This window comes from Wolffia australiana, chromosome 1 (genome assembly GCF_029677425.1).
Source record: "Wolffia australiana isolate 7733 chromosome 1, ASM2967742v1".
Classification (NCBI taxonomy): domain Eukaryota; kingdom Viridiplantae; phylum Streptophyta; class Magnoliopsida; order Alismatales; family Araceae; genus Wolffia; species Wolffia australiana.
This window is the reverse complement of record NC_135835.1, coordinates 25,143,301-25,215,389: the sequence shown is the minus strand read 5'-3', so window position 1 is coordinate 25,215,389 and position 72,089 is coordinate 25,143,301. Positions and strand designations below refer to the sequence as shown.

At 39.9% G+C, this 72,089-nt stretch overlaps 1 protein-coding gene and 1 pseudogene across 1 annotated transcript; both read right to left on the bottom strand.

Annotated features, from left to right (window-relative positions):
• Window positions 1-46,025: 46,025 nt before the first annotated feature.
• LOC144712327 (xylan glycosyltransferase MUCI21-like) lies at window positions 46,026-49,138 on the bottom strand. Its single transcript, XM_078586575.1, has 2 exons — window positions 48,805-49,138; window positions 46,026-47,475 (listed from the first exon to the last, which is right to left on the bottom strand). Exons 1-2 carry the CDS (start codon window positions 49,064-49,066, stop codon window positions 46,211-46,213), a joined length of 1,527 nt encoding a protein of 508 aa, XP_078442701.1. The 5' UTR covers window positions 49,067-49,138; the 3' UTR covers window positions 46,026-46,210.
• Window positions 49,139-58,368: 9,230 nt separating this feature from the next.
• Window positions 58,369-58,877, bottom strand: LOC144714192 (18S ribosomal RNA; annotated as a pseudogene).
• Window positions 58,878-72,089: the final 13,212 nt, after the last annotated feature.

Here is a 72,089-nt window from a genome sequence, read left to right as displayed (position 1 = left end):
CTACGGAGAATTCTGAGACAAAATTCAACTACAGAATTTACCAAAGGATAGTTGTATTTTTATTGATAAATTTTATTTATGTTTTACATTTTTGGAGCTTATTTTAATGAATAAAATAGGTCAAACATATAAACTACTCAGTGATAACATTTTAAATCTTGAAATATCGATACACAATTATAATTTAGATACTTCTTATTATTTTTAGTCATTTATATGACATATTGAAAATCCAATTTAGATGCTGGTTAATGTTTGAAATTAAATATATATAAATTTATTAATCAAATAAACTAAAATTTCAACTGTAAAAATATAGAATAAGTATGAAAATGCGTCCAAATGACATTAAAGTTTAGGTTTTCCAAAGTGTCGCAATGGACGCTGCTATTTTTTGTTCCTTCAATGAGACATCTCAAGCCATAGAGAAGTCCGCCTTTTACACCATACACTCCTTGGGACATCCGATATCCTTGTCTTGTTCATAACTGTAAGTACTAGAATTTTTAGTAGACCTCCTCATTATTCAAGTCATCGAGAAAGGAGATCGATCATGAATCAAAGGGTAATAAGGGGTGCTTAAGGATACACCTTTCTGGGGGATTTCTCACTTCCATATTTAGGTATTTTGATACTTGAGATTTTTTTTTTCATAAAAATACTGTGTTAAATAAATCCTCAGACTTCCAATAATTCATATGCAGGTGACCCTCCAGCCCATATCATAGAGTTATTAGTGACTACATAAGATATATAGTTAGTTATTTGGTAATCAAATTAACTATACATATCTAAGATATAAAATGATTAGTCATGATTTAATTAAACCCAACCAATAAGTCCAATCAACAACACTGAAGTGCCAAGCTGTATTGTGTGCTACATAATGTATGAGGGAGTTAATCAACCATTTCATGGAACCTATTTGTAACCTATTATCATGTAGGTATATCCTGTTATATTCTTGAAACTCTTTGGTGATTCAGGGAATGGTCAAGTAAAAACTCCTAATCAATGAAGCTAATTTCAACTCACTTATTGATAAATCATCGCAGTTTCATTCATTATATGAATATGGTAATATAAACTATTTCTATTTTTATGTTTTGATTTCTTTATCAAATATCCTGTAAATGGGGATGCTAAGATGCACAATTAAATATAAGTAATAGCATAGTATGATGTCATCATAATTAATTAACCATTTAACATATCATTAGATATGATGATTCAAATATTAGACTTAAAATATTCTAACGAGTCATCTCATGCTAGATAGACATTCAGCTTTAGATGTTTCCATATGGTCCTTGATAAGTTCAAATTAAGAAGTTTAATGTCATTGTTTTCATTCAGACTTAACCAACTATATTTACGAAAATTTCCATTAAAATGATATATAATTAATATAGAGCAAGTAAGGGGTCAACCCACACAACGGCGGAAATTTAATTTCAGAAGTTTTCTTACACTTCAAATGAAGCAAATGAGTTTAAAAGTGAGAAATACAATTTCTGGGATTTTTCTAGATTTGTAGTTAATTTACATTATTTTTTATGATTTAAATTGAAGCATAGATACAAAGAAAACACTAAAAAATAATTAAAACTACTTTTCCTAATTATAATTAACATCAAAAATATAAAATAAGTATTTTTATAGTTTTCTAGGATTAAATTCACATTTAAAACAAGTAGAAATAATAAAAAATGAAACTTAAAGTTTTTAGATTTTTTTGAAATTTAAAATTTTTATAAATGAATTATATTAAATATCATCAAATTTATATTTTTTAAAGATTTTTAAAACACCAAAAATCTAAAAAACATATTTTTTTAAGGCCGGTTCGACCTGGTGCGACCAGTTCGAACTGGTTGACTCCCTCATAGAATTAGCCAAAAATAGGCTAAGTCCTCAAAGAGGGAGTGCCCCTCTATCCGCTGGGCACGCTGTTGCAAGCACGCGTTACCAGCGGGCAAGGGGTCTTGCTGGCGCACATGCGCTGATGTGTAGTGCACACCAGCGCACAACATTGACGGCGATGGGAAAGGTCTTCATGATGTCAATTTTTTGTTGTTTTAGATGAATACAAAGGGGAGAGAGGATGGAAGTCCTAGAGAGAGATAGGAGCAAGTCTAGAGAGAGAAAATGGTCGAAGTGAGGAGATAGAGAGAAAATGAAGAAGGGTTGTAGAAGGAGTTTGAGAGAGGATTTGAAGGTGCAAATGGTGGAGTTTTCTCATCAAAATTTAAGGGAAAAAATTAGGGATATGTATGAAAATTTAGAGAGAGGAAGAGTCCTCTGAACTCTGTTAATGTTAAAGTTAATTATGAACTGGGCGAATGAATTGGGTAAGGATTAAAGAATAAGGTTCGTGCTCATCTCAACAAGGAGTTCAACTCCTAGCACTGCCAATCCTTCTATCCACTCTATCATCTTTAATACATGAGTTTGTACTGAAGACGATTCAGTCATGCAGGCCTTGAATAGGCTCTTCGATATCTCATATCTCCGAGTCCTACTTTGATCGGCAAATAACTCCATCAAATGGAGTAGCATTGGCCTTGGCTCCATATCTTCATGTTGCCTCTACAACTCATTGCACATAGAAGCTAGCATGTAGCATTGGACCGTAGTGGAGTCATCTTTCCACTTCTGATATTCTATAATCTCCCCTTTAGTTGCATCCGATGCAAGCTCGCCTGGGCCATCACTTTCAAGGACGTAGGCTATGTGCTCAGACTTATGGAGGATCTTTAAGTTCCTGAGCCAATCAGTAAAGTTCGATCCAGTCAAATGGTTGGCATCCATTATGCCACATATCGGGTTGCTCGATGACATCTTTGCCTTGCACGGGATATGTCTAATGAATTACTGGTTCAAGCAGATTCTAATTTCATCGAATATAAATAGCTCCCACTAAAATTCATTATTCCATACAACCATCAAGTGTACGGAAGTGGAGAAACCAACTATCTCCTAGTGGGGATCAGAATTTCAACATATGTAATATGACCTGGAGTATACCCCCACCAATCATAATACACATTATTGAACACCCATCTCATGGGACTTGCAACCCTTTGCAATATCCAATCATATTTTGGTCCCCAATGCTCATGCGGCCTGGAGTATACCCCCACAACCACTGAGTTCGGTCTGAGCAATACCATCGTTACTTGTCACAAATAGATTTGTGTGTAATCTTAGAGTATTATTATTATTATTTTTTTAAAACATGGTGGTCGGGTGCGGAGGAGAGTGGTGGGCTCAATGGGCTGAGCGAGCCCCTGCGCATTGTCCTTCCACCATTGAGAGTGGGAGGTTATCGCTGCTCTGCGAGGCCAGCTTGGCGCGTTGCCCTCCCCTCTAGGAACCCTTCGGCAAGCCTGGCCTTTGCCCGGGCCGCGGGGCTCAACTCCACGACTTGGAACAGGCACGCCGGGAGAGTTGCCGGCGCAGCCCGCCCAGCGACTATACTCACACCCCTCCAACCACGTTAAAGCCCCCGCTCGGGTTACAAGCCCGCGCTACCGAGCTCGGCGTGTAATCTTGGAGTATACCCCCACCAAACTACACGGTTCCTCTATCTCGACCTCGTGTCACACACTAGCTCTTAGTTCCTCCTCCCAAAGAAATAGGCCTGGAGTTGACTCCACCAACCTAACTTAGAAGGGACTTGGATCCTAAGACTATAACGACAGAGGACCACGCTTAAGTTTGTCACTTTCGCATTGCGGTTCAGATTTTAAAGAGAGGGATTTTGATATGGTCTCATTGATGACATACACACATGTAATATCTCATTGGTCCACTAACTTAAGGGAACCCACATTTAGTCCACCTAAGTTTTGATTTTCCACATCACATTCATCATGCCACATATTTATATCACAAATGAAATCACATAGCAAATGCAATATAAAACAATTATTTGAACACTTTCAAAATTCTAGCAAAGAAACATGACTTTCATGCTGAAAAATTCAAGAAATAAAAATTTAAACAGTTTAAATAGTTTCTGTAATTTTATTGAAGGCTATAATAATTTCTAAATTATTCCAATAAAAAAATCAAAAAATATATTTTTCATAATTTTACTAACCTCAAATAATGTTTATTTTAATTTATTTGAGTTAATAAAATTAAGAACAATTTTCTTGAAGTTTTCCAGAATTTTCCGCAATTTATTTTGCCTTTACATAAGTTATTCATAAATTATTTAAACTAATAAATTAGTTAAGAAAATATTTAAAATTCTAATATAATATATAAAGAGAACTAGATGGCGTAGTGGTAGCGCCACCCGTTCTTAGTGGGCCGAAGTGCAGAAGCTGCGGCGCTGGGCGCCCACGGCCGCCCAAGAGCCACCCAACGCGGATCATTGTATGAAAACAAGAAATGATTTATACATATTAAATTAGTCAAATATTTTCCTAAATGGCAGTCTTTTGCTCTAGTTAATGATTCGATTAGTACTGATGCGTACGATGGATCATTGGAGAACGCCTTCTCCAATATCCTCTCTACCCTGGCCAGGGATTTTTCTTTACAATCTTCCTTGAGTCAATATCCTCTTATACTGAGGGCGGATGATCCTGCCTTGACCACTCAATCATCTCTGTAAGCTTCTTGCTACATCCGATCTATAACTTATTTGAATCCCATGATTATAGGCTCATAAGTCATAGTCAAAATGTAGTCGTCCACTCACGAGATGTCCTTGGTGTCTCATGTCAGTGGATCACTCATACAATCGTGACTTGAATCAACCTGATTGATGTTTAGGTATAATACCATTCAGGGATTCGTACGGATCAATTCAGCGAAGTCTTTATCCAAATAACACCCACTATTTGCCCTTTGTGTCGCCACACTAATAGCCACATGATCAGCTAGACTTATCGTATAATTAGGATTAGCTAGTGCTATTCTATCCAGATAATTTGATGTCTGTCTCGACTATCCATTAAATAAGAATATTAGAATACATGTTTAAAGACTAGTGATCACTGTATTATGATTTCATCATAATTCACTAAGTCACTACACATATTCATGGACTTCTTTATAAACATTACACAGAATAATACTGAACGCAAATATTTTATTCAATGAACTTAAATAAACATGGTACTGTGATTGGCTTGACGGCCACATAATATCCATCACCATATCCCTTTGATTTCTCTTTTGAAGGCCCACAACCCCATTTGTTCACGCCCCTTTTGAGAATCACTACGCTTCCAAAATGTCTTTAACTCCTTAAGAATTGCATCTTCTCATTCCTTTAAATTTCTGCACACTTGGAACTATTAAATACTCATTAGTAATCAAACCCCTTGACTTCAGAGAAGTCAAGTAGGTTAGTTAAAAATAACCATAATGGACGAAATTGGAATGTATAGCTATTGTTTAAATATTTAGTAAATTCAAATAAAAACATGATAAATTCTGAATTAATAATACCATTATCATATAAAATGTATCTAAATACCCATGCATATATCATGTTATCTGTCCTCAACATGTCACATATACTATTATCATTCTTGATGAGCAATATCATTAATCCTGATAAAATTTTATCACCAATTTCATCAGAATGGGAGGGGAGGGCTCTTGCTAAAACAAGAGGAGGAAGGAGGCACCCAAGGAAAAAACCTTTTGTGAGAACCCATAATTACATGTGCCAATTGAGTTAATGGCTCCATAAGCACAAGAACTATTCATTTTCTAACCTAGTCAGTTATTTACATTTAAATTAATTATTATGTAAACTGATTTAGTCTAGATTGATTTACGCTAATGAATTGTTTGACTAACCAACACGTAAGGTGACAAAATAATATATGTTGCTCCGGAAAATATGAAGGAGTTCTTAAAACCTCTCATAGAACTTTTTGTGTTATCAGTTGTCATTTATGTATGACCCCTTGTCTTTTTTAAAACTTCTAGAATGACTTAGTCATGGTCAAATGTGAAATCCTAAACTGTCATCACATATGAGTTCGTACTAATGTACTAAGAGATTATTGGGAAACTTATTTTGTATATTTATAATGCCGTGGCTAAGGACTTTAGGGTATACTTTTACTTAATTTTTTCCTCTCTCTATCATATTATCTTCAAGGAAATTAGGATTAATGATATTTCCGATATTTTTGTATTTTAGTTTAGAATGTTCAAAATCATGAAAGTAGGGTTCTTAGGCTTCTATTAAAGCACATCCAAACCTTCAAAATATGTTTCTTATGTCTAACGACGACATACATCACTAGGACATCAATAAAACTGGTTAAAAATAAGAAATGATTCATACATATTAAATTAGTCAAATATTTTCCTAAATGGCAGTCTCTTGCTCTTGTTAATGTTTCCACATAAATGTTTGTAGGTTCAACCATCCTAATTATATGAAAAACATTAGATATTTCTGTTTTATCTGGATATTTTGAGGTCAGTGATTGATGTCCAATAAATAAAAATGTTAACAACACATGTTTATATGTAAGTAACTACCATTATATAATGTCATCACAATTCAGTCATCACTGTATATATCATTTGACTTATTTTTAAACATTCAAGACGAGTAATAAAAAATCATTTGTACTAAAAATCAATAAATATGTGTAATATGCAAGTGAATTCTAACAAACTAATCTCATGGGATTTGAAAAAAAATCAGACTCTACAAATTTACTAGTATTTTATTATCATTATTAATAGGTACTCTCCTCTCACTGTGAAAGTATTCGATACACTCATATCCATTTACTAAGTTCACAGCTCTGCCACTATTCACCCCAATAAGCTGCATGCAAAATCCATTTCAAGGGTAACATATAAGGTGCTTAAATGTATTTAATAAATAATATTTATAATTTTAACTTAGCACTTAATTGAAAGTATATAGTAAAATGTAAAATCACAAAAAGGATAGTGTATAGATATAAATTAGGTTCATTAAAAGATAAGGGAGAGTAGGTATCTGATGACAAAAAGAATAATAATAATAGAATGAAGGTGGTGATATAACAAAATCATCGCCATCTTCCTTTCAAAGTGGAATAAAGTAGAATGCAAGGATAGAGTCACCATTTTTATGAAGTTTCTGTGTGATGTAAAGACATTTAGTGGCACTCCTGATTAACATAATCATTTTTATGCACCTGATATAACATAATCATTTCCTAAGCTAGGAAATGGAAGAATGAACTCAACCACAATGTAGGAACTCATTTAGGGAATAAAATGTTATAATGTGTTTAGTCTCATCATAAATTAAATTTACACACAACGTATGACATTTATAATTTTTTAATGGGGATAACCACTTCTGAACATCAATCCCAAATATGATTATGAGAAAAAAGGAAAGCCACCTTACAAAGATAAGTTTCTCTATTTTTACTTCACTCAAAATAAAGAAAGTTTCCGTAATTTCAAAGAGTCTATGTGACTGTGGTCCAAAAGACGTTTCAGCCTTAGAGCTACTTTTATGCTCCCTCAAGGTCTCTTCTAGCTCATTAACTCCTATAATTGATTTTTTTTTCACTTTTTACCGGTGTATAAGCTTAATACTTAATGGTCTCTGGTTAATTTTTATTCAAAGATAAGGGGGCCCGAATAAGCACTCCAAGGTTATATTTTACAGTGGTCTGATCTATTTTAGGTGTGTTTGATTGGTTAGTCCAAATTCAGGGTCTTATGTCATTTTTTTACATTTATACTCAATGAATAATATTCAGAATACTTTTTCCACAACCATTTATAACTAATATAGGATACATGCTTTTTACAACGGGTAGGTGAAATTCATTTGCAAATTTTTTAATAAAAGGGATATGAATTAAATGAAGTTTATAAGTGAAAAAATATTTCTATAAATGTGAACATGTCAAAGAATTTTATATAAATATCGATAATTTTCATTCAAATGGAGAGTTCAAAATGCGTAATTTATGTAATGGATCATGTTTCTTAAGACTGTAAATGTGATATGTACAATTTTGGGTTATTATAACTGTTTCTGACATTAAATTCATAAAAAAATTAGATCAAAGTATAAAAAATATGTATGGAAATTTTAAAAAGTTTGAAAGCAAGAAATACTAGAAAATAATAGAAGTTTTTTTAAAATTTGTTTCCATTTTTATTTAATTTTGTGGTGGGCACACAACTCTAATGGGAGGTGTTAACTTGCATCAATTAATTCCAATTTCCATTGAAACTCATTTCTAGCAAACCAAATGAATTTAGATAAAACAATCACGATGATATCAATAAATTCTCAGTAAATATGAATATGGTAAAAAATATAGCGATGCACTAACGTTTTTGGAAAATGATAACATGTAAATCTGTATATTATAGTTTATACAAACTAATAAAATTAGCATGATGTCAGCCACATAAATGCATCTTATAGTGAAACCCTTGGATAATTGTAGTCTCTTAGTTGTGTCCCTTATGCTACCTTTGGGTTTGTCCATCCATCCTAAAACCATATTTGAAAACTCCTATGTACTCATATGTCATCTTACTATTTGTTTATAACCATTATCCATCACAGCATAATTATAGACTAAAAACCTTCCCCATCATTTCTGCTTGGATGTCATTTGTAGGAATTGACCAACATATTTGAACTTATTGTTAAATCCTAAAAATAACTATATTGAATTCCTTGTTAATGGTTTTAAATCAATATTTATTTCAAGAGAGTAACCATCAAGAGAGTAACCTCTCAATAAATTTTGAGTTATTAGGAATATCTTGAAATGATGCACAAAAAGAAATGTAGTCAATATGCTAAAAAATACGAAGAAAACATATATCTTCAAAATATTTTACAGGTTATTGCATCAGTATAAAAATATAGTAACTATAATATATTTATTATCATCTTTTTAAAAATTTAAAAATTTTAAAATACTCTCTAAAACACTGGTAATTTGAATTTTCTTATAATATATTTTATCTAATTTAGTTTAATTGGATTTGCATTATTATAAATATATTTATCTATTTATTCTTATAACTTTATCTTATTTGATCACCCAATTTGTTCTATGCTCATGATGAGCACAAAAATTTATTCTCATAAATTTGAGGTTTCACCCGACTCTTATGTGGATTGATTTTTTTCTGCTGGATACAATCTATAATCCTTATCATACTTGAAATTTATAAATTATAGTGAGTTAAGAATTTTTCATTTGTTATAAAAAAGGTGTGTCAGAATGACCACACACACATTTATCTGCAACTAATGACTGAAAATATAAAATGTGTATTACATTTATCTTTTGAAGGAAACCTAAAATGTGGATTAATAGGAATTCTGGACACTCAAAATTGTATTTGCATCATGAGAAAAAATTACTCAATTCGCTAAGAAACTATAAATCTGACATTGCATGGCATATTTTTTTATGAAGCAAATTAGTTATCCACATGTATTCATCGAATGTTTATTGAAAAAATGCTCAAACGTGTAAAGAATGTCACAGGAAATTAAATCCTATCATGCAAGATGTAGATACAAAAAATGAATATGGAAATGATTATAAGCTGGATTTATTTACTCAAATTCTATTAGCCCTTGGGTCATGTAGTCCATAAGAAAACAATAATCACTGTAACAAAAGCTGATAACGGGGAAGAAATTCAATCTAGACTTTGAGCTAGTTGGAGAATATGTATTCATTATAGAAAACACAATCCAATCACTAGAAAGGATCGCTATCTGTTCCCCTTGCTTGATTGGATTATGGAGAAATTACTAGGACACAATATTTCTATTTCTACGATGGATATTAAAGAAGAATAAAAAATATTCACCTAGAATATAAATAAAATACTTCTTTCACTTTTCTAATAGTAACTTTTTGCATTTAGGAGAATGCTGTTAGGACTATGTACTGCTCCAGCTACCTTGCATAGAGGTATGAATGTCCTATTTTTAGACCTAGTCAGAGATTGTTTATAAATTTCATGGATAATTTCTCTTTATTCAGTCAAAATTTTGATGCATGATTCATTATTTTAGAAAATGTTTTACAGATATGCGTGGAGAGACGAATGGTGCTGGGGAATAGTACTGTTGGTAGAAATCCCACATCAAGTATGGCCCATGCGGGAATAGTACTGGGGAACCTACTCAGCAGCCCTATGTAAGACGTTGAGACCACTTGAGTGGAGGTCATCCAGAACCTTCAACTTTGAAATAACACTAGGGAACTGAGACAGTTCCTCGGCCATGCAAGATTCTAGAGATGTTTCATAAATGTTTTTACTAAATTATCTAAAATGTTGACTAATTATTGGCTAGAGATGTGAATTTTTAAATTAAAAATACACGAAAGCACATCTTTATGCACATAAAGATGGCTCGGGTGAAAGTACCAATCCTACAAACTCTAAACTGAAATCTCCCCTTTGAACACATGTGCTATGGTTCCAATCTCATAGTTGGAACACTTCTTGGGAATGGATTGAAAAGAAGATAGTGGCCATCTACTGTGCAAAAAAATATGGCACTGAATGTAAGAGAATTTTCTTCTGTTTCTTAAAAAGACTATTTTAGAATAATAATGTCATCAGTTGAAAAGTATAAACATGAGCTCCATCAGATGGATGTAAGTACATATGATACAAATTATGATAAACATTTGATACAGATTTTTCTGGTTGTGTTTATATATATATATATACATATACATATATGAAAATATGTATATATATGTATATATACATATATACATATATGTATATATGTATATATACATATATATACATATATACATATATGTATATGTATATATATGTGTGTGTATATATATATATTTGTTCTGGACATACGCGGCGAGGACGGCATTTCAGGTGATGGTGTTCTTGGCCGGCGCGTTGTCGAGCACACACACACACACACACACACACACACACACACACACACACACACACACACACATATATATATATATATAATGCAACCAGAAATTTTTTTCAAATTATATAAATTCTATGGAATCAAGCTAGCCTCATATGGTTTTCAGAAGAAAAAACTCGATCAATGTGTGAATTAGAAGTTTTGTGGGGCTAAATATGTATCCCTTATTTTTAATGCACATGAGATTTTGCTTAGTTTTAATGGTATGGGACTGTTGTGTAAAACCACATCTTTCTTTTAAGGAATTTCGATATGGTGGATCTTGGTGAAGCCTTATTTGTTCTATTAAATACACCGTGATCATACTCATAATATCATTTCACTGTTAGAAAAGGCCGAAATTAAGAAAATTAAAGAAATGTTTTGCATGCAAAGTTAGGAACCAGAAAATACTCTATGCCCTAAAACAGATCAGTTTTGTTTCAGGCAATGCGCTGAAAGTGATTTTGAAGCTAAAGAAATGCAGACAATTTCTTATGTATCACCATTTGAAGTATCATGGATATTAAATTTGTATGCATCCAGTTATCACATAAATAGCTGAAATGCGTAGCAAATAGTTTGGAAATAAAGATATGGATCAATAGATAACATAAAAAATATCATGTGCTACTTCCAAATAACTAAGGATTATATGTTCACAGACAAGTAGCCAAATAACTTGGAGATCATTTGGTATTCCGATTCTGTCTTTTACGGATGTCATGATATAGAAATATACACCATAGTCTATATTGGTCTGCTTGTTGGAAAATCAAGACAAAAGAGAATTGCTGAATAGTCACCCACAACATCTTCAACCATGATAGCAGCGTACATCTCAATATCTAAATGATAACATGCAAATTAAAACAACTGGGATATTACAAAAACTCTGTATTAAATTATCAATATTTGCATGTTATCATGGTTCAAATTGAAAATTTTCCTTTGGTATGATTTTATGACTTTTCCAGAATTTTCTAATCTTGAACCAATTGAACTATTAATTTAAAAACTGAAAATTTTAAATTTTTATATTAATCTTGATTGCATATTAATGGGATTTATTAATATTTTTGTATTTTTGCATATTTCCAAAATTTATAGTGAGTAATTAGTTTGGAACTTGTTTTAAGAAATCTGTAATATATTTTACGGGCAAAAACCATCACTGACCATGTGTCACCCCCTACTTTGCCAATATTAGGCCATTGATTGGCTCTCCCAAACATGAGACAAGGAATAAGGATGGGCGATGCCATAATCATTCAATAATTTCCTAGCCTTTAAAATTTTGCTGGCGTGCGGCCGCGGCCGCGTCGATGTGTGACGGCAGGCGCGCGGCACTGAGGTGCGGCTGGGGGCGCGGGCGCCCGGGGCGCTGGCGCGTAGGCGGGGGTGCATGGATGTGCGACGGCTGAACACTGCCGCAAGGGAGGGTGGCCAAGGGCCGGCGCGCGGGCGGAGGCCGAAGGCCGACGAGCGGGCGGAGGCTGAAGGCCGCCGCGCAGGCGGGCGGCTGGCGGTCGGCGCACGAGCAAGCGGTGAAGGCCAGCGCGCGGGCAGGTGCAGCAGTAAGGTGTCGGATGGCTGCACCAGAGTCGCGGGAGGCGGACGGTGACGCTGTCGGCCACAGTGGCAGTTCAAGAACTATGAGTTCTTGATTGTAACTGCCCAAGAACTCCAAAGGAGAGCGGCTGGAGATTTGAGTCCTGGAGGTTCTTGTGGTACGATGGTAGACTCCTGGTCGGGATTGGTTGATGACGACGAATGACAACAACACGACCTCAGAGTGATCTCGACGAGGAAGAGACGAAGCAAAATGCCAACTGGAAGATCTTGATACTTCAAGAAGACGTCCTGGAGTGATCTCGACGGAGACGTGGAGGTGACGACTCACGGAGTAGTCTCGACGTGAGGACATGTGGCGGTAACCAACAGAGTGATCTCGACATGAGGACGGGAACAGCCACTTTCGCTCTACTCTCTAAATCCTATCTATCGCTATCTCTCTAAACACTATGTAGGAAAGAAACACAACTTTTCAATTCAACAAAGCCTTCTTCCACTTGGGCATGATATCCCCTTATATAGTGAGGATAGGTGCCAAGTTACGTCGTGTAGAGAACAAATCGTCGCGAGATGTGGTTTGACCTCTATTCCACGGTTACAAGAGAAAAGGAAAACACAACATGGACAAGGCCCAAACACCGGCCCAGTCCATAAGATCCATGAACGAAAATACAGCCAAACAAGACGAAAATAAAGCGCGAAATGAAAAGATACTCACGCGGAGTACTTGAACCCCGGATGGCGAGCGTCGGCGCGAGCAGTCCGGTGTGATTGGACTCGTCCCATCCTGGCATCAACTGGATGGTCCCCCATCACCCATCTATCCTATTTCTCCCTCTAAGTTCACGAAAAAGATACTCATCTTCATGTTTAATACGAATTTCTACTTTTCTTCTATAGATTTTTGAACATATAACAGTTAAAATTGAATCAAATAATGTGCTTTACTTTAGTTTTCAGCTGAACCTTTATCATTAGTTGAACTTAGAATTTTATTAACTAAAAATAAATACATATAATCGAAATACAATTCTTAAAACCCTTAATAGAAATACTTTCATGTGAAATCTGAGTAGACATCTGAAAATTTTAAACTAAAAGACTTTATTTATTTCCCTATTTACTTTACATATTAAATCAAAATACTTATTAAGAAATTTACAGAGAATTGCCTCCTTGTGGATCTATAGCTTTTTATTTCCTCAGCTTCTTAATTTTGAATTTTTTTTGTAAATATTATTGTACAATCAATTTTAGACTCATTCACGAGGCATACAATGAAGGATTATGGCTAAATAATTTTGTCTCTGATATTCAGATTCTGAGTAGGATTGAAAACCCCACAAGATCTATTGTGAAAATAAGTCAACGGTGTTATTGTCCAATAACAGTTGGAGTTTAACCTAGACAAACATACATGACATCAAGTACCTTGTCGTCAAGGAGAGAACTCGATGTAAGCAGATGTCAATGGAACATATTGGGACAAACTCTATAACTGGGGATCTGCTTCCAAAGGCATAGTGCCTAAAGTACTTTTAGAATACATCTTATATAAGTGTGGATTTTTGTGGTAGTTTGCATCTGATACTCTTGATTGTAGAAGTATAAATATTTATAAGTAATTTAAGGTCTATTCTGTTCATCTGTTTTGAATACTAAGCTCAATAAAGTTGGACCAGTTGGAAATTTTCACTTCATATCATATCTAATGAAATGTCTAAGCTACAAATCATACTTGATTATTAGATGAATTTTATTAAGGTGCAATAGCTCAATCCAGGTTGCATGTGAATAACCAAATTCATAGTTTTTTAGTCTGATCAGATCAGAGCTTCTCTCTCTTCCAAATTTGGTGATTTCGTCATAACTTTTGCTACAAAGCTCAGATCGTAGTGATTTTTGTCTCATTGGATTCGGAAGGCCTCAATCAAGAGGAATCAACTCAGAAAGTCAAAAACAGAGTTCTATAGCTATGATTGGAGGCTTTTGAATCCAAGAGGTAAGTTTTTCATCCGAATTTTATTTTCCATAATTTAGATGATTCTGATGCTCTGATTATATCAAATTTATACTTAAACTGTTCATCTCGAAGAGAAGCATCTTTCTTTACTTATTAACTTTCCATGAATCTGCTTATTTAACCTCAAATTAAGCATCAAAATCTTCATCACCGTATAAGCTAACTCGCAGCCCGCAATCCAATGCAGGCTGCAGAGTCACATGGGTGCCAGGGCCGCCCGTCTGACGTGGCTGTCACGTTGGAGGGGCTGGCGACCCTGGTAGCCCATGTGTAGGGAAAAAACGGGTCCACCAACCCAATGGTGGACCCGTCTCAGCCCACATCAGCCGTCGGAAGTGTCCACGCCGTCGGATCCGCTAGTGTGGACACATCCCATGGCTACTTTAATACCATAAAAGACAAAAAAAACAAAAGAAAAAAAACAAACAAAGGAATCTCGGCAGCATTAAATCCTGCCGCGAAAGAGGTTCCCGAGTCCATCTGGACCGTGGCGACGCCCACGTGTCGTGATCGCAAAAATCCACATGATGGACTCACGGTGGACCTCTCGTCGGTTTAAAAAATTGATCCGTTGGCATTAAATGCCAACGGCTCAATTAAGGCCACTTTATGTATCAAGAATGGCCCCCTAGACACGTCAGATCTTACAGCCGTGAATGAATCCCCTCTCCCGATCGATTCATTCACGACCACCGGATCTGCCAGCTCATCCCATGAATCGTCAAAAAAAAACGGCACCGACAATGCATTGAATACGTTGCTGGTAATCTCACCTCCCTTACCGCCCACCGTTATTGACTGTTCAACGCCCTCTGAACCGTTAGATGCTCCATTGGCCCACCGAATCGATGTCACAGATCCCTCCACGCAGATCTCTCACCGTCGGTCCACCGCGAAGGCTGACGTGGCAAAGATGGGCCACGCTGACTTGGCTGAGTCACTCTGAGTCGATCTAATCGACTTGGTTGACTCAGCCCGAGTCAACCGGGTCGGTTGCGGTCGACTCGACTTGGTCGACTCAACCGACTCTGATCGAGTGGACATAGTCGACTTGGTCTCGAGTGGCCGAGTTGATCAGATCGACTCGGTCGCTTCTAATGGAGTCGACCCGGTCGACAACGATCGAGTCGATCCGGTCAACTCTGACCGGGTCGACCAGGTTGACTCGGTCAAAACTGACTGAGTTGACCCGGTCGACCAGGTCAACCCTTGCCAGGTTGACTATTTGGTCCACCCAGACCAGGGAGACTTGCTCGACTTGGTCAATCCCACTAGGTTGACAATTTGGTCAACTCAGGCCGAGGAGACCTGGTTGACTCGGTCAAATCTGACCGAGTCGACCCGGCCGCCTCGGTCAACCTTAGCCTGGATGACTCTTTAGTCAATCCTGACCAAGGAGACATGGTTGACTCAGTCAACCAGGTCCAAACCCCCCAGGTTGACTCGGTCAACCCAGATCATGTTGACCAACATAATTTGGTCAACCTTGACTGGGTTGACCTGACTGACTTGGTCAACAATGACCGTGATGACCAGGTTGACTTGGCCAACCTTGACATTGTTCGCAAGGTTGACTCGACCAACTCTCATCGTATTGATCATGTTGACTCGATCAACTCTCCCCGGGTGGACCATGCTGACTTGGTCAACTTTGCTTGTGTCGACCAGATTGACTTGGTCAACCTCGATCATGTAGACATGGTCGACTTGGTCAACCCTGCATTTGTTGACCAGGTCGACTCAATCAACCCTTGGCAGGTTGACTCAATCATACCTACCCATGTTGACCAGGCCGACATGGATGGCCCAGACCAGGTTGACCAATCTGACTTGGTCAACACTATCCTTTATGATCCTCTCGGCCAGGTCAATTTGGTTAACCCGGCTCGAGTACCCCCAAACGCTATAGGACATCTATCCTTGGGACCTTCGGACGGCCCTAACCGACCCTACTCGGACCACGTCGCACCACGCCGACTAGGCATGGAGGATCCATGAGCGCCAACGGAGTGTGGCAATGGACTTGCTAGACCACCTTCTATGAGATCACCATCGATGACCTGGGCGGCAAAAGTGGTAGGGACTACGCACATGGCTACCACTCAACCCCTCCCCAAGGTCACAGTTCCCCCACTTTATGATGACACGACCCCAAAGCGGGGTTACATTGACATAGAGGGGGTGAGAGTTGTCGCCTTCTCGAAAGAGGAGGTCTCGCGAATGGCTACACCATTTGCCTACACCTTGATAGGGCGATTCGTGACGAAACGCCCCCTCATTGAAGACATCATGAGGGTCTATGTAGCACCTAGGTACTTCACCGGTCCGGTGGTTATTGGAGCACGCAACCATCTGAGTGTCTTCATTCGCTTCCAACAGGAAGCAGACTTTAGGAAATCTTGGAGTCGCACCACGTGGACAATTAGTGGTTCCACGATGCACACCTATCGATGGACAACCAAGCAGACTTGCACCTCACGAGAGCATTGCCCCCACTCTGTACCAGTCTGGATCGGTTTCCTAGGGCTCAGGCCGCATCTCTTCACTCCCACTGCTCTAGAGTCTCTAGCTAATGCTGTTGGCACATTTATACGTCTCGACAAAGACGTACATCTGTTCAACCATCCCGGATAGGCGAGGTATGTGTCGAGATCGACTTATTAGAGCCCATTCACCGCATGATCCTCATTCACAATGGGGATGAGCTGATTTGACAGACTATAGTGTACAAGAATCTTCCACAGTTCTGTACACATTGTATCCTCCTAGGACACACTTCATACGTGTCACCAAAGGGCGTCGCAGACTACCTTGATCCCCTCAGAAGAGTATCTCCCACCGTTGCCTTATAACGAATACATCATAGCGGCAAAGTCTACATCTCAAGGGAAAAGTCTACATATCGGGGCATTTCAGTCGAACTAAGATATATATATGTTGCATTTAATATTTATATGGTTTTTATATATTTATACAGGTTTCTAATAGTACAAAGTTGAAGATAAGGGGTATTTTTGTCGAACGACTGTGAGGTGTTCGACGGAATGCCCGATAGAAGTCGGGTAAGAGGGGGGAAATAATATGTTTTTAGATTTTATAAGGTTGAGATATTAGAAAGATAAATCAAACAAATAATCATCGAACACGCTATGTGTTCGATGAAATGTCACAAAATTTGCGATACCAAACTTCAACGAAAACACGACATTGATATGGATTAAATGAGCAAGTAAGCATCCGGAGAAATGGAAAACATGAAAAACAACTGAAGAAACACAAAAATAACCTGAATCGCCCTGATTTGAAGAACTAGAGTGGCGGTGTCGATCACCATCGATGAGCTTTGGTTTAGGGGTTCCCTGGATCTTCTCCTCTGTCTGGGTGCGAATCCAAGCTACTTCAGAGATTCTTTGGCTCTTCCCTTGCTGTCCACAGCCGCTGGCACTGTCACGACGCCCCAGATTGCTTCCAAACAAGGAAGGGATCTCCGTTGCCACTCTCCGGCTTAAGGTCAAAAGATGCTTGAAATGGGGGCCTTTGGGCCCCCTTTAATGGCCTGGTAGGGACCTCCCAAGCTGTCCGATGGAAGGGGACGACCCTAGGGGTCCTCCGAGGCTGTTAGATGGCTTGGTGATCCCCCTCGTCAGCCAACAATCACCTACGACCGATGACGTTGCCGGCAGGGGGCATGGATGAATGGAACTGTCCCTAGCTGTCCAATCCTCCTTATAGATGTCCAATGACTACGATTTAATTACAGCCGTGGACCCTCTTCTAGTGTACCCCCATCCTGCCCCATCAGCGCCCCGTCAGCCACCAATGACAACTCCTTGTTAGCCTTCATCTTCTTTTGATTCGCCCGCCAAGGGGCCGCGATCTGCGTCAGCATCGAGGGACCAATCATAGCCTGAAAAAGAAAATAAAAAAGTTAATAAAGACGATTAGATCTCATCCATCCGATCTTCTTAAGGCATTTCGGACGTACTAGATTATATCCGCCTCTTTAAACTGGCCCTAAATGATAAGGGCTTCGGGCCAAGTCAGCTCGAAACCCGATCATTATGTCTTTCTCGAGTTAAAAGGATCGCGACCCATTGGGATGTGGTCGATTTTGTTATTTGGCAGCCTGACCTGATGATCCTAAAATATATATGGGATTCAAATCCCATATGGAAGATTTCTAAAAGATAAAACACTATAAATTTTGCCCAGAAATCATATAGTGAAATTGAAATGGCACATCTCCTTTCTACCGCGGGCTTAATTCTCCTTTGTGGGTTTGTGAGGACCACCCTTTGTACATATGTGGACGGCTTGGGCTTGCTTGTCGGGGCATGCTGCCCCTTGGCGGCCGCGGGCAGGCTTTAATGCCATGCTCGTTCTCCTGTTGAGGCTGGCTTGGGTGCTGGTGTGCCTGGTCGGCTCCTTGGCCAGCCCAATAAACCCTTTTTTAATTTATATTTTTGAAGTCTTCACTATATTTATATATATGCATTGTTTTTGTTTTCTCCTTCTCTCTCTTTTTTTTATTTCTTTCACTTAAACATTGACTTCACCCCTCAATAGCATAGATAACATACTAAACAGAACATTAGAAATGCAAAATTATTGAGTATGTAGAACATGCATGAAAATGACTTAAAAATACATTATTTTATCACTTCTATTTAGTGCATGAAATCTTGTGAAATTGAAGATAATACACATGATATGTACCCAAAATGACCGTAAAATGTGTAGGTTTACATGCCACATTTTGGGTCTATCAGCAGGCGTACCTACGTGGCATGTTATGTAAGCGCACGGGGAGTGCAGGTGGCATTGACGGGGCACATGTGTGCAGGTATGGGAGGCAAAAGGGGAGAGCATGTGCACATTTCAAAAGTTTACATAAGCTTGTCTTTTTATAATCACAACTTTCTTAGAATTTTTCCATATGGAACTAACTCCATTTGCAGAATGTGTGACGTGGCAGCATCAGAGCCATTGGATCAGGATCTCAGAGGTAAGTTCACATCCTCATTTTTGTCTCTTTCTGCAGAACAAAGAGGCACACAGATCTGATGGTGCTCAATCAATCCAATCATAAGGGAAGCGAAGCTAATGGCCAGAAAAGAACCCTCACTTGAAGAGGAGGATCCGACGGCCAAAATCAATCCTGATCTTGATGATCAGACAATCGGACAACTGAGGATCAATTTGATCATCAAAAATCAACAAAATGGCCATAAAAATTTGGAAAAATGCCTGAAAAATAGGAAATTGAGGCGGAGTTAGTGGCTGAATTTTTTTTGGCAGTTTCCTCTCTTCCCACTCTTTTAATGGATTTGTGGCCCCTATAAATAGAAGTGCAGAAGTCTGAAAATGACTTGTATTCTTTCTGTCTTTCTCCATTGGGGAGATATCGTGAAGCAAAGGTTTTGGAGTACCAATTTAGGTGTTTTCTTCTTTCTGAAGTGAATTCCTTCCCTCTCTTGATCTATCTTCATGTCTGCTGCAATACGTCAAGGCACCATTCATAATATACAGGCTCATAAAGGGATATTAGTGCTTGAGAGCATCACCAAAGAAGGAGGTTAGCCCTAAACATTTAATAAGGATTTCATTCCTATTCATTTCATTTCATCTATCCATTCTGCGTTTTCCTATCTTCCTAATCTCTGTTATAAGTTATTAAACCCTATGATTAGGGGTTTATAGCTTAAAAAACCCATTCCTAGTTAGGGATTCATAGGAAAACCCCTAATTAGGATATTTTTCATCACATCCATTCATTCTTCTTATCCTATCCTCATTCCACAACTTTAATACCATCCTAATCTCGGTATAAATTCATAATAATTAAGAATTAAGAATTATTAGAATTAAGAATTAAGAATTATAATAATTAAGAATTTATACATATAAACTATTTTAATTAAACGATAATATAACATTAATTATCTTTTCTTTCACACTCTTTACAACTAATTCACTTTCTCAACTATTAATTTGCTTTAAAATCAATCTCAATCACTAAGCCTTCTCTGTGGTTTGACCCCATACTCACCAAATTACATCAGTAATGAGTGAACCAGGGTTAATTATAAAATGTATTGCATCATAAGTCTCAAAATTACACATGGACTAGGTTAATCACCTAAATTTTGACTTATCAATTGGCACCGTTGTTAGGGAAGGCAGTGGCATTGAGATTGAATTTTAAAAAAGTTTATCCAGAGCATTGAAATATTAACATCTTTATATTCGATTAACAACAGCTAATCATTTTCAGGAGTTGTGTTTGATGCAAAAGGAAGGAGATTGCTTAATCGAAAACTCTACAACATCAAATTAGGTGACAGTTCAACCATAAATTCACATACTAACATTGCTGTTACAGAGGGAAAGAATAACATAGAAGAGGAAATGTATCAACATCAAGCTCAAAATCATACTCAAGCCAATGACAACCAAGGTATGTGTCACATGTGTCTTAGAGAGTCTTCGTATCCCCTTGGAAGCCAGAATTTTCCATTAGCAGAGAATGTTTATTTTTTAATCTATTCCCAAATGTTACAACTCCTACCTACATTCTTGGGAAGAATCAAGGATGAGCCATATGAGTTTTTGGAGGAGTAATCCGATATTTGTGACACATATAACTACCCGGGAGTATCACATGAGAATTTGAAAATGAGATTATTTTGTTTTGCCCTGAAAGATAAAGCCAAGGATTGGTTTAAATCCTCTAGACAGGAGTTCACATCATGGAATGAAATTGAGAAAATTTCCTTCAAAAATTTTATTCTTTTGGCAAAACTAATTCCCTTAGGAAATTGATTAGGGACTTCACCCAAAGAAATGGTTCTTTTAGTGATGCATGGGATATATTTAATCCATTGACCAGGAGATGCCCTCATCATGGGATTCCATTTTGGGAGTAAGCCCAAACATTTTATGGAGGCATAAATGATTATGAGGGTAATATGGTAGACATGGCCAGTGAAGGTGTTTTTGTGGAGCACTTCGCTGATGAATCAATGGCATTCATGGAAAAACCAGTAGAGAATTGGGCATATAAACAAATATTTTCTAGTAATGGCAGAAATACAGAGCAAAAGAGAGGAGGACTCATAGACGTTAGAGCTGTGGAAATGGATCTCCAACTTGTCTCGCTGAAAAGGGAGATCGTTAAGTTAAGTAAGAACATGGAGGAATTAACTTGTCATATGAAAAATTTGGTGAAGAGACCTCAGATGAAAACTTCTCATTATGAGGTTAATACTTGTTTTTAGTGTTTTTTGTTCTGTATGTTCCTCTAATGATCATTTTGATGAAGCATGTCCAATCATGGAGCAAGTTAATGCTTCTGGGAAACCCAACAACAATCAAGGAAATTAGAACAGAGGAAACCATCAAACGTTTTAAGGGCAAGGAGGGAGAAATGTTTTTCAATCGATAACTTTTATTCATAATCAATATCCAGCTTATTCTAAACCTTTTGTTAACTCTAATTCTTCTAACCCTTCTAATGAAACATTGAATGAAACAGTTAGGAGACTAAGAGAAGACAAGAAGAATCAGCATAAGATCATTGAGCAACAAGAGGCTATTATGCAACAAATGAAGATGGAGTTGGAGCAACTCAAGAAAAGTGTAGGACAGCTACATCAACAACTTAATATGAAGATGAAAGGTAAAGTTGATGAATATGATCATCATGATCAACACCAAGATCTATTCCCAACCCAACCTCTTGTTAATCCTAGGAACATTTGTTCGATTTCTAATGATATTTTGAAGGCAAACCCTTTGTTTAATGATATGGAGGAAGAAAATTATGACAATAATGTTAATGCAATGTATTAACTTAGGAGTGGTAAGATAATAGTTGACCCAGTTGAATCTAGAGGAGATGAGAAACCGATAGAAGTTTTAGAAGAAATTAAGGATAGCAATATGGAAAAGGAAAATGCGGAGGATATCAGTGAGCTCTTAAAGAAATCAGAACCAAATCCTAAGGATTAGATTCCTCCAATTCCTTTCCCTAGTGCTTTAAAGTCTTCAGAAGAGAAACCTAAGGATTCACATCTTTTAGAATCCCTTAAAGATGCAAAGATCACTATTCCTTTAGTGGATGCTATTCAAAATATTCCATCTTATGCAAAGTTTATTAAAGAACTTTGTAAACCCATTAGGAAACCTAAGAGAGTACATCTTTTCAAAATTGTTAGTTCAATTCTATTGAATGACATACCTAGGAAAAGAAGAGGTCTAAGAGCATCGTTGATGAAGTGTGAAACTGTAGGAATGATTTTTAGTAGATCTTTGTTAGATTCAGGAGCTAGTGTAATGCCTAAGGCTCTATATGATAAATTTAAATTTGGAGATTTAGAGCCATTAATGTTAGAACTTCAATTAGTCGATGGGTCGATTAAGGAACCACATGGGAAATTAGGAGTTGTGATAATAAAAATAGAAACTTATTAAGTCCCTGTTGATTTTTTAGTAGCTGATATAAAAATATCAGGAAATACTAGTCATGCCCCTATAATGTTTGGAAGACCATTTTTATCCACCCCTAGAGCTGTCACCGATTGGGTCAAGGGATTGATAACCGTAAATGTTGGACGAAATGAAATTAGTTTTCCTATTTCCAATACTATAAGAGCTCCTAATGATAATGGTGAGGATATACGTTTATAAGAGCCACAGAGGTGCATCGAGCAGGTGGCTGCGGCTGTCGTGGCACGGAGGTGTGCGGCCGGTGGCAAGAATGGAGCGTGGGGCGTGGCGGTTGCAAACGATGGTACAGGAAGTGCGGGTGGGGTGCAGTCAAGATAGTTATGGCGCTACGGAACTGGCAATGCGGTGGTGCGGTGCACGTAGGCGATGGCAACTGCAGTGACAGTTAGGCACACGTCCACGGTGGGCAACGTTGTGCTCAAGATCAGGATGACAGTGGCACTACGGCACAGACTGTGTCGATGTGGATAACATGGCAACTTTGGTGGTAGGGAATGGTGGTTTTGGTTTCCATATTGGTTTTTGGCCAATATCTATACCTATACCTAAACTTCATTATGGTCTTGGATTGGTCAGAGTTCAGTTTTGATTCAATAAAACCCGTAAGTTTAGTCTCATGCCTTTGAAAAAAATCATATTGAAAGTTTAAAATCAATGTCAACATTTAGGTAGAAATACTAATTAAAATTGTTAAATAAAGAACTATACTATGTAAAGATTCCATTTTTACCATAGATTCATTACATCATCAAAGGCAAAACTGTGTTTTTGCACATTTTTAAATATCTATATTTGAATTTATGTACTTACATATCAACATAGTCATAGATTTACATATTTATATATTTAAATATTTAGGTATTTACACAATTACATGTCTAGGTGTTAACATTTTTTGTAGTTATGTATTTGCATATTTACATATTAATGTCATTTGTGAATTTTTATATTTATATTATTTGTGTATTTGTATATTTATGTTATTTTCATATTTACGTTGTCTTGGTATTTATATTATTTGTGTATTTATTATTTTCATATTTATTTATTTGTTATAGATATATTATTCGTATCTTTATCTGATTTGCGTATTTGTATTTCTTTCATATATGTTATTGATGAATATTATGTGGCCGTCAAGCCAAATCACACCACCTTGTGTATTGAAGTTCAATGAATAAAATATTATATTCATTATTATTCCAGTATGATGTTTATAATTAATTCTATGAATACGTACAACGACATAGTGAATTATGATGAGATCATAATACAGTGATCATTGGTCTTTAAACATGTATTCTAAATATTCCTATTCGATGGATAGTCGAGATGGATATCAAATTATCCGGATAGAATAGTACTAGCTTATCCTACTTATACAATAAGTATATCTGATCTTGTGGCTATTAGTGTGGCGATACTAAGGACAGATACTGGGTGCTCTTTAGATAAAGAGTATATTGAAATGATCCTTATGAATCCCTAAATAGTATTATACCTAAACATCAATTGGATTGATTTATTTCACAGTTGTATAAGTGATCCACTGACCTGAGACACCAAGGACATCTCATGAATAGATGACTACATTTTGACAATGACTTATGAGCCTTCTACTCATGGGATTCAAACAACTCATAGCTCAGAAGTAGTAAGAAGCTCACTAAGATGTTTGAGTGGTCAAGACGGGATCATCTGTTCTCGGTATAATAGGAGATTGACTCAATGAAGACAATGCAAAAAATCCCTGGCAGGTTAGTGAGGAGATTGTTGGAGGAGTTCTCGGATGATCCCAGTTACGAATCAGTACTAATCGAATGCCATAATAGGATTTGACGATCATGTTGGGTTTGATGCTTTGGTTTGTCCATGGAAATCACGTTTCTGTGGATGCAGAAGCGTGGTCTATCGATTCTCAATCGATATTTAAAACAAAAATTGAAAGTACCTTTTGAGGAACTCGTTCCACCCTTGGTTTTGCCACTCCGAGATCGTTCTGAAGCTGTTCATGTGTCTGGCCTCTAGAAGTATCCATGCAATCACTCGGCGCTTGGATCTCCACGTCTTCTTCTTCAAATCTTCTTGAAAATCTAGAAGATCTCCTCACCATAAAGACACCTTCCTTGGATGAGTGGAGAAGAGAGTGGAGAAGGGGAGATGCTCTCAAATTAGGCTTGCATGGGTGCTTCGAATGAGACCCCTTTCCCCTTTTATATTTCACTTAAGGTTTTTCTCAAAAACCCTCCAAAGTAAAATATATCTACCAATGCCCTTATACCTTGTGCGTGTGACCCTATAGGCCCATGTATCGTTCTAGTTAATAACTTTAATGGCCCAATAACATTTATTGACCAACCTTATTAATTATCTATATCAAGATATAGATTAATTAAACAAGGATCAATTTAACCCAATCGATAGGTTAAGTTTCCAGCCCGTGGGGTGCCAAGCTACACCTCGTGCTCTAAAAGATACCGAGTAGTCTGGAACTCTCTCATGGAACCTTTACCGTCATCAGTTACCGTATATGTATAATCCATCATCCGCGTGAGACTCTCGAATGACTTAGGGTATGGTTTATCATCAAACCCTAATACGTCATTCGATTAGTACTGATGCGTAATGGGGATCATTGGAGAACACCTTCTCCAATATCCTCACTACCTTGGCCAGGGATTTTTTGCATTGTCTTCATTGAGTCAATCTCCTATTATACCGAGAACAGATGATCCCGTCTTGACCACTCAAACATCTCAGTGAGCTTCTTACTACTTCTGAGCTATGAGTTGTTTGAATCCCATGAGTAGAAGGCTCATAAGTCATTGTCAAAATGTAGTCATCTATTCATGAGATGTCCTTGGTGTCTCAGGTCAGTGGATCACTTATACAACTGTGAAATAAATCAATCCAATTGATGTTTAGGTATAATACTATTTAGGGATTCATAAGGATCATTTCAATATACTCTTTATCTAAAGAGCACCCAGTATCTGTCCTTAGTATCGCCACACTAATAGCCACAAGATCAGATATACTTATTGTATAAGTAGGATAAGCTAGTACTATTCTATCCGGATAATTTGATATCCATCTCGACTATCCATCGAATAGGAATATTTAGAATACATGTTTAAAGACCAATGATCACTGTATTATGATCTCATCATTATTCACTAGGTCATTACACGTATTAATTGACTTCATTAAAAACATCACACAAAATAATAATGAACCTAAATATTTTATTCAATGGACTTAAATAAACCTGGTAGTGTGATTGGCTTGACGACCACATAATATCCATCAGATCAACCATGCCCTAAGTCATTCGAGAGCCTCACATAGATAATGGATTATACATATACGATAACCGATGCCATGAGAGAGTTTAAACACTACGTGGTATCTTCTAGAGCACGAGGTGTAGCTTCCACCCCACGGTCTAGACGCGTAACCTATCGATTGGGTTAAAATAAATCTTAGTTAGATAATCTTTATGGTGATATATTTAATTAATAAGATTAGACAATAATTTTTATTAGGCCACTAAAGTTATTAACTAGAATGATACATATCCCTAGAGGTCACAAGCATAGGATTATGGGGGCATTGGTGAATATATTTACTTTATAGTGTCTTTGAGAAAACAACTTAAGTAAAATATAAATAGGGAAGGGGCACTCACTTCCAGCACCCATGCCAACCATAATTCAGAGCCCTGCTTTCTCCATTATGATCTCTTCTCCATTGAACAAAGGATAATATCTTCATGATGGAAGATCTTCAAGATTTCCAAGGACAGTTGAAGAAGAAGAGGTGGAGATCCAAGTGCCACTTGATCGAATGGATACTTCTAGAGGCCAGACATGTGAACAACTTTAGAACGATCTCAAAGAGAGCAGGTCAAGGGTGGAATAAGTTCCCCATAAGGTACATGTGATGTATGATTTTATAGATTGATTGAGAATCGATTCACGCTTCCACATAATGGAAACCATGTTTTCCATGTTTGAACCAAGGCACAAAACCCAATTGTTATTTGTGTATCTATATTATATTCATATTTATGTATTTTCGTATATGTTATTTGTACATCTATCTTATTTTCATTTTTATACTTTTTGTACATCTTATATGCATATCTATATTATTTTTGTATTGATCTTCAATATTATGAATTATTTACAATATTCTAGAGCAAAGAAGAGTAGTTAAGTCTGCATAAGGTAGAATTGTGCATGTGTACGACTTTCAAAAAGAACTTTAATATTTTTTCCCTTATTATATACGGTCTGATTTTTGGGTTCAATTTTCCCTTAAAACCGAACCCGGTACTGAACTTCCAGTAACTCTGATATTCCGAAACAGACGGTACCGGTTCAGTCCAATTTATCAAATTTTGGTAAAAAATGAAGAACCCTAATCAGCAATAATGACGCGGTAGTGGCGTACATGACAGATCGACGCAGGGCACACAACAGCCACATGGCAACAACACAGTTTGCGGCGAGACGGAGGCAAAGCGACAACCTTATGTTGATGCGATGAACTGGAGGCGTGGCCATGGTGTACATGGCGGCACATAGCAGTCACGTGCGGCGTGCAAACAGGCGTCACATGGCGGCGTAAGGTGGTCCCACGTAGGGAAAGCAAAGTGGCGCTTGGTACCGACGGGACTTGATGTATACGGTGCTTAGGTGAGGAGCTGTGCACCAGCAGAGCGGGTACGGAGGTGGTCTAGATAGCGAGCACGTAGCTCCCAGTGACTAGGGTGGGAGGACAATGACATAATTGACGGTAGAGTTCTAAGAGTTGATGGCTGGGTTGCGGTAGGTGGCATAGTCAGTAGTGGGGTGCTGGAGCAACGACGACCACAGATGGCAACTGTAGTGGCAGCGACAACAACTGCTACAAATGGTGGCAGCGGCAATAATCCGATAGGGTTTCCAAGAATTTCAAATCTAAATAAGTCAAAAGATAAAAAATGGTAATAAATTAATAGAAAATCAGTCTTTTTCTTTCTTTTTTCTACCAAGTTAGGGTTACAACCCCTCCCCCCCCCTTACATTGCGGTACTAGTGGGCCTCTAGAAGGCCCACCTTGGGGTTGACCTACCCAAGTCCAAACACAAGGTTTGGGCCAGAACACGTAGGCCCACAAAATGAGAAGACGTGCTAAAAATATAAATGAGGAAGGCCGGTTCTTTCACCTTCCTACTGGCTCCTTGTGCTGGTTGAGACCGGATCTTTGGTGCTAGACAGTCCCCATCACCTTGACTAATTTGTAACGAGCAAGGGTCCTCTCCAAAGGGGAAAAAACATTAGGGTTTAAATACTCTTTAAAGGATTATATAAGTAGGATGAGAAAATATACATAAATAATAAGAGATTGCTGTGTGATGAATACAAGGTGGTGAGAGGGTAATAATAATTCTTTAATATGGATGATATGAATTATAATTTGAGGAATAGGTAGGAGGACATGCATAGATCAAATGGAAATGAGAGAGTAAGATTGACGAAGATGTGAAGTAATGATGGATGAATAAGATGATAGGATGATGAGGTGGCTGAAAAGATGTTGACAAATGATGGTCAAATGGAATGGGGAAAGAAGAAATGCTAATATGATGTAACTGATGAGATGCGAGGGAAGAAAACATAGGTGCTTTTGAGATGGAGAAGATTGTGATGGACTCGATGATTTTGGATTTTTATATGAAATGAAGGTAACAAGATTGTGATCAAGATTGAAGATGGCTGTGGTAAGGTGAGATGATGGAAGAGGGTCATGAGAATGAGATGATGAAAATAGGACTATAGATCTAACTAAATGGATGTGATAGAGAGAAACCAATGTAAAGCAAGAGACTTATCTTAGATCCTTATGTTCTTCTAGGATAAAGACACTTTCTTGTTGCAGATCAGCCTCCCCGCTTATCTGTTGGCCTTCTCCAAGCACTCAAGACACCAAGAATACTCTTGATGGACCTTCCAAACTTCACTTTCTTTTAATCTATCTATCTAGGAGGAAGTGAGCTTAAAAATATTTTTTTACAAAAATTTAGTCTCTATTTATATATACAACTATATGGATGGAAAGAGGTGGGTGTAGGAATTCTTGGAGAGGGACGAGAACCAAGAAGGAGAAGGAAGAAGAAGAGAGACACCAAGATAGGTGATTAGAAGATAGATGTATTTCCACAAAAATATTGTTAACATTGGTTGGTATTTTATAGCATCATATAGTAGTATAACTATAGAAATTTATCATTTTAATCATATCTGTTATAATTTTTATAACGGATATATGTGCAACAATCCTAGCCGTTAGCCTACATTTTAATCTTGTCTATTATAACTAGTTATAAGGGGCACGTGTATTTGAATCCAGACCATTGATGTGTTTCCTATCTAAGATTTAATCCTAGCCCTCTATCTTTTATCCTATTTATATTTGAACTTATATTTAATCCTGACCGCTGAATCGCATAATGAGTATAGGGGTACGTGTCAATTTATTACTAGCTAATCTTGTTAGGTCCCTATTGATCTGGCTACTGACGAGGCCATCCACGTTGTGAGTTGGCTGACTCATTAGAGGAGTTTGTTAACTCTCAACACCTCCCCTCAAGCGCAGCGACAAGAAGGAGATGTTAAGCTTGCTTAGTAAATTGAATCTGGCTGCTGGTAGGGCTTTAGTGAGAATATCATTAGAGGAGTTTACTGACTCCTCAACAATGGGAAACATGAAGCTACACTCCAAATTTAAGTCTGAAATCCTTATAAATCATCATGTATCGGGATTTGAATTTGGATCATTCTAAGCAATTTGATTTTCTCTCCTCCATTTTCGGAAGATCGGACAAAGTGAAAGAGCCATTAAATAATTCTAAAAAATAGATATTAATTCATAAAATATGTTAGAAATTTATGTATATTGAAAATTTAAAAATGATATATCTTTTAATATAATGCCAAAAAATCAGGAAAAATCATATTCTGACTCAACAAATTATGTACTTTGAAAATAAGACGTCATAAAAACCATTAAAAATACTTGAAAAATGATAAAAATTGATATATCATTCTAAAAAACTTAATCATTTAAGGGTTGATAACACACATATATAATTATTTTAATGCAAATAAACATGTAAATATGTTCATATTGACCTACTAAAATGATTTATTTATTGATCTTGTGTCAAGGGGCAAAGTTATAAATAACTAGCCATAGCCATAGTCATCCTTAGATTATCAAATAGTTTTCAGCTGAAGCTACTGCCAAGGCTGAATTGACGCCCTTAGAAAATATGGAAATATATGTTGTCAAAAAGCCAATCACACATTCTGTATCTCATTTCATGTTCATTAATACAATATATTAAATATAATGCACATGTTATGCTTATAATGAATTCAATGAATACATGATTTGACTTAATGGATTATGATGAGATCATAATACATATATCACTAGTCTTTAAGTATGTGTTCTATACTCTCCTCCTTGAATGACACTCAAGAAGGAAATCAAAGTATCTAGGTAGAATAATGCTATTAGTGTGGAGATACTACGGATAGATGATGGTTGCTCTTTTGTGGAAAGAATTCACTGCATTGACCTGTACAAATTCTTGAATGTTGTTATACCAAACTTTCAATATGGCTGACTCCCATCGTGATTGTGTAAGTAGTCCTTTTATTTGAGACACCAAAGGCATCTGGTAAATGGACAGTTGTACTTTGACTATGGCCTACAAGTGCATAATCGTGGAATTCTAAATTATCTTAGTTTGGGTCAGCAAGAAGTTCATGAAGACAACTAACAGGTTGAGATGGGATCATACTCCCTCATTATAAGACGAGACAGCTCAAGGAAGATGACGTGATGATGTCCTTGGCCAAGGTAACTGAATATGGGAGTAGAGTTTTCTAATGATTGCTGAATGCATTTACTATTAACTCACATGAGACTCAAGGGTTTGATAGTTGACCATTGATGAACCATAAATCAGGATTAAATATGTTGTTTAAAGCATCTAGTATATACTACAGTAATTATATTTTTCCTCACGACCAAATGGCAAGTAAGTGTCAAATCCATAGGGAGCAAATATTGAATAGTTAATCTTAGCTTTAATTTCTCTTTTAGGCATTAACTAACATTTAAGGAAATTGAGTGAAAAGTAATTTAAAATAATTGTAGGAAAATCCCAATGCATTAATCGTATTTAAACTAATAAATAAAATTTGGTAGAATAGCTTTGTGAATTTAATGTAATGGAAGAGTAGAAATATATAGATTAATTCTAATTTAAATACACTAGCCTATGTTTGTTTTGGGAGCCTAAGTGATTGATGATGGTGAGGGGGATGAGTGGTGTGGAATGGATGAAAGCGATTCTGGCTCTGATTGAGGAGATGGTGAGAATTACACATAGACATGTAGTAGAGTGGGGGCAAGTGATGACAATTTTACCATTGCAAGTGTGACTGAGATGGATTCATATATGCGTCAATAAGTGGCATGAATCTAGGTAACAAGTGTGATAGTGGAAACCTTTGCGATCAGCGATGATAACATAAGAAAAAGGATGATGACATATGTCACATGCCCAACAGGCCAACTGGTGCTTTTAATTGATGTATCTTGATATGAACATAACTTGTTCAATCCTTTTCTATTGGAGTACAGGGACAGACCCAAAGGATAGAACTGACCTCAAGTTTTTACCCCAAAACTCTTTCTAGATTGTTAGATATCTTTGTTTTAAGTTAGAGAACTCTGAGCCATCTGATTTACTCTCTCCTCCTAATTGTGTGGCAGATTGCCAGCATGTCATCCACTTAAAGGTGTGGAAAAACCAACCAATTCATTAAAAAATATTTTAATATGTTAAAATTTATTTATATTTTCTATCTTATAAGATCTTTTGTAATGAATTTGACACCAGAAAAATCTATACAATTACCAGAAGAACTATAAAAATCAGTTTTCCTTAATAAAGAAGAACCCTCCCCAAACCGTGCTCTCAGTTTTCATTTCTACAAAATTATATATGTATACATCCAAATTTTAGATTAGATCCCAAAAATAAAGTGTAAGAAACCTAACAGCTCAGTTGATTCAACCACTTATTTATGACCATTTCAGTATCAAAGTGATGTTTTGGCGTTGATGTTAGACTTTTTTGGGTAATATTTAATTGGAGAGCTTTAGAACAACTGAATCATAAATGAATCACCAAGTCATTATGGATTTGGAGGTTTAGCTTGGAACCCCACAAGATGGACACTCTCCTATCAACTGGGTTAAACCCCTCTGTCATTACTTTATGTATAGGATGGTATAGTTAATTCATTTGGAAAGGTCGATAAAGGTTATTGGGGTGTATCTTTGGAACCCCAAAGGATGGACACTCTTTATTGATTGGGTTAAATCCATCAGTCATTACTTAATATATAAGATGGTACAGTTAATTCATTTGGAAAGGCCAGTAAAGGTTATTGGGGTATAGGTCAGAACCTCACAAGATGGACACTCTCCTATCGATTGGGTTATACCCATCTGTCATTACTTATGATGGTATAGTTAATGATGATATAGTTAATTCATTTGGAATACCAATAAAGGTTATTGGGCCACTCAAGTCATTCACCCTAGACTGATACAACTGGCCTAGAGTGATAAAGGACCATCTAGAAAACTGAGCCTGAGCTTGTCAGCAGCCGCGACGTGGAGCCCGAGCCGATGCAAAGGACCGGAGCTTCATGTATTGATCATGATGACAAGCTTTGATATTTTGTTTATTTTATGCACTTTATTTTTGTTATGGATTTTATTGAGGGCCCTTGTGTTTTGGCATCTCAACGTCTCTTTTTTGTATCTTTTTGGGCCCATTAGGGAAAGTCCCCCACTTTGAATGTTCCCCTAATTGGGGGCAGGCAACCCCCCTACCCTATATATCGTAAGGTACGGCCAAAGAAACGGTTGGACTTTGCTTGATGAAAATTTGAGTTTCTCACTCAGAGTCCCATCATCTCCACTCGGGAGATTATCATAGTTTATGTTTTGAGTAGTTTGTGGATGATGCCTGCCGATCAACTGCCATCGCCGCCAATTCAATGTAGCAAAGAGAATACCGCCGCCGAAAGAACAGCTGCCACCACCGTTGATGACCTAATCATCTGCCATCAATAGGAACCTTCTCGACACATGAACACTGTCGTGCTGAGTCATGTCAACGTCACCTTAGCCGCGCGAGACCATCGAGCTTCCGTATGTTGAATCCGGCCATCCCCAAGCCATCTTTGGGCATTCCCAGTCGCCTCTGACCATCCCCGCCCATATCTGGTCACCTCCGGCCGTCCCCAAGCCATCAACGGGTGTCTGCGGCCATCTCCAACCATCCCTGCCCACCTCCGGCTGTCCTTGTCCGCCTTCGGCCGTCCCAGGCCGCTTCCGTCGATGACCGCTGCCATCAGGGCTGTCGCCCTAGCTGGCACCAGCCGTAGTCACGACCGCGGCCGCTGCCCTAGTGGCCACCAGCTATGGTCACGATTGAGACTGCTGCCCTAGGGGCCGCAAGCCACTGCCACGACCGTGACTGCCACCCTTGGGGCCACCAGCCATGGCCACGACTGCGAGCGTCACCCTTATGGCCACCAGCCACGGCCACGACTGTGGGCACCCTAGTGACCGCTAGCTGTGGCCTAGTCAGCGGCCACCATCTGCGGCCACCAGCCACCTCGCCTACAGCCCTCTTGCCGGTGCGCCGCCACCATGCCAACTATGGCACCATCGCCACACCTGTTGTCATCAACCTTCGCCCCACGCACCATCATCATCGGGCGCTCGTCTATCGCGTGGAAATTGTCGTTGTCCCCTGTAGTCATTGACCAGTCGATCGCACCATGATTGACAGATCTCGTGTTCCTTTCCGCCATCGACTGTTATGCCTGCCTTGAGCACCCAGGCTTGAGGCCGCCGGTTACACATTCCTTCCCTTTATTTTCAGTATTATTATCTTCATCAGTGCCATCCTCGACTTCTCCACTACCGAGAGTTTTTGAGTCGTAGGAATAGCCACATAATTCATGTTGGGGACTTTTAATTTTCAGTGTCAGATTTGTATCAGTCTCAATGACGGTCGTGGACACTCACGGACAGTGATTGTTCCCCTCCCATTGGCCTTCGAGCTGATTTCTTGGGTCATTGGGAGCATGCTGGTGCCCTAGACCCCTTGTGTCGTTACTGTGGTTTGACCCCCTAGATCTGCGGCGTCTTTCGTATATTTTTATTGATTTTACTTTGCTTGCATCATGTCTGCAATGTTGTCTATCTGATCATACACTCCTCCATGTGGTGTAACACGCGTCGTTCAATCCCGACGTCCTTCATGTTACATAATAGAGGGTCACACACAAATGGTCTTTTAGATGACACTTGAGCAGCTCAACACGTTTTACTCAAGAATCCAATAAATAAAAGATGTGATTTGTGTCCAGGTGATTTGATAAATGTTTCTGTTCACATTGTTTTGATTTCGTCAAAAATCAATATCAAGGCAATATTTTTGATGATGTTATCCCACTCCTCAAAATAAAGGCAATTTCAGTGTATTCTGATATTTATTTTGGTTGATGCTTGCACTTTATCACTAATTTTAGTCCATCAAATTCAATCAAATTGCAGTCTGAGACCAGACTTTGATTTTAACCTTTTTTAAAGTGTCTTTGAGGCATTTCATCGAACATATGTGCCTCATCCAAATTTCCTTTGATTTCTTTTAATTTTTGTTTGATTTTATTTTATAAAAATAACATTAATTACTTCTTAAACATATAAAATACCATAAATTTATTTTATTCTATTAATATAATCCACCCCTTACACTCTATGAAGGCATAAAAATTAACTCTTAGTTCACCTTCATTACACTCTCAATTATCCTATCTTCCTCTCTATCTCTCTCTCTCTAACTTCTTATATCCTGTTAAAAGTTAAAATGCAATTTCACCATATCTTTATCCCCGTTCCATATATATAATATACCCTTAATCCCCGTTCAATATATGTATAATTAATCAATATCTTATTAATTTAACTATCTAATTCTCATTCCATTTCTGCTCTATTATTGCTTTTATATTTTATTAAAAATTAAAATATATAGATTAAATATTCCCTAAATCTTAATCTTCCTTTAATTAATATATCTAGCTCTCATTTCATTATCTATTACCTATCCATAAATTAAATTATTAAAAATATAAGAGGAATGATATAGAGAAAAGGGAATGCGAATAAACATAATGATATCCCTCTCTTTCTCTCTCCCTCTCTCTACTTTATTACTTTTCATCTTAATTTAAATCTAAAAAGACCTTTCCTCCTATGTATCTGAATATATTTATTATATTACCACAAATAGACCCCATCATCCTACATATTGGCTGCATCTAATCTCTTTAAAATAATAACCATATTAATAACATAAACATCACTTATTTTATATACAAATAACTTTTACTTTTATCTACTTGAATTAGCATCATTTCTTATTATATCATCTTAAATAGCATTATCAAATTATTATACTATTCTCCCTATTTCTAACTCAATCATTAGATTTATCTCTAAGTCCCAACAAAGATAACCTGACTTAGCACTAAATAAAATTGAGTGAGTTTAGAACTACAGTGACATCAAAATAAACACCTAATTGTCATCCATCATCTATCACCCATTTCTCTATCTACTTCAGTATATATCTTTGTCTCTTTGTCTATTTATCTGTTTTTTCATCTATCTTTTTTTAATTTTTTTCATTGATTTGAACATGATTTCAATTATTTTGTTTATCCACCTTGGATCAGACCAGAGATGAGATTTACAATATGTACTAGTCGTTTTGCAAATAAAGATAAAAATGCATTATACGGTATGAGTGAAGGTGTCATTTTAGTTACAAAGTGATAAACTCAAAATTAGGGGTAAAATTACGTCGTCGTGAAATTGAGTTTAATCATTGATATTTTTACAAATTTACTCAAAAAATAATTAAACTAGTTAATGATGAGTGAGGATCATGTTGACAGAGAATGTATCTTAGTGAAATAGCTCTTTCCAAGTATTATTTCATGGTTCTACTCCAATTACACATTAAATAAAAAATAAATCACATACTTTTTAAGTTTAGTTGGATTTTGGTTTTGAGGACCCATTGACAACACAGAATATTGGAATTTGGAGAGAGAGAGAGAGAGAGAGAGAGAGAGAGAGAGAGAGAGAGAGAGAGAGAGAGAGAGAGAGAGAGAGAGAGAGAGAGAGAGAGAGAGAGAGAGAGAGAGAGAGAGAGAGAGAGAGAGAGAGAGAGAGAGAGAGAGAGAGAGAGAGAGGGAGAGAGAGAGAGAGAGAGAGAGGGAGAGAGAGAGAGAGGGAGAGAGAGAGAGAGGGAGGGAGAGAGAGAGAGAGAGAGAGAGAGAGAGAGAGAGAGGGAGAGAGAGAGAGGAGAAAGAGAAAGAGGGAGAGAGAGAGGTAGAGAGAGAGAGGGAGAGAGAGGGAGAGAGAGGGAGAGAGAGAGAGGAGAAAGAGAAAGAGGGAGAGAGAGAAAGAGATCGGCGGCTCCTCTTAAGGAGAAAGTTAGAGGGGTTAATGGATAGAGCCAAGTTGTTGCCCCTACTCTTCTACTTATTCCTTTAAAGTTCACAATTGAAAATGTTCTAATACCTCAAAGAAACAGATTTAAAAATTTCATAAAATACTACTGCCCAATCAAAATCATCCCATTGAACTCATGTAAATTTCTGCTCAAATGTAACTTGAAAACATTAATCATTAACAAAACTGCTAGATTTGGCCTATAAGGCACAAGGTTAAAACCTACTTGTATTTGTCCTTGTTCTATGACCAGGACCCAGATCTTGGGGGAAGTTGAGAGTTGTCCAAAAGATAAATGCAGAGCTCTCAAAAGAGTTCAATGATCTAAGGATCCTTGCAGAGGTGGAGGTATATCTCCCATTTTTTCTAATTCATTGCAATGGTCATGTCCTTATTCCTCCCTTTCTTCTAGCATATCTTTCTTCTTGAAAGATACATCCCAGTAGTAACATATTTAACATGGTGTTTCATTCTTTCTTGGAGATGAGAAAAAGGAAAACAGAAAATCAGAGCTCATCCTTGACTCCAAGCAAACATTCCTCATCCCAGTAGTAAGGAAACTTCAGCTTTGCTGTAGTATGGGGCATAGACCAATCATCATATATAAACCTGAAATAAAGCATTTGAGTTCCATTAAATTACACTTGTAATCTACGAGAAAATAAATGCAAGGACCCAATAAATGACCATCTATTAGAAGTGGCATAATGCGATAACACTGGTCTCAAATTTTTTGTATAGATTGAAAAGCAACATATGCATTAGTAATAAATCTTATGTGTACAGCAAAATACACAAAAATATAGTTACTCACACTTTTATAGGGGGACGTGATATCACTACAAGAACTTGCAAGTCTTCTTCTGCATGACTATTCCATAACTGCATCATTCCCAAGTCACACAAATCAGTCACCAGATATTTATGACGATTAAATCATGTTCCTTTTCAATTAATACCTGATGTGGATCGTTCATTGGTATAGAAAATGTGCTGTTCATGAAAATCGGGAACTTCTCTGGTTCCCCAGGGTGTTTAAGTGAAGCTGATGCCAGGAGAAGCGTGCCACTTCCTTTAAGAACAATAAATAATTCTTCACATGAGTGTCTGTGTATCGGAGTTCTTGATCCAGGAGCAAAAGTTTGAAGCCAAACTTCAACCTGGAATGTAAATCAACACCTTTGAATTTATTTGTTGTAAAAAATATGACGTTTGAAAAGGATATTCTGAAGTTCATTAATTTAAGTTTCAGTAATAAAAAATCGCATAGCTATGATTCTTTGTAAGACAATGGGGATTTTGTGTGCATTTGCTTTCTTTGGTTCCTATCGCTACATAATAGTAGGTACCCCTTAATGGAGTTGAGTTTAATATTTACCCTGTACCCACTGTGCAGCTGATAAACTCAAATAAGGGTAGTTATTTCCATGCATTAATCATCTTATATCTTCTAAAAGTAAGTACATCATTGCCAAAACTGCTTGTTTTTGCATAGTAATGAGATCATGCCTTTTCACTACCCTAAAGATGAAAAAACTTACATTTCTACTTAATTAGTGTTTCCATCAATGATTTGACATGAATTTCACAAGTTAAATAGTTCTGGATTTACTCTTAATTGGATTTGAGGGATATTTTTAACCCCCACTTGACTCATTGAGTCAAGTGGGATATGAATCTAACGATTTCCCTAGTGTGTTGACTTTTCAGGTCAAGGTTGACTTTTCATGGTCATAAAATTACGAAATTAAATGGGAAAGTCAAGAAAGTAGTCTGAAAGCTTGGGACAAAAATTCAAGTCAAAAGGAGCAAAGATCAAAAAGATACACGCTGACCAGTGGAACTGACTCAATTGATAGGCTTGGTGCAAAGGAGCTTGAAGGAGACCTTCTAGAATGTCCTTGGAGGCTTCCAGGTTGATCAAGACATATGGGGGTGACTCCAGATGGCAGATCCTGGTTGGATGAAAGCCCAAGGTCGAGATCCAGGCCAGGATCCATGAGGTGGAACCCATCCATCCATCCATTCCAGCCCAAATCCAAGGGCTAGAGATGATATGTAACAAACTCTAACCAACTCTAACCAACTTGTTCTGTTCCCTCCAAATTCGACCTGGAGGGAAAGAATCTGGTTGGTTGGGGTCTGTTCACCTGGATTAAAGCTTCAAGAAATCAATCCTGGACGTTCATCCATGGTCCAAACACCAAGAATGACTGAAACAAACACATGTACCCCTATAAAAGGGCCCCCCTCACCCTCTTTGAGGGCATCCAAGAATTGAGTATTGTTTTCTTTACTTTGTGTCTTTCTTGAGCTTGTTCTTGGGTCCATCTTCATTCAGAAGGTGCAAGGAGTCTTCTAGAAGCGTCCTGGATCTTGAAGCCAGTTGGTAGGGAGTTGGAGCAACAATCTTGGGCCATTTGTGGTGTGACAAAAAGGTTACGCTGTTCTTTCCACCCTATCTCCTTTTAGAATTCTCTTAATCTTCTTGGCTATACTTAAACAGATAGCCAACGTCTCAAGCTTTCCAACGCCTACTCACACGTGTCAAACCGATATCCGGAACTCCAGATATCGTCGTTTTGGTCCATAGCACGTGAGAGGACCTCACAAGGCGGCGGAGCGAAGCCCAGCGCACAAGCAGTGGCGGAAGCGCCCAGGCTTGTGCGCTATCTCTCTCCTCCTCTTCTTTTTTCCATTCAATTAATTCAGAATTTTTTATCTCTCTCTAGAGACGATAAAAAATTCTGAAAAAATTCTCAAAAATCATTTTCAATCTAAACTTTCTACGGGAATTTTTTTTACACTTGGTAAAATTCATATCATCCTTCTTAATTGAACATTTACCTTTATAATCACTAAAAGCTTTATAAAAAAGGTTATATGAATCTTGAACTTGCAATACTAGTTGAAAATCTTTCTAACTAACTACCTAGCTCCCTGAGGGATCGACCCTTACTAAAATACTACTAGTAAGGAAATTAAATTGTTGATTGGTACTTAACTATCCTTACAAACGACTCTCAATCAAATTGTACCCCTTAGTTAGGCCAAATCAGCAGCTCTCTTCTCTTCTTCTTACTACTCTCTCTATTTTCTTCCATCTATCTCTCCTTACCTACATTGTAAAGAAGAAAAAACAAGTGAAGTGACAAAGTTGTCTTGCCAATGCTAGGTTTCAAACGTTGTGATCAATGATCTCTGTAAATCATGATGATTAAACTGGCCACATTTTCGACATATACTGTTGATTCAAAGCCAAGTCTGATTATCTCCATTATCCAGGAATTTCAGTGCTCATTTGTATATTTATCCAAAATACAAATATGATGGACAGAGACCGACTCAAAGTACACGCCTCACCCTGCACCACTTGGTGTGCCTACCCCTACCCCTCTCCCACCTAGGGATTCTATGCCGTGCTAGCCTGTCTCGGCCAAGCCCACTGCCTCAGGGTCCCAATGGGTGAAGAAAGGGGCTGAGAAGCTCACACATATTCACACTACCATCATTCGGCCAGGCAAGGGTAAGGAGGTACAAACACCTGCTAGTACCTCCAATACATTTGCCCTCTTGGATCTCGAGAGCCCTAAGGGACACTGCGTGGAGGTTGGGCAGAGTTGCATGAGTATTCCTAGCACTTCCAGCCATACATCCACCCGTCCCTCACCAGCCCCCTAGTCTGCCAACCTCTCGCCTCTCACCAGTCCACTGGCCACCACCTCCATCATCCCCACCACCATGCTCCCCTTCATCTTCTCCACTTCGTTCCCCTACACCTCGCTCCCTTCCACCTCACTCATCTTCCCCTCCTTCCCTTGCGCCACCCACCCCTCGCTCACCTCCCATCCCCATCTCTAGCCTACCGCCCCACCCTAGCCCCACTTCCCCCCCCCCCCCCACCCACCTGATATGCTCACCTCCCTACCCGACCTCCATCCATCACATATTCCTTTTGAGCAAGAGGACTGCTTGACTAACAATCAAGCCCCATTCCCTAGCTCTAAGGATACTTGTGGGGATACTACAGATGACGAGGACGATGATGCTTCCATCTCCGAGGAGTCAGACTTGGACCCCCCTCCCCTAGGTCATCACTCGGACACTCAACATACACGTCGCATCTATAACACCCGATCGAGGGTGTGCCATGTGAGTCGATAGTTTTATGATTCCAAGCCTTTTTTGGAATTGTAGAGGGATTGTCAACCCTCTAACCCAATCACATCTCCTCTCCCTAATCAATAAGAAGAAACTAGGAATAGCTGGACTTATTGAGCCGATGACTACATTGGATAGCTCCCATTCCATTGCGAGGAAACTCAAAATGGATCGTGTTTATTGTCATTCCTCGAATAAGCTCTGGCTCTTTTAGAAGCGAGATTATTCGTCGAAACTCCTGGTCGAAGGGACCTAGTACGCCACTTTTGATGTACCATACCCCCCGAAGCCTTACATGCTTACTGTAGTCTATGCCTCACATAGACACCTCATGAGGGAGGCCCTCTAGGAGGGACTCGCCTTACACATCCATACTTACTCACGACTTGTTGATCTCCCTTGGTTTCTAGCTGGGGACTTCAACTACATACGAACAGTCAGAGAACGCCAGGGAGGTCGCCGCCTTAGGCCGCGATCTATGCAAGCATTCAACGACTTCATTAACCAGACATCACTTGTGGAGCCTCCCACCACCGAGAAGAAGTGGACTTGGTGTAATGGACGTCAAGCAAATGCGCGTATGTACGAACGGATCGATCGTTGTTTCACAAATAGCACTACAATGATGTAGTGCACCATCACGATTGAGATCCTACCGAGATATTTCTCGGACAACTCACCGATCCTCCTTCTCCCATACTTGAGTAATTGAGTCCGTCGCCCTCCATTCCGCTTGCAAGTCATATTGTTAGAGCACAATGACTTCCATCGTTTTGTACACAGCCATTGGCATGGAATGATCTCAACCTCACCTATGGAGAACTTCAGTTATCGACTAAGGAATCTCAAGTTCCACCTGAAATGGTGGAATCGACATGTCTTCGGAGACATACACACACCTGTCAAAGCAATCAAGATAGAACTAGTTGCTGTCGAATGATAGTTGCAAGACGTTTGGATGGACGACGTAGGAGAGCGCCAGCTTCGACTTAGGGAACAGCTGGAGGACGCAATGCGGCGTCAGGAGATTTTCTATATCCAGAAGTCATATGTCCAATGGCTGAGAGAAGGTGATAGAAACACACGTTTCTTTCACGCCTCGATTCGTCATAGAGCCTATCCTAATTATACGACCTTATTAGAGATGTACGATCAGGACCCCGCCCAACTAGCAAGCGCAGGAGTAGAGTTTTATCGATCACTCCTATCCTCATTACCAACTGTTGTGAACGAGGACCTTCTTGCATCTATCCCTCACTTGGTGACTGACCAAGAAAACGCCCTCCTCACAGCCCTTCCTACTCGAGTTGAGATCAAAGAGGTTATCTTTTCCTTTTCTAGGAACAAGGCTTCGGGACAGGATGGGTTCTCAATGGAATTTTATACCACATGTTGGGATATTGTAGGCACAGATTTAGTGCTTGCCATCAAGGAAGCGTTTACGCGAAAAGTCTTCCCTCAAAGTTGGAAATCAACTTTTTTGGCGCTCATTCCAAAAGTGGGCACCCCAACTACCTTTAGGGACTTTCGCCCCATTAGTCTTTGTAATGTTTACTACAAAGTTGCATCCAAAATAATTACAAATCTACTAGGGAACTTCCTTGATAGCATCATCTCTCCTGAACAATGTGGTTTTGTGAAGGGTCAATAGATCCATGACAATATCATGCTCGTTTAAGAGCTAGCCCAGTCCTTAGACGCTCATATTCGGGGCTCAAATGTCATCATCAAACTAGATATGGAGAAGGCCTTTGATCGAGTTGAGTGGAACTTCCTTACCAAAGTGTTGAGGCGCCTTGGATTCAAATATGCGTTGATTGATCTTGTCGATGCCTGCATTAGAGAGAATCATTTCTCTCTCCTGATGGATGGAAACTCCATTGGTTTCTTCACGGCCACGAGAGGTATAAGGCAAGGTGATCCTATCTTGCCCACCCTTTTTATATTGATGGAGGAGGTATTTAGTCGACCGCTCACACGTGCGATCGACCATGACCTCATCAAACTGTATTTTACGAAAAGGGGCTGCGTAATCCTCTCGCACTCTATTTGCCGATGATGCCATTGTCTTCCTCAATGGATCCAAAAGCTCCATTAAGGAATTTATGAGTGTCCTTACAACATATGAGCAAGCTTGGGCCAGCTTGTCAATGCCTTAAAGAGCAGCTTCATAGTTGGTTCTTCCACCACTATAAAGCACTCTGAGTTACTCTAGCACTATACACGCTACTCAAGAGGATGTCTCCCATTCGACTATCTTAGATTCCCTATCTTTCTAGGGCCCGCTAGGCAACATTACTTTGATGCCTTGTTGGGCAAACTTAGAAAGAAGCTAGAGGGATGGAAACTTCGTTTCCTATTCCCTGGAGGACGTATCCAACTTATTCGACATGTCCTCATGTGTATCCAACTAAACATCGTCGTGGTCCACTCACTATCTCTTATAGTCCTCCGCTCAATGGAACGGCTATGCGCACGTTTCTTATGGTCCGGTCACCTCAAGGGAGAGAGTCGCCATCACTGGGTTTCTTGGGAGAAAGCATGTCGGCCGACAGCCGAGGGGGGTCTAGGGATCAAAGACCTCACGGACATCCAGGACATGCTTCAAAAGAAGCTCATATGGCGTATGCGCACCACACACTCCCAATGGGCAACTTTATTTCAACCAAGTATAGCGAGAGGGCCAGTCGAGAGATAGATATCCGGGGCCATGGTAGATGGCGAACGTGGCAACGCCACTAGCTTGAGATTGCTCACGTTACACGCTAGCATATTAGTCGCAAAGAGATTAGCGCCTGCTTTGATACCTGGCATGCTGACGAGCCATTTGCCCGCCACCCACAGTTTGTACCACAGCAAGTGCGACTCATAGCTGCCCATCTACTACTGGGCAACACACAACACCTATGGGAAAAGCATGGGCTCCCTTCAACCATGTTATCCGCGGTCCAGACTACACCAATCGGGTCGACTCTCGATTGTGCCATTTGGACGCTCACACTTGATGCTGCCTACTCGTGCAGATCATCTAGGGAGCATTTCCATGAGAAAGCCTCCCATCCAGCACTAGGGTCGCTGCATATGGCATCTAACAATCCTTACTTGCGTCTCCTTTTTTCTCTAGAGATTCTTACATCGTGGCCTTCCGACTGATGATCGAGTGATCCGTATAGGTCACTCTCTCAGCTCTCGTTGCCATTGCTGTCCCACATCCCCACACACGGAGACCATGGCACATATTTTTTTTCCATAGTGAGACAGCCTTAGACTATTGGCCCCAAATCACACATCATTGTCGCCCACTTCTTCATACTCCACTGACCCTGTTCGAGTAATTTGGCAAGGTGTTTATCTCGCCAACATGCTCAAAACAGAGCCCTATCGTTCACATCACCATAGTCTATTTACTATGGGAAATATGGAAAGGGCGAAACTCTTCTCGTTTTGCAGGTTCCCCCATGCGTGCCATGGATATCATGCGGCGCGTCAAGGTATGGATACGGCGCATCTATCATCTCATCCCTCTGTGCGCATGCAACTCAGCACCCGTGTGCGACTTTCTTCGCTCTTGGGGCATTCCGGTGATCCCTACCCCTATCCTCATTCAGCTAAAGGTTGTCCGTTGGTATCCACCTCCAATCGGCATCCTCAAATTGAATGTGGATGGCGCAGCTAAAGGGAACCCGGGGCCAGCAGGGGGAGGGGGTATCCTCAGCGATCATACATGGAGTATTCTCTTTGCTTTTTTCTCTTTGCTTTTTTCTCTTTCTATGGCATCCAAACTAATACAGTAGTCGAAGCCACGGCGATACTTGATGGTTTACTCCTCTGCGAGGAATGAAACCTTCATAATATCGTTGTAGAATCTGACTCACAAGTGTTAGTTGACATGCTCCGTGTAGGTACATGCTCCTAGTGGAGACTACGCCGTGTATGGCAGGACATCATGCGGTGCCGACGTCACACAATTAGCATTTGTCATCAATTACGAGAAGGCAACCAGACAGTAGATACCCTCGCCAACCACGCGGTACACATCCGCACCCCTTCTTCTCTTTCCTTTCTTGGCAGGCGCTCCCTCCGATAGCTAGGGGCTGCCATCGCGTCAACCATCTAGGATTGTCGATTGTCCGCGCGCGTTGCATACTATCGCCAGCAGGCCCGAGGGATTGGCGGATTGCGTGGAACACTCGAGGTGGGAGCGCTCATCCTTACACCTAATCCAAAGCCGTATCATCTCACACTAGCGGGGTGAACTAAGCCCACATCGAATGGATCCTCGCCACGCACCCCATCGTTGCCACTTGTTGGAGACGAGGACAGCTCCAACACTGCTCCACCATGGCCACTAGGGGGGCTCCAGTGAGATGTCGACGTGAGCACTTCTCCGAGCACCTGCCAGGTATCACTTATGTATCGTTTTATTTTCTGCACATAGGCATGGACGAGTGGGATCCGAGTGTAATTGGGATATTTATGCTCGCTCTACGCCTATAAACGTTGATAAACACTTCATTTTATAAATAAAATCACCCTGGGTGTCGTCCAAGGCACGGATGGATCGGTCTATGGGCACAACCCCAAGTTTGGTCATACCAGGCACGGTGTTTTTTGCTAAAAAATAAATAAATCATACTTGATTGATGTCATTTATCAAAAAAGTATGTATGATTGTTTTGGCTAAGCTACCTAAGTTGTAGTGAAAACTGTTACAATCCTTTATTCAGTTGATGATGAGTGCGATTGTTGACTATGTTGTCTTATAATAGTCAATTATTGAGGCAATAAGGTTGTGATGTAAAGTTGTCGGAATGATCAAATATGTCTACCCAAGTGGGGGACTGTTAGATCCTAATTCTGGGCTAACAATGTGTTACTATACATCTGTGGTTATCACAAGTTTAAAATATGCCATCTAATGTGAACTTAGAAGGATTAGGATTAAGGCATATTAATAATACTACAGGTATAAGTATGAGTAGAAACTGGATCAGTTGGAGAACCGTGGGACTATATTTAGTGGCTGACATGCTCACAGGGGTTTTATATTTAGTGGTTGTAGTCGCTGGATCAAGCAGTACGTGAGACCCTCAAGTGGCCCATAGGACACTTCTAAGGTTCAGAAGATCCGCTCCCATCCATCTTGCAAGATAAATTCCGGTATGCTAAGTTTCATTCCTTCATTTACAACCAACCCTTAAATGTGATGTTCAGTGAGAAGATTGAAGGCTCCTACATGTTATCGGAATCGTGTCTATTCTCATCATGAACAGGATGCCACTATACAAAAAAAACCCTTAAAGACTGCGAACATGATCTGGAGAAAAAAGGACTGACTACTGAGTTGACCGAGGGGGAAGCAAGTTCTTATTCTTCTCCATCTTCCTCCCCACGACGTGCCGATACGCAACGGTCAAGTGTTTACGAAGCCTGTTCAGATCAAGCCTCACTGTCTGCCCATCAAGATAGACTCTCTTAGTGACCTCCCAGCCTCTGCTATTCACAGCATCAGGGTTCACCAACACAGGGTCGTCCTTCTTGTATAACCTTGACAACGAGCTCTCATGAGGCTTGATCTTGTAAGCTATGTACTCAAGCCCCAATTTCTTCGCCGGCGAACCGTAGAAGGCCTCCGCCGCCCAATCCGTTCCCAACGCCACAACTTGAATGAACACCGCGCCGGGCCTCATGAACAGCAAGTGCGTCATCGCCGCGCCATGGACGCCGAACATGACGTCGCTCGAGTTCAACGCTCTGTACATCTTCGCCAGCTCCGTCGTCTTGTCCGGCCTTAGCAATTGCACTTCGAAGCCAATCTCCTTGCACAAAGCAACTAGCTCGTCTTCGTTCTCCAGCCCTCTAGACCCGTTTCTGGAGATGATGGCCAGCTTCGGCATAGAAGAAACGGGGAGTTGAGTCTTCTCTGAGCGTTGAATCTCGCTGATTCGTGGGCGGAAAGAGTCATCGAGAAATCTACGGAAGTCGAAGATGGTTAGATTCTCAGACGGGTCTATGGCGAGCTCGCCATGGATTCTCAATCCGACGGTCGTTTCCGGGAAGCAGTGGGTGCGGTTATCTTTTGAGAAGTCTATGGGAGGGTAGTCGGAGAGGAGACGGAGGATGTCCTTGTACTTGGTGACCCACCAGTCGTGGTACTCGAGAATGAGAAAGACTACGCGGCGGTTGAACTGGCGAGAAGTGATGAAGAGAGGGATGATCCCGTCGTTGAACTCGTGGTAGACGTTGCCGGTGTAGCCGCCGGTGGAGAAGACGACCGCGGGGACGTCGTGGATAACGTCGCAGCGGGTTTTCTCTGCGTCGTTGGAGGAGGCGAGAGTGAGCTCGTCGATGGTGTTCATCACGCTGGCTTCCCATTTCCTCGTGTAAGGGCGGATTTTCTGAGGTGGAACGGAGCTGTTGAAGAGCAGAATGGATGAGGTGAAAGAGCTGGTGCGGACGTCGCCGCGGATCACGCAGACGTCGGTGCGGTTGTGGCTTCGATCGCAGCAGATGGAGTTGTTCGCCGTGGCGGAACATGGTAAAGGCGCCTCTTTTTTAGTGTTTTTGGATTGCCGATCAAGCTCGACGTTTTCAGTCTGGCCTGGTCAAGAAAGATTGTGAAGCTCAGAAAATTGAAAGAGAAGGTGTTGGACTATCTGTTACAGATTATTGGCAATTTAGCACTATTCTTAAGAGTCGTAGAAGACGGAAGGAACGGCTGAAAGACGGTTGTCAACTTATTGTAATTCGTAAATCACCGATGATTAACGGCACGAAACGGAACGGAAGGAACAAAGGCTTCCGTCCTCTCCTTCTGATGACCTTCGTCCATCCACGAGACTTAATCCTAAGTTCCTAAGACTATATAACTAGACAGAGAGGAGAGAGAAAGAAAGAGAGAGTAGAGCGATGAGAGAGAGGAGAGAGAGCCGAGAGGCGAGAGAGAGGGAGCAGAGAGGAGAGAAAGATGAGAGAGAGCAGAGAGGAGAGAGACGCGAGAGAGTAAGGAGGAGAGAGGGTGAAAGAGGGAGTGGCCGGAGTGCAGAGGAGAGATGAGAGATGGAGAGAGGGAGAGTAGACAAGAGAGAGTAGAGAGGACAGAGAGAGAGGGAAAGAAAGAGAGAGTACAGAGGAGAGCGAGGAGAGAAGAAGAAAGAGAGAGTACAGAGGAGAGAGGAAGAAAGAGAGATAAGAGAGGAGAGAGAGGAGAGAGGAAGAAAGACAGAGTACAGAGGAGAGAGGAAGAAAGAGAGAGTAGATAGGAAGAGAGAGAGAATTAGAGAGGAGAGAGGAAGAAAGAGAGAATTAGAGAGGAAAGAGGAAGAAAGAGAGAATTAGAGAGGAGAGAGGGAGAAAGCGAAAAATAGAGAGGAGAGCGGAAGAAAGAGATTAGAAAGGAGAGAGGAAGAAAGAGATAGTAGAGAGAGTACAGAGGAGAGAGGAAAAAAGAGAAATTATAGAGGAAGAAAGAGAGAGTGGAGAGAGAGCGAAAGGAGAGAGAAAGAAAGAGAAATTAGAGAGGAGAGAGGAAGAAAGAGAGAGTGGAGAGAGAGAGAGAGGAAGAAAGAGAAATTAGAGAGGAGAGAGGAACAAAGATAGAGTGGAGAGAGAGAGAGAGAGGAAGAAAGAGAAATTAGAGAGGAGAGAGGAAGAAAGAGAGTGGAGAGAGAGAGTGGAGAGAGAGAGAGGAAGAAAGAGAAAAGAGAGAGGAGAGAGGAAGAAAGATAGAGTGGAGAGAGAGAGAGAGGAAGAAAGAGAAATTAGAGAGAAGAGAGGAAGAAAGAGAGTGGAGAGAGAGAGAGAGGAAGAAAGAGAAATTAGAGAGGAGAGAGGAAGAAAGAAAGAGTGGAGAGAGAGAGAGAGCAAGAAAGAGAAATTAGAGAGGAGAGAGGAAGAAAGAGAGAGTGGAGAGAGAGAGAGAGGAGCTTACAGATTGATGAAGGAAGGGTGGAGATGGAGCTGCCTATGAGCAGGTGGGGACCGACGAGGAGGCTAAGAGAGACAAGACATAAGACGGAGAATAGTTGAAGAAGATGGCGCCGCCGCTTTGCTGCCTGATGACGGCGGGGGCTCGCATAAATATTTTCTTCTTCATCCCCTGCGTGGTGGTGCGGGCTTAGACGGTGCTGTTGCGCTACCATCGTCGTTCTCGGGAAGGAAGCCAAATCACCCATGGCAACAGAAAAGCTCATGGCCTAAGGAAGCTCCGAGGAGTTTATGAAAATCATATCAGAAAAGAGAGAAATAGAGAGAGGAGAGATGTGAGACAAAGAAAGACTGACACAGATATATTGGAATGGCGTGAGCTCTTGGCACTCATTCGGTCAAATAACGCGGTGACGAGCCCGCGGGAATACGCTGAGTTCGCCGAGGATTTTCTCAACTTAAAAACATTATAAAAATGTCAACCAGTCAAAGAATACGTGCCTTCTATGTAACCTACGTCAAAGAGAACCGATCTATCGTCGCAAATATGACGAAGATGAAGAACTTTTTAATGGGCCTTCTCAATTGAGCTTCTAAACAAGGATATGAAGCTATGAAACGCTATTAAAAAATCACAAAGCTTCCGGCCTGGAAGCCTGGTCTCAGCCGGCACGGAGACGAGAAGACTGCGTAAACTACGGCGTATCCATGTCTCCTTTTTTATTTATGATTCTCTGACTATTCATTAGTTTGCTTCCGCGAGAACTTCGTTCTCTGATTCTCTAGTAAACCATTCACTTCCTTCCCAGATGTGTTAAAATTATGGGGGAATACTACGTATCAGCATCAACTCCCGTTTTTGTCAGCCAGGCAGCATGAACTTTCATACTTGTTCAAAAAATAGCACGAACCAATAAGAAGACGCCAAGTGGCGTCTTCTTATTTTTCTTAGTCAGCGATGGTCAAGTGCTGACGTGGTAGCCAGGTGGATTCCACCGTGGTAGCCAGGTGGACTCCACGGTGGCATCCACATCTCCGGCCGCCGACGGCGCCTGTCTCCGGCCGCCGACGCCGCCGCGCGTCTCCGGCTGCCGACGCCACCGCACGTCTCCGGCCGCCGATGCCGCGCGTCTCCGGCCGCCGACGCTTCCTCTCTTTTGATAATGACGTCTTCTTCTTGTCAAACCGCAGAGAAGAAGGACGAAGAGGAGGAGAAGAAGAAGAAGAAGAAGAAGAAGAAGAAGAAGAAGAAGAAGCAGAAGGAGAAGGAGAAGGAGGAGGAGAAGGAGAAGGAGATGAAGAAGGAGAATGAGAAGGAGAAGGAGAAGGAGAAGGAGGAGAAGAAGAAGAAGAAGGAGAGGAGAAGGAGAAGAAGAAGAAGAAGACGCCATAATCAAAAGAGAGGAAGCGTCGGCAGCCAGAGACACGTTGCGGCGTCGGCGGCCGGAGACGCGCGTTGCGGCGTCGGCGGCCGGATACGCGCGTTGTGGAGTCGGCGGCCGGAGACGCATGTTGCGGCGTCGGCGGCGTCGGCGGGCGGAGACGTGCGGCGGCGTCGGCGGCCGGAGACGCGCAGTGTCGGCGGCCGAAGATGTGGATGCCACCGTGGAGTCCACCTGGCTACCACGGTGGAATCCACCTGGCTACCACGTCAGCACTTGACCATCGCTGACAACAAAAAAAAAAGACGCCACTTGGCGTCTTCTTATTGGTTCGTGCTATTTTTTGAACAAGTATCAAATGCCTGACAAAAACTGGAGTTCATGCTGATACGTAGTATTCCCCCTAAAATTATTTACCGTCCTCTCTTTCAAAATTTATACGCCTTGATATATTTAGAAATTCTCTCTCTCCGTGTCTTACCAAGGGCGCTCGTTCTGTCTCCCAACTTTCATCCCAGACAGCCTTCTTTCTCTCTAACTTTCTTCCCAACGAAGTTCTCCCTCAAACTTACTTACCAGAGACGTTCTCCCTCTAACTTTCTTCCAAAAGAAACTTATCATGTCTCTACATCCGTTTTTGCTGTTTTTCACTGTCCGCCCCTTATCCTTTTGCGAACCCGTCGTCCAGAGAATTTCCCACATGTTTCTTGCAGTCTTTCGCCTATTCTCAGTCATATTCATCTTTCCGAGAACTACTCTCGTTTTCTTGTCTTTCACTGCATCTATATTCCTGGATCGTCCTGAACGTGGACGAAGGAAGGGACGGGATGAATTTTGTCCAGTCCTGCATCTGAATTTAGCTCAACGACGAAGGAGGGGCCGGTTTTTCGTCCACCGACAAAAAAACCATCCCGTCCAATAATCTCGAGACGGTTTTTCGTCTCGTCCAGTCCTCCCGGAACAAATTTTTGTTTTGAAATTTGTCCCGGACGAAAACGACCTGTTATATATTTTTAATATATTAATATAGAATTTTCTAAGTATTTTGAGAAAATATGGAGGAGAGAAAGTGCAAATGGACATATGTACAATTAAATCTGAGCGGGGTCAGTTTGCACGTGCAAAAAAACACAAGGACCTTGATGCAAATTTTCATAACAAGACCATGTCATGAGATCTCAACCGTCCAATCCTACATCCGATGTTAGCTCAGGGACGAAGGACGGGCCGATTTTTCGCCCACCGACAAAAAAACCGTCCTGTCCAATAATCTCGGGACAACTTTTCGTCCCGTCTAGTCCTCCTGGAACAAATTTTTATTTTGAAATTTGTCCCGGACGGAAAAGACCTGTTATATATTTTTAATATATTAATATAGAATTTTCTAAGTATTTTGAGGAAATATGGAGGAGAGAAAATGCAAATGGACATATGTACAATTAAATCTGAGCGGGGTCAGTTTGCACGTGCAAAAAAACACAAGGACCTTGATGCAAATTGTCATAACAAGACCACGTGGTGAGATCTCAACCGTCCAGTCCTACGTCCGATGTTAGCTTAGGGACGAAGGACGGGCCGATTTTTCACCCACCGACAAAAAAACCGTCCTGTTCAATAATCTCGGGACGTTTTTTCGCCCCGCCCAGTCCTCCCAGAACAAATTTTTGTTTTGAAATTTGTCCCGGACGGAAACGACCTGTTATATATTTTTAATATATTAATATAGAACTTTCTAAGTATTTTGAGGAAATATGGAGGAGAGAAAGTGCAAATGGACATATGTACAATTAAATCTGAGCGGGGTCAGTTTGCACGTGCAAAAAAACACAAGGACCTTGATGCAAATTTTCATAACAAGACCACGTCATGAGATCTCAACCATCCAATCCTACGTCTGATGTTAGCTCAAGGACGAAGGACGGGCCGATTTTTCGCCCACCGACAAAAAAACCGTCCCGTCCAATAATCTCGGGACGGTTTTTCGTCCCGTCCAGTCCTCCCGGAACAAATTTTTATTTTGAAATTTCTCCGGGACAGAAAAGAACTGTTATATATTTTTAATATATTAATATAGATATTTCTAAGTATTTTGAGGAAATATGGAGGAGAGAAAATGCAAATGGACATATGTACAATTAAATCTGAGCGGGGTCAGTTTGCACGTGCAAAAAAACACAAGGACCTTGATGCAAATTTTCATAACAAGACCACGTCATGAGATCTCAACCGTCCAATCCTACATCCGATGTTAGCTCAGGGACGAAGGACGGGCCGATTTTTCGCCCACCGATAAAAAAACCGTCCCGTCCAATAATCTCGGGACGGTTTTTCGTCCCGTCCAGTCCTCCCGGAACAAATTTTTATTTTGAAATTTCTCCGGGACAGAAAAGAACTGTTATATATTTTTAATATATTAATATAGATATTTCTAAGTATTTTGAGGAAATATGGAGGAGAGAAAATGCAAATGGACATATGTACAATTAAATCTGAGCGGGGTCAGTTTGCACGTGCAAAAAAACACAAGGACCTTGATGCAAATTGTCAAAACAAGACCACGTGATGAGATCTCAACCGTCCAGTCCTACGTCCGATGTTAGCTCAGGGACGAAGGACGGGCCGATTTTTCGACCATCGACAAAAAAACCGTCCTGTCCAATAATCTCAGGACGGTTTTTCTCCCCGTCCAGTCCTCCCGGAACAAATTTTTGTTTTGAAATTTGTCTCGGACGAAAAAGATCTGTTATATATTTTGAATATATTAATATAGAATTTTCTAAGTACTTTGAGGAAATATGGAGGAGAGAAAATGCAAATGGACATTTGTACAATTAATTCTGAGCGGCGTTAGTTTGCACGTGCAAAGAAACACAAGGACCTTGATGCAAATTGTCATAAGGAGACCATGTGGCGAGATCTCAACCGTCCAGTCCTACGTCCGATGTTAGCTTAGGGACAAAGGACGGGATGGTTTTTCGTCCACTGACAAATAAACCGTCCCGTCCAATAATCTCGCGACGGTTTTTCGTTCTCTTGAGTCCTGCCGGGATGAATTTTTATTTCAAAATTCATTTCAGACGTAAAAAACCCATTATATATTTTTAATATATTAATATAGAATTTTTAAGTATTTTGAGGAAGTATGGAGGAGGTAGAATGCAAATGGACAAATGTATAATTAATTTTGAGCGGGGTCAGTTTGCAAGTGTGAAAAAACACAAGGACCTTGATGCAAATTGTTATAACGAGACCACGTGGTGAGATCTCAACCGTCTAGTCCTATGTGCGATGTTAGCTCAGGGACAAAGGATGGGACGATTTTTCGTCCACCGACAAGAAGACTGTCGTAGTCCACCCCGCTATCATGATTGTCAGATCAGTGTGAGCACTCCCACCTCGAGTGCTCCACGCGATTTGCCACTCCTGCGAGGCCTCATTCAAAAGTGTGCGGCACGTGCGGAGGTTCAACAAGCCAAGACATTCGACGCAATAGCATACCCTAGCAGTCAGAGGGAGTGCCTGCCAAGAAAGGTAAAGGGAGGAAGGGAGTCGTGTGTGTACCACATGGTTGGTGAGGGCATCTGCTGTTTGGTTGCCCTCTCGCAGCCGATGATGAATGCTAGTTATGTGAGGGCGGCACCGCATGATGTCCTGCCATGCACGGTGTAGTTGCCATTGGGAGCATATACCTACATGAAGCATGTCGACTAACACTTGTGAGTTTGATTCTACAACGATATTATGAAAGTTTAATTCCTCGCAGAGGAGTAAACCATCACGTATCGCCATAGCTTCGGATACTGTGTTAGTTTGTACGCCATGGAAAGAGGAGAAAGCAAAGATAATACTCCCTGTATGATCCAGGAGGATACCACCTCCTCCTGCTAGCCCACAGTTCTCTTTGGACGCACCATCCACATTCAGTTTGAGGCTCCCAAGTGGCGGTGGGTGCCAATGGATCATCTATAGCTGAATGCGGATAGGGGGTCACCGGAATGCCCCACGCATGAAGGAGAGCGCATCCAAGTGCTGAGCTACAGTCGCGAGTGGGGATGAGACGGTGGATGCGTCGTATCCACAACTTGACGCGACACATGATATCCACGGCGCGCATGGGAGTCCCTACAAAACGAGAAGAATTTTGCCCCTTCCATATGACAAACTCAAATAAGGGTAGTCATTTCCATGTATTATTCATCTCAAATCTCGTAAAAGTAAGTACAACATTGCCAAAAATGCTTATTTTGCATAGTAATGAGATCATGCCTTTTCACTTTCCCAATGATTAAAAAGCTTACATTTTCTACTTAATTAATGTTTCCATCAATGCTTTGACATGCATTTCACAAGTTATACAGTTTGGGATGTACCTTTAAGACGATTTGAGGGATATTTCTAACCCCCACTTGACTCATTGGGTCAAGTGGGATATGAATCTAACGATTTCCCTAGTGTGTTGACTCTTCAGGTCAAGGTTGACTTTAGATGGTCATAAAATTACAAAATTTTATGGGGAAGTCAAGATAGGAGTCTTGAGGCTTGGGTCAAATTTTCAAGTCAAAAGGAGCAATGAATAAAAAGATGAATGCTAACCAGTGGAGTTGACTCAATCGATAGGCTTGGTATGAAGGAGCTTGAAGGAGACCTTCTAGAATGTCCTTGGAGGCTTCCAAGTTGATCAAGACACATGAGGGTGACTCCAGCTGGCAGATCTTGATTGGAGGAGAGCCCAAGGTTGAGATCCAGCCCAGGATCCATGAGGTGGAACCCATCCACCCATCCATTCCAGCGCAAATCCAAGGGCTAGAGATGACTTGTAACTAACTCTAACCAACTTGTTCTTTTCCCTTCCCATTGGTTAGAGTTAGTTGTAACTAACTATAGCCAGTTGTAATCTGGTTGGTTGGGGCCTGATCACCTGAATTGAGGCCTCAAGAACTCAATCGCGGACGTTCATCCATAATCCAACCACCAAGAATGGCTGAAACAAACACATGTATCCCTATAAAAGGGCCCCCCTCACCCTCCTTGAGGGCATCCAGGAATTCAGTATTGTTTTGTTCACTTTCTTTCTTTTCTGAGCTTGTTCCTGGGTCCACCTTCATTCTGGAGGTGCAAGGAGTCTTCTAGGAGCGTCCTGGATCTCAAGCCAATTTGTAGGGAGCTAGAGAGACAACCTTTGGCCCTTTGGGGTCTGACAATAAAGGTTACGTGCTTCTTCTCATCCTATCTCCTCCTGGAATTTTCCTAAGCTTCTTGGGTATGCTTAGGCCGATAGCCAATGTGTCAAGCTTTCCAACGCCTACTCAACGTGTCAAACCGATATCTGGAACTCCAGATATCGTCGTTTTGGTCCACCACACGTGAGAGGACCTCTGCCCACGCGACCAGCGGTGGAGCGCTGAAGCGTCAGCGCACAAGAGGCCCTTCCGCCCGCCCATTCAGTGGCGTAAGCGCCCACATTGTGCGCTATCTCTCTCTTACTCTCCTTTTCTCACTCAATTAAATTCAGAATTTTTTATCTCTCCCTAGGGACGATACAAATTCTGAAAAAATTCTCAAAAATCATTCTCGGTCTAAGCTTTCTACGGAAATTTTTTTACACTTGCTAAAATTCATATCATCTTTATTAGTTGAACATAAACCTGCTTAATCACTAAAAACATTACAAAAGAGGTTTATACAAATTTTGAACTTGAAATAGTAATTGAAATTCATCCTAACTAGTTACCTAGCTCCCCGAGGGATCAACCCTTATACTAGTAAGGAAATGAAATTATTGATTGGTACTTAACTATCCTTACAAACGACTTAAGATCAATTTTAACCCTTAGTTTTGACCAATCACCATATCTCCCATAGTAAATAAGCTATGGTGATATGTAAGATAGGGCTCCATTTAGAGCATATTGGTAAGAGAAATATCTTTCCAAAACACTCCAACGGGGTCAGTGGAATATGAAGGAATGGGCGCCAAAGGTGCGTGATTTGGCGCCAACATTCTATGGCTGTCTCGCTATGGAAAAAAAGATGTTCCATAGTCTCAATATGTGGAAATGCGGGACAACAATTGCAACGTGAGGTGAGAGAGTGGCCTAGACGGATCCCGTGATCATTAGTTAGGAGGCCACGGTGTACGAGTCTCTAGAGGAAAAAGGAGATGCGAGTGAAGATCATCGGGTGCCAGATGCGGCGACCCTAGTGCTGGATGGCGGATTTATCATGGAAATACTCCTAAAAAGAACTCCATGAGTACGCACCGTCGAGTGTGAGCGTCCAAATAGCACAGTCGGGGGTGGACCCGATTGAAGTGTTCTGGACCTGGGGTGACATGGCGGAGGGGAGGCCATGTTGCTCCCATAGGTGTGGTGTGTTGCCCATAAGCAGCTGGGCCGACGTGAGTTGCACTCGATGCGCTACAAAGCGGGGAGGGCGAGCGAAAGGCGGGTCAGCGTGCCAAGTATCAAACCAAGCACTAATCGTACATCGGCCTATACGCCAATATGTGACATGGGCAATCTCAAGCCACTATCGCTGCTACGTTTGCCATCTCCGATGGCCCCAGATATCCATCTCTCAACGGGCCCACTCGCCTTACTTAGCGGAAATAAAACTTACCAATAGGGAGTGTGTGGTGCGCATGCGTCATACGAGTTTCTTTTGAAGCATGTCCTGGACATCTGAGAGGCGTCTGATCCCTAAACCCCCCTCAGTCATCGGCCGACATGCTTTCTCCCAAGAGACCCAATGATGGCGACGCTCGCCCTCGAGGTGACCAGACCATAAGAAATGTGCACATAGTCATTCCACTGAGCGGAGGACTGTGAGAGATAGCGAGTGGACCGCAAGGGTATGTAGCGGGATACTCATGAGGACATGTCGAATAAGTTGGATGCGTCCTCCAGGAGATAGAAAATGAAGTTTCCATCCCTCAAGTTTCTTTCTCAATTTGGCCAAAAGGGTATCAAAGTAATGATGCCTAGCGCGTCCGAGAAAGATAAGGCATCCGAGATAGTAGAAAGGGAGACATCCTCGTGAGTAGCAGCTAGAGTGTTGGATTATTTGAGAGCGCTTTGTAGTGGTGGAAGGACCAACTATAAAGCTACTCTTTGAGGCATTGACAAGCTGGTCCGAGGCTTGCTCGTACGTACTGAGGACGCTCATAAATTCCTTAATGGATTTTTTGGATCCATTAAGGAAAAGGATGACATCATCCGCAAAGAGTGAGGGTGGGAGGATCGGGCATCCCCTTTTCATAAAATATGGTTGGATTAGGCCATGATCGATCGCACGTGTGAGCAATCGACTGAAGACCTCCTCCATCAATATTAAAACGGTGGGTGAGATAGGATTACCTTGCCGTAGACCTCTCGTGGTCGTGAAGAAGCCAGTGGAATTTCCATCCATCATGAGAGAGAAATGATTCTTTCAAATGCAGGCATCGACTATATCGATGAATGCACCAGTGAACCCAAAGTGACATAACACTTGGGTAAGAAAATTCCACTCGACTCGATCGAAGGCCTTCTCCATATCTAGTTTGATGATGACATTTGAGCCCCGAATATGAGCGTCTAGTGACTGGGCTAGCTCATGAACTAGCATGATATTGTCATGGATCTCTCGACCCCTGACAATACCACACTGTTCAAGCGAGATAAGTCTATCGAGAAAGTGCCCTAGTCGATTTGTAATGATCTTGGATGGAATTTTGTAGCATTAATTACAAAGACTAATGGGGCGAAAGTCCCGAAAGGAAATTGGAGTGTCCACTTTTGGAATGAGCGCTAGAAAAGTGGATTTCCAACTTCGCAGGAAGACTTTCCGCGTGAACACCTCCTTGATTGCAAGCACCAAGTCAGTGCCTACGATATCCCAGCATGTAGTGTAGAATTCTGTGAAAAATCCATATGGTCCTAGGGCCTTGTTCCTACCCAAGGAAAAAATGACCTCCTTAATCTCTGCTCGGGTAGGAAGGACTGTGAGAAGTGCACTATCTTGGTCGGTCACCAAGTGAGGGATAGACGCAAGGATGTCGCTACTCACAACAGTTGGTTGTGAGGATTCGCGGCATGTCAAGCCCTGGTAAGGTTCTTCGCTTTGCATCAAATTAAACCACATGCTCCATCGCTTGTGCGGGCCCCCGTCAATTCCTTTGAGTTTCATTCTTGCGAACGTACTCCCCAAGGGGGATACTTAACGCGTTAGCTACAGCACTGCACGGGTCGATACGCACAGCGCCTAGTATCCATCGTTTACGGCTAGGACTACTGGGGTATCTAATCCCATTCGCTCCCCTAGCTTTCGTCTCTCAGTGTCAGTGTCGGCCTAGTAGAGTGCTTTCGCCATTGGTGTTCTTTCCGATCTCTACGCATTTCACCGCTCCACTGGAAATTCCCTCTGCCCCTACCGTACTCCAGCTTAGTAGTTTCCACCGCCTGTCCAGGGTTGAGCCCTGGGATTTGATGACGGACTTGAAAAGCCACATACAGACGCTTTATGCCCAATCATTCCGGATAACGCTTGCATCCTCTGTCTTACCGCGGCTACTGGCATAGAGTTAGCCGATGCTTATTCCTCAGATACCGTCATTGCTTCTTCTCCGAGAAAAGAAGTTCAGGACCCGGCAGCCAATTGCTGACTCTGAATAAGTAGCCCAGCAATAAGCTCAATTTTTCCATAAGGGGCGGGGTTGCGCGCGAGCCGAGTGACGTAGGTGCACAAGAGTACTTCGCGCCACAACCATCTCTTTTTTATAGGTTCTACATTTCCATTAGAGCTTGCAATAATATATATGAATGACTCGCTATTCACTTGGTTTATGGTCAATAATAAGATGTTGTTATGTAGGAAAGATGGCCGAGTGGTTCAAGGCGTAGCATTAGAACAGCTATGTAGTTGTTTACCGAGTCATAAAATGACCTCTCGAGGTACAAAAAAAATCAAAATTTATGATGTTATATTATAAAAAGAAAGAAGAGAAAGAACTGGGCGCCTACATAACGGGTTGCTTGCTTACCAAGCGAGAAACCGGAAAGCGCGCTACATAACGGGTTTTTCTAACACTTCTCCACTCCTAAGCGCGGTGATAATACTCCACTCCTGCAGCTGCTAGTTGGGTGGGGTCCCGACTATATGTCTCTAATAGTGTCGTATGATTAGGACGTGCTCTATGACGTATTGAAGCGTGAAAGAAACATGTGTTTTTATCACCTTCTCATAGCCATTGGACACACGACTTCTAGAGATAGAAAATCTCCTGGCGACGTATAGCGTCCTCAAGCTGCTTTCTAAGGTGAACCTGGTGCTCTCCCACGTCGCCCGTCCAACCATCCTACAACTGTCGCTCGATAGCAGCTAGTTCCTGCTTGAGTGCTTCGACCTGTGCGTGTATGTCTCCAAAGACATGTTGATTCCACCATTTAAGGTGGAACTTGAGATTCCTCAGTCTGTAACTGAAGTTCTGCATAGGTGATGTAGAGATCAGTCCATGCCAATTGCTTCGTATATAACAATGGAAGTCGGTGTGCTCTAACCACATGGCTTGGAATCAGAATGGAGGGCGACGGATTCAGTTGCTGGAGTCTAGGAGAAGGAGGATCAGTGAGTGGTCCGAGTAATATCGCGGTAGGATCTCAATCGTGATGGTGCAATACATTAGTGCCGTACTATTGGTAAAACAACGATCGAGTCGTTCGTACATACGTGCATCCGCCTGACGTTCATTAAACCAGGCCCACTACTCACCTATGGTAGGCGACTCCACTTGTGACGCCTGATGGATAAAGTCGTTAAACGTTTGCATAGTTCATGACCGAGTTGGGCGGCCTCTCTAGCGCTCTCTAACTGCCCGTATGCAGTTGAAAACCCCAACTATAAACCAAAGGAGATCCACAAGCCGTGAGTGGGAATGGGCATGTAAGGTGAGTTCCTCCCAGAGGGCCTCCTGCTCTAGTTGTCTATTCGGGGTGTAAATGACAGTAAGCGAGTAAGGCTTCGGGGAGTACGGTACGTCAAAAGTGACGTACCGGGTCCTTTAGCTAGTAGCACCAACGAATAATCTCGCTTCCAAAGAAGCCAGAGCTTATTTGAGGAATGACAATAAACATGATCCATTCTGAGTTTCCTCGCTGTGGAGTGGGAATGATCCGATGTTGTCATTTGTTCAATAAGCCAAACTATCCCTAAGTTATGCTTTTTTATTAGTGAAAGGAGATGTGACTGGGTTATAGGGTTACCAATCATGTACAATTCCAAACAAGACTTGGAATCATAAAACTACCAGCTCATGTGACGCACCCTCGATCGGGTGTTGTATATGCGACATGTATGGGAGGCATCCGAACGATGTTCCAGAGGGGGAGAGGCATCCACGTCTGAATCCTCAGAGAGAGAGACATCGTCCTCCTCCTCTCATGTGGAATCCTGACCACTAGTACCTCCGCAAGTGTCCTCCGAACTAGTGAGTGAAGCCTGACAATTGTCAAGCGTTCCACTTGCTAGAAAGGGAGATGTGATGGATGGAGGTCAGGCATGGAGGTGAGTATATCAGGTGAGGGAGGAGTGTGGCTAGGGTGGCGCCGTAAGCTAGGGATGGGGATGGATGGTGAGCGGGGTGGGGGGGGGGAGGACATATGTACAATTAATTCTGAGAGGCATCAGTTTGCATGGGCAAAAAAACACAAGGACCTTGATGCAAATTATCATAACGAGACCACGTGGTGAGATCTCAACCGTTGGAAGCGAATCTGGCGGTTTTCATCCACATCCGTCCGAGACCTCCGAACGATTGGTTTTTTCGTCCCACGGGACAAAAACCGTCCCGTTTGGTGGTCCCTAGGATGAATTTTCATCCCAAAATTTGTGCATATCCTCGGACGGGACAATCTTTTTGTCCCAGGACAAGAAACTCGTCCCGTCCGAGGATATGAACTATTACTGTATCATTTACTCTCTAAGGACGTCTCTTAGGTTCCATCAAAACTTCTCGCTCACTCTTCACTTCTCCATCTATTTGTCTCGTCAGAAGGTACGGCTCTCTCTCTCCATTCGTCTTGTCGGTTCTTATGGTTCACTCTATAATGAGGAATCGTCTTGTTTTCGACGCCTCTAGTTTTGGGGATGTTTAAGATGAAAGGCTAAAGGAAAATAGGAGAAACTAAACAGGAGATTGCGGTTCCTATCTTCACCCTATGAATAGGTTGGACGTTGAAGCATAAAACATACTTGTTTATTTACAAACCTCGCTAATTCAGCGAATCAAACAAACCTAAAAATCATTAAGGAAAATATCGCTGGTTCCAATAATTTTATTATCCATCAGTTTTTATTTATCTATCAGTCTATCTTTTCTTTATAATTGATATGGGTCGATGAGATGGGGCAATTTACGAAAAATTGGGTTTACTGACATAAATGATATGATTTAATCGTTATAAGTTGCTCAAACAATTCCAAATAATGCCCTAGGCTTGCTTAGATATGTTTCTTGGAACTAGACATAGTTGTTTGGTTCCTTTTGTGTGAATTGTTTGTTCTGTTTGGTTTTTTGAACAGAACACTATCAAATTCGAATAGATCATCGCACAAACCCATATGTGGTTGTATTGTTTGTTTTGTGCAAATATTGTTCTAATTTTTTTCAAATGTGTGAATTTTGTTCGAATGTGCAAATTTTGTTTGTTTTTGTACAAAAAAATAATAGAACAAAGAACAAGGCCCTGTGCGGTTATTTTGTGCAATTTTTTTTGTTCATTTCAAACAAACAGAACAGCACAGCCATGTCTACTTGGAATTAGTGATCCCCTAATAATATTCTCTACATGAAGACACAGGTTACATTTAATTTGTGTGGGTACTCCTTTGTCTCCATCTGGGTGTAGTCGTATTGATTCTATTTTATGGTCCATCAAGGTCCTTTGGGTTTATTCCTCGGAATATTGGTATGTTTTGAGAATTCAAGATCACATAGAGAAGATCAAGGAGGAATAGAGGGAAGAAAAGTGGAAGAGAGTAAGAGCGAATGACGCTAGAGAAGGCTAACGATCATTGCTATTCGACAAATATAGATTGTTACTGAAGAGATTCAGCCGCTGGCTGATTTGGGATTGAAGAAGACATAGAAGCATATAATGAGAAGAAGATAAGTAGAGGTACAGACGAGAGATACAGAGATAAAGAGATGAGCAATAAGGTAAGAAAACAGAAATCGGATTTGCACTCCACACCTCACAATCTATAAACATTCCAATATATACATTTGAGGTGTACAAAGATAACTAGCCATTGTAACGGGTTATTAACAGGTAATCGTGTTCACATCGGAACCATTTATCAGATTGGGTACGTGGCTGGTTCTGCTTGGTCCGTCCATTAAGTGTATCGTGAGAGGTTGACTGGTCTTCAATATCTTCAATACCCCCGGGCAAGTTCAGCGTCAGCGGAAGCACGTTGAGCTTGACAACAAGGTCAGAGAATCGAGCTGGAGGGAGCGACTTGGTGAGAGCATTGGCGAGCTGGCCATCACTGGAGATGAATTGAATACGCAGAGTGCGGGCAGCGACTTGTTCGTAAAAAAAATGAAAATCAATCTCAATTTGCTTGGTTCTGGCGTGGAAGATAAGGTTTGCGGCCAAGTAAGTAGCACCGAGATTGTCACACCAGAGAGGTTGATTAGACCTTAGTGGTAGATGAAGTTCTCGGGGAAGAGATTGGAGCCAGATGGTTTCAGCGAAGGCATTGGCGACGGCTTTGTACTCAGCCTCAGTGCTAGATCGAGCAACGGTAGGTTGCTTATTGAGCTCAAGGAGATTAAGTTGCAGCCTTAAGTAAATAAGGAAGGCGTTGGTCGAGCGATGGCCTGGGGCATCGCCAGCCCAATCTGTGTCACTAAAGATGTTGAGAGTTAGATCAGATGATGTGTGAATATGCAAGCCATGGAGAATAGTGCCCTTGAGGTATCGTAGAAGATGTTTTGAAGCTTACCAATCACTTATAGTGGAAGCATGCATGCACTGGCAAGCGATGTTGACAGAAAAGGAGATGTCGGGATGGGTTAAGGTGAGATATTTGAGAGAGCTGACAAGTTTACGGTACAGGGTAGGATCAAGAGAGGAAGAAGAGGATGGATAGGAGAGAGTGAGAGCGCAGGAAGTGGCGGAGGGTTTGCAGTTCAGCATGTTGGCTTGGCGAAGGATATTGGTAAGATATTTGGATTGTGAAAAGAAGCAGCCAGATTACTGGGGCAGGAGTTCAATTCCAAGTAAATAGTGAGTAACACCTAGGTCTTTGATAGCGAACTCAGAGTGGAGTTGAGAGACGACAGTGGAGATGACAGTTGGCTGAGGCTAGATGACAAGAATATTATCAATATAGATAAAAATAAACATCGCAGAGTCACGAGAGAGTTGATAAAAGAGGGACGTGTCAATATTAGACCCCGAGAAGCCAATGGTGAGAAGAAAAGAACTAAAGCGTGTAAACCAGGTGCGCGGTAACTGCTTCAGGCCATAGATGGATTTTTGAAGGAGACATACGTGGTTGGGAAAATTCAGATGGTGGAAACCAGGATGATGTTCCATATAGACGATGTCTGTCAAGTCGCCATGTAAGAACGCATTGGAGACATCTAATTGGTGGATATGCCATTGATGATTAATTGCAATATATAAGAAAAGACATATAGTGGTATGCTTGACCACGAGACTGAAGGTTTCAGTGTAGTCGAAGCCGTCTTGTTGCTTAAAACCTTTGGCGACCAAGTTGGCTTTATATTTATCGATCTCCCCAGTTCTTTTGTATTCGAGGCGATAGACCCACTTGCAGCCAATGAAATGTAAATTGGGATGCCTGGGGACTAAACGCCAAGTTTGGTTATGAAGAAGAGCTTGAAATTCTGAGTGCATAGTCTGCAACCAGTTGGGATCTTGAGAGGCATCCTCAACTATTGCAACTTGTGATAGAACTCTATATCTAAATAGCATACTCCATGTACCTGAAATCACGGAAAATCTATTGTCAATTCAAAAACTAACTGCTGATAAAAACATTTACGTCAAGTTTCACGCCTTTCATTGCCTTGTGAAGGATACATCAGCTCACCAAATATTGCTCGACGGAATCACTAAGGATGGCTTTTACTACTTGGACAGCTCGCCCTCCAAATCCGTAAACGTTGGCAAACGCTCCCCGTCAGGAGTATGGCACTCTCGTCTCTATCCTTCACAAATGAGAACACTAAGTCATATAATTCACAAGTTTGGACTTCCTCACTCTCGTTCCCAAAAACACTCGTTTGTGAATCTTACAATATCTCAAAATCACATAAGCTTCCCTCTTCTCTCACTGGAAATTCCACCCAATCTAGCATCCGAACCATTTATCAGTGAGGGTACATGGCCGGTTTTGCTTTGCCGGTCCATTAAGTGTATCGCGAGAGGTTGACTGGTCTTCAATATCTTTAATAGTTACACGGGTTTGTATTTTTAGTGTTTTAGTGATACTAGATTAAGTACATTTCCTAAATATAATCTTTCCCATTATTATCAGTTTAACAAACCTATGTAGATGTTGCCTCGCTGTCTACATTTCTTGTCTGCCTTTTTAGAATACTTTTACGATCATTACTACCCTAATCTTCTGTTAAGTCCTACTGGTCCGAGTTGGGCTGACATGGCGAGTAAAACTCCTCAAAATACTAGATAATCCATCTAGAGGGAAATTTTTGGATAGTGTAATAATTAGTTGAAACAGATGATTATTCAATGAATGAAATGGAGATATGAGAAGACGATTGTGCAATGAAGAGTGTGGATGTACATGATCAGTTATTTTCCTCTCTATGTTTAATCATATACGTGTGTAATCCGATATAGTTTAATCCTATCTGTGTTTAATCCTATATTAAATACTAACCACTTATCTCAAAACGAGCTGTTGTCTCCTCTTCACGTATTCCAATTTTACTAACTACTCTTTATTAACAATCCTATTGATCCATGTCATTGCTAGGTTGGCTTTTGGTGGGTTGCAGACTCCTCTTCACCATTTACCAGTCACTGTATACTCCCCATGTTCTATAGTCTGTTCCCTTACCACTAGATTTCAAGAGCATTACTTTCAAACTTTCCTGGGATACTACGAGAATCATGTGTTGGGTGGCATATTATGATAGAGGATGTGCAGATTCTTAAATATTTTGGCCTTCGCTCGTGATTTTTCAGCTCGATTCCTTTGCTTTGCTTATGGTTTTGCTTGAGCTTTTATAGATCCTACTTTTACTCATGGTCTTTACATGGTTTCAATGCGCTTTCTTTCATACCTAGATATTTCTGCTTCATATACTTATCCTCCTCTCCTATTATCAAAAGTGCTCCTTTCACCATCCCTGTACAGTTCTGCATCATATGAATTGGCCCCCTCTGGTATCACCCTGAAACTGCTCCTCTAAGAATCCAAAGTTTGCTTCTGCCTTCCCCGTTCTCCTCCACATAATGCTGACCACAACCACTGCGAGTACAAGCTTACACCATGCCCTGTGAATGGCACAAAACCTATAGTATCACAGTGAACAGTAGTCAAAATTATTACAATAGGGGCAATAGAAAGTTCACACTGATTACATTTCTCCTTCTTCAGTCAATTAAGATTACAAAGGGAAGCTTTTGCTCTAGAAGTGAACATTGTAAATGACTTATGTTATTAGTCAACATAACTCTGAAGCAATATCTTTGTATGCATTCATATGAGATTTTTAATCAGAAAAAATGCTATCAAAATACTCCAAGCCTTCCATGTTTTGTATATGTGTGAGAGGGTAAAATAAGTGAACCCACTTGAGTGCCTGATAACATGCAAATTAATATACTTAATTACTGAATTATACATTCTATTTATGTGTTTTAATGGTCATATTTGCATGTTATCATGATAAAATACATTGAAATCAGTTAACATGTCGTTTTTCTATTATTTCATATTTTTTATCATTTTTTACATGGAATTTGACATTGTTTCAGTGAAGAAATATTTTTACATGATTTTATTTGCTTGGTTTAAGGTCAGTAAATCATCTCTTGATTTTTCTGAATTTTTCCCATATTTTTATGAATTTTTCTGAATTTTTCTGACCATTATTTAGGCAAGAAATGATTTTTATTTAATTAAATAATATATTGATTATTTATTTTGCATTTTAAATGCATTTAAAAGGAATATCCACGTCATTCGCCCAAAATTCGGGCGAATGAAGGGATATATTAATTAAATAAGAAAGGAGAGAAGAGAGGAGAGAGATAGGAAAAGTCAAATAGAGTGATTAAAAGAGAGAGAGAGAAAAGCGGAAGAGAGAGGAGAGAGAGTAGAGCGGCTAGAGAGGAGAGAGAAGAAAAGATATTTAATAGGAGGAGAGAGATTTGAAAAGTCAGGAAAAGCGGCTAGGAGGAGAGAGATTTTAAAAAAAAAAAAAAACGGAAGAGAGAGAGAATAAAATAAAACAAAGAGAGATGCATATTTGGTCGGTGGGCCGCGTGCAATACTTGCACGCGGCCACCGACGTATTTTGTTAAATTAAAAGATGCCAAATGGCGTCGATTTCCGCATACGCGGAAATCGACGCCCAATGATTGCTTTTAAAAGCAATCAAACTGCGTCGATTTTCCGCGTACGCGGAAATCGACGCCGATCATTGGTGTTTATTTAAAACAATGATTTTTTTCTTTTTCTCTCTCTCTCTTCTAACCAAGCGAAAAAAGCACTATTTTGTCCTTTTCTGTTTTCTTAAAAAGCAGCGAAAAAGTGCGGCCGACGCGGACAACGAGGGTGCACGTGTCCCGAAACACGGAAAGCGAGAAAATCAAGCCCAGCGAATAGGAAATTCCATTTATTTAGAGAAAATAAAAGAGATCCAACGGCCCACATTTGATCTCACTAAAACTGCAATATCTTGAGATCTACAACTCCGATTAGGCTGAAATTTTGAGGGCAGGTTCGTCTTTTCCTCCTCTACAATCTGGACGGTTGGATCTTTAAATAGAGGTCAGAAAAAAGGCGAAATTCACTTTTGGAGGCTCTCCCCAAGCAATTGGCCAGGAAGGACACAGGAGGCATTCTGGAAGTCGTCAGATCTGGATCTCTTTATCAAATTTGTAAGTTTCTGAATTGTATTTGATCATCTTCTAGAACGATTCGAAAATGCCTTGGCATGGGCGAAATGTACATGCCCTAGATTCATGTTTTGAATGCATCAGCACTTGTTTTTTATTTGGATTCGAGATCTGACTTTTGATAATTAATTCTTAATCATTTTAGGACATTTCTGCTTCATTAAAATTTTAATTTAGGGTCGAAATTGGGGCTTTCCCCAATTTCTTCACTTTCTCTCTCTAGGTTAATTTGATTTGTTTCTCTCTCTAGATTTCGGTTTTTATTGTTTAGGAATTGAATTTAATATATAAAAAACCCAAAAATAAAATTTGAACCGAAAATTCATCCATTTTGAACTCCAATTCAAAAATCACTTTCTTGATTATTAAATTCCCAATTTTAATTCTGAAAATTATTATAAATTTTATTAAATTGGGAAATTAATAATTTATATTTTTATGAGCTTAAAATAATAATAATATTCTTATCTGGAATTATCTGACCGAAATCAAAATTAAGTTTTACTTAATTTTGATTATTTTATGAATATTATTTAATATTAATTGAATTAAATATTGCAAAATTCAAAATTACTTGACTTGATTCATAAAAATTGTTTGAAAATTCTGAATTGTTGCCTCCTTGCGGATCGACCCCTTGCTTGCTCTATATTCTTATTTAGTAATTAAGGGAATTATAAATTTATTGCATAAGTCTAAAAAGCGCAACGACCACGTAATTTTACGTGATTTTTCGGCTTATCAGTGCCCCCCTGTTTAGGAGTCTTAATGTGATTTTCGTGAAATTCACTAAGTTATTGATAACTGGTTGTGACTGGGTTTCCCATTTTGTTTCTGCTACGGGTGGCCCACTGTAGTTCCTCTTGGTCACATAAGATGTTTCCTTTGTTTGCTGAAATGAAAGCTCTATATCTCAATGTGATACTTTCCTTTAGGGATGGGTACAACTCGACTACACACCAAAAAATGTGATTATGTTACTACAAAATCTCTTGATTAGCTAAGGGGGGACAATCATTATTCCTTCTATTTACATGCTAGAAAATTAGACAATTTGTGAATATGTGCCACTTGATTTTTTGACATCCAAATAATTTCCCAATCTATCAACTTTTGAAGTTAACAACATCAATCAAAGCTTCTGAATCAGTTTCTATCTCTGTCTGTTTGTAGCCATGTTGCTCAAGTAATTTTATAAATGTACGTAAAATATGTCGTTGTTTGGGCTTTTAGACTTATGCAATAAAATTTATAATTTCCCTTAATCACTAAATATGAATATAGAGCAAGTAAGGGGTCGAACCACAGGGAGGCAACAAATGAGAATTTTTATCCAATTTTAATAAATTAATTCAAGAATGAATTAATTTTGCAATTGATAAATCTTAATTATTGTTAATAATATTCTTTAATTAATCAAAATTAAGTAAAACTTAATTTTGATTTTTAATATTTCGGTCAGAAGATTCAAGATAGGAATATTATAATTTTAAGCTCAGATTAATTCAGACTATTAATTTCCCAATTATTATAAAATTTTAAAACAATTTTATGAATTAAAATTGGGAATTAAATAATCAAGAAAGGGATTTTTAAATTGGAGTTCAAGATAGATGAATTTTTTATTCAAATTTTATTTTTAGGTTTTTTATATATTAAATTAAATTCCTAAAAAATAAAAATCGAAATCTCGAGAGGTAAACTAAACAAATAAACCTAGAGAGAGAAAGTGAAGAAATTGGGGAAAAGATGAAATCCGACCCTAAATCAAAAATCTACTGAAGCAGAAATGTTTTAAATGGATCTATATAATTAAGGATAAAAAATCAGATTCTTGGATCAGAATCAAAACAAAGTGCTAATTTCATTCAAAACACACTTCTAGGGCATGTACATTTCGCCCATGCCTCGGCGTTTTAGAATTGTTCAAGAAGATGATTGAAATACAAATCAGAGACTTACAGTTTTGAGTGCAGAAGCAAGATCTGTCGACTTCAAGAACCCCTCCTGTGTCCTTCCTGGCCAATTGCTTGGAAGTGATTTTGCCCTTTTCCAGACGTCCATTTAAATATCCAACCGTCTGGATTGTAGAGGGGGAAAAGACGAACCTACCCTCAAAATTTCAGCCCAATCCGACATCTAGATCTCAAAATATCAAGATTTTAGTGAGAATAAATCTAAACCATTGGATCGTTTTATTTTCTAAGAAATGATTTTTCCTGATTGGTTGAGCTTATTTCTCGTTTTCTGCCTTATGGGATCACGTGTACGCCTTCGTTGTTCCGTGTCGGCCGCCCGCAATGATTGGAGAACAATCATTGTCCACGTCACCCTGAAATAAAAAAAAAAACACAAAGTCTCTCTCTCTCTCTCTCTTATATATTTTAAATCATAAGCCGCTTATTTTGACTATTCTTCTCTCTCTCTTCTCTCTTTTATATATTTTAAATCGTAAGCCGCTTATTTTGACTATTATTCTCTCTCTCCTCTCTTTTATATATTTTAAATCGAAAGCCGCTTATTTTGACTATTCTTCTATCTCTCTTCTCTCTTTTATATTTATATAATAATTATCCACTCATTCGCCCGAATTTTGGGCAAATGACGTGAATGCCCCTTAATATATAGATAAATATATTATAAAATGGTAAATAAATTAAATATATGTTATTTAAATATGTAAAAAATCATTTCTGGGCTATATAACGGTCAAAAATTATAAACAAATATGGAAAAATTCCAGAAAAATCATGAGAACACTTACCAACCTTAAGCCAAGTATTTAAAGCCCTACAAAAAATATGTCTTCACTAAAATGAGGTTAAATTCCATGTAAAAGATGATAAAAAATCAGAAATAAAGGTAAAATGAGAGTGTAACTGATTTATCTTTATTTTAATATGATAACATGCAAATATAGTCATTAAAATACATAAATATAATGTAAAACTCATTAATTAATCATTTTAATTTGCAAGTTATCATACCCCCCCACTTAAATCATTGCTAGTCCCTTAGCAATGTACCATTATTTCTTCAGATGACTTCTTCATCCATCAATCCTCGTTCATCTGCATGAACTGTTAGAATTTATCAATAACATGCTCAAACGAAACTCTCCTTGACAATTTGGATTTCACCTTATCAGGAATATGGGTGCCGTCCTCTTGGTTTTGGGTAGAGCTAATGAAATGAATAGAAAGATGTACTTCTCTCCAGATATTACACTATGATCCAGAATGCTCCTCACTGCACTCTTCAAGTGGTGGACCTCTCTCCTCTCATATCAAGATCACTCTCTTCCGGGTAGCGGCTACTTATTAATGTACAAATTATGGCATAGCTTTTCTTTCCATAACCTAAATTTCAATGATCGAATCTTTGTAATTTTTATTTGGATGATTTTTTTTGGCTTGATTTCGTGTTCAATGCTTTAAACCAAATAATTAAATTTCTTGAATAATGAACCAATGAGCAATTGAGTAATTTCCCTATTTCTTGTGGTTTTGTTATTTAAAAAATTTCACATTATATAAAAAAAGAAATGTTGTTTAAGTGTAGTGGTTTTACTGAATGCCATTCTATTTTGGAGAAATAAATTGAGATGTTCATGAAAAGCATTTGATAAATCTCCTAGGATGCCCAATTTCTTCCTAGACATTTTTTAAAAGTTTTTGTGGTCTAGTTACCATAAGAGAAAAGGGGGTCCACGTTTTCTGTTATTGATTCGATGGTACAGTTAAGAGAAATTTCAAGATGTAATGATAAAATTCAGAATATAACAATCCCCCCACGATCAATATGACAGAGCATATAGATAGATAATAAGAGCCTCTGTATGTCACTGGCGTGATGTCAACGTCCACGATTCTCGGTGTAGGGTACAAGCTTGTCATATGCTGCATAGAGGAGCTCCATCTTGACCTCCGAAGACAAGAGAGTAACCACCAAGGTGTAATTAAGAGAATAAAACAAGGTAAAGAGAGGGAAACGAGGAAGAGACAAGAATAATAAACGGAAAAAGACACTTGGCAGCTCAGATTTGGATTAGGTGACAAGCTTGAAAAAGGTGTGTTTAATGTCATTATTTAAGGGTTTCCGAACTTAGCCAATACAATTTATTATCCTTTAGTGCTCAAGTAAGGGGTCCAACCCTAGGGAAGAGATGGTGAAATTCAATTCTGATCAAATTATGGTTTAGAAAAATAATTTTAAATGATATGCTTTTTTACTCGAGTAATAGAAAATGCTTGTAACTTGTATCTAACCTTCTAAACTTTTTCAATTCAAATTATCACAATTAACTATGTGTTATTTATTAACATAGACTTAAAATAACCTGTTTTTTTATATTTTTGGCAATCAATGAGAATCAAATTTATGAGTACTTGGCAATTCTTGATAAGATTTGCTAAATACCACTTTTCATTAATTTGGATGAACTATGTGCCAAATTGACTTTAGATTTTTGTAATTTTAATACTAATTTTCAATAATGTGTTTCGACAATGAAGTCTAGAGTAGAAGTCGACAACTGATATTAATATTTCATTTGATTTAAAAACTTAAATTGGTTTGAATTGTGTTTTTAGGTTATTTAGTGCATTTAAAATGTATTTAGCAAATTGATTAAATTCTAACTGATTTACAATTTTCTATCAATAAATGTTCACCAATTCTTAACGAATCAAAAACTATTTTTTAGAATTTTTTTATCCAATTTGAATCCAGAAATTGGACAGATA

Bases quoted from the DNA above. Each gene is read 5' to 3' on its own strand.
- LOC144712327 (XM_078586575.1), bottom strand. From the start codon at position 49,066: ATGAGCTTTTCTGTTGCCATGGGTGATTTGGCTTCCTTCCCGAGAACG. The intron at 47,476-48,804 runs GTAAGCTCCTCT...TTTCTTGACCAG, and splicing joins CACCCTTCCTTCATCAATCT to GCCAGACTGAAAACGTCGAG.